At 31.7% G+C, this 71,515-nt stretch overlaps 9 protein-coding genes, 2 long non-coding RNA genes, 1 other non-coding gene and 2 pseudogenes across 14 annotated transcripts in view; 6 read left to right on the top strand and 8 right to left on the bottom strand.

The window, feature by feature from the left end:
• The first annotated feature begins 18 nt into the window (after positions 1 to 18).
• Positions 19 to 91, top strand: TRNAE-CUC. Its single transcript has one exon. It is a non-coding gene; the product is annotated as a tRNA-Glu (tRNA).
• Positions 92 to 639: 548 nt separating this feature from the next.
• Positions 640 to 1,663, bottom strand: LOC17877572. The gene is made up of 2 exons (XM_006285284.1): positions 1,158 to 1,663; positions 640 to 805 (listed from the first exon to the last, which is right to left on the bottom strand). Exons 1-2 carry the CDS (start codon positions 1,661 to 1,663, stop codon positions 640 to 642), a joined length of 672 nt encoding a protein of 223 aa, XP_006285346.1.
• A 2,322-nt stretch (positions 1,664 to 3,985) lies between these two features.
• Positions 3,986 to 6,887, bottom strand: LOC17877879 (histone-lysine N-methyltransferase family member SUVH9). 3 transcript variants are annotated; one of them, XM_023778961.1, is made up of 3 exons: positions 6,754 to 6,887; positions 4,585 to 6,679; positions 3,986 to 4,480 (listed from the first exon to the last, which is right to left on the bottom strand). In XM_023778961.1, the coding sequence occupies exon 2, from the start codon at positions 6,560 to 6,562 to the stop codon at positions 4,628 to 4,630; it is 1,935 nt and encodes a 644-aa protein (XP_023634729.1). In that variant the 5' UTR covers positions 6,563 to 6,679; positions 6,754 to 6,887; the 3' UTR covers positions 3,986 to 4,480; positions 4,585 to 4,627. The 3 variants fall into 3 exon arrangements, with proteins under 3 accessions (XP_023634729.1, XP_006283302.1, XP_023634728.1); XM_006283240.2 differs by having other exon boundaries at positions 3,986 to 4,273; XM_023778960.1 differs by having other exon boundaries at positions 3,986 to 6,679.
• A 1,192-nt stretch (positions 6,888 to 8,079) lies between these two features.
• LOC111829702 lies at positions 8,080 to 9,087 on the top strand. The gene is made up of 2 exons (XR_002833062.1): positions 8,080 to 8,246; positions 8,519 to 9,087. It is a non-coding gene; the product is annotated as an uncharacterized LOC111829702 (long non-coding RNA).
• A 175-nt stretch (positions 9,088 to 9,262) lies between these two features.
• On the bottom strand, positions 9,263 to 10,179 carry LOC111829703. The gene is made up of 2 exons (XR_002833063.1): positions 10,011 to 10,179; positions 9,263 to 9,529 (listed from the first exon to the last, which is right to left on the bottom strand). It is a non-coding gene; the product is annotated as an uncharacterized LOC111829703 (long non-coding RNA).
• Positions 10,180 to 16,991: 6,812 nt separating this feature from the next.
• LOC17879444 (transcription repressor MYB6) lies at positions 16,992 to 18,077 on the top strand. The gene is made up of 3 exons (XM_006285719.2): positions 16,992 to 17,142; positions 17,293 to 17,422; positions 17,534 to 18,077. The coding sequence occupies exons 1-3, from the start codon at positions 16,992 to 16,994 to the stop codon at positions 18,075 to 18,077; spliced, it is 825 nt and encodes a 274-aa protein (XP_006285781.2).
• A 1,389-nt stretch (positions 18,078 to 19,466) lies between these two features.
• On the bottom strand, positions 19,467 to 20,577 carry LOC17879298. The gene is made up of 3 exons (XM_023778487.1): positions 20,448 to 20,577; positions 20,241 to 20,347; positions 19,467 to 19,901 (listed from the first exon to the last, which is right to left on the bottom strand). Exons 1-3 carry the CDS (start codon positions 20,575 to 20,577, stop codon positions 19,467 to 19,469), a joined length of 672 nt encoding a protein of 223 aa, XP_023634255.1.
• A 2,622-nt stretch (positions 20,578 to 23,199) lies between these two features.
• LOC17879314 lies at positions 23,200 to 30,258 on the bottom strand (annotated as a pseudogene).
• An 804-nt stretch (positions 30,259 to 31,062) lies between these two features.
• LOC111829397 lies at positions 31,063 to 41,265 on the bottom strand (annotated as a pseudogene).
• Positions 33,121 to 35,108, bottom strand: LOC111829245 (putative myrosinase 6). The gene is given in 9 exon segments (XM_023777929.1): positions 33,121 to 33,263; positions 33,266 to 33,335; positions 33,337 to 33,384; positions 33,894 to 34,004; positions 34,088 to 34,331; positions 34,408 to 34,468; positions 34,471 to 34,512; positions 34,621 to 34,698; positions 34,778 to 35,108. Coding segments are annotated over 9 exon segments (1,128 nt in total).
• A 445-nt stretch (positions 41,266 to 41,710) lies between the features above and the next one.
• On the bottom strand, positions 41,711 to 45,174 carry LOC17877485 (myrosinase 4). Its single transcript, XM_023779215.1, has 12 exons — positions 44,989 to 45,174; positions 44,816 to 44,876; positions 44,603 to 44,661; positions 44,424 to 44,499; positions 44,268 to 44,345; positions 44,092 to 44,179; positions 43,757 to 44,000; positions 43,337 to 43,673; positions 43,154 to 43,185; positions 42,809 to 42,905; positions 42,600 to 42,702; positions 41,711 to 42,020 (listed from the first exon to the last, which is right to left on the bottom strand). The coding sequence occupies exons 1-12, from the start codon at positions 45,169 to 45,171 to the stop codon at positions 41,852 to 41,854; spliced, it is 1,527 nt and encodes a 508-aa protein (XP_023634983.1). The 5' UTR covers positions 45,172 to 45,174; the 3' UTR covers positions 41,711 to 41,851.
• A 15,746-nt stretch (positions 45,175 to 60,920) lies between these two features.
• LOC17879507 (ammonium transporter 1 member 1) lies at positions 60,921 to 62,725 on the top strand. Its single transcript, XM_006285021.2, has one exon. The coding sequence runs from the start codon at positions 61,042 to 61,044 to the stop codon at positions 62,557 to 62,559; it is 1,518 nt and encodes a 505-aa protein (XP_006285083.1). The 5' UTR covers positions 60,921 to 61,041; the 3' UTR covers positions 62,560 to 62,725.
• Positions 62,726 to 67,384: 4,659 nt separating this feature from the next.
• On the top strand, positions 67,385 to 67,799 carry LOC111829604 (small acidic protein 1). Its single transcript, XM_023779111.1, has one exon. The coding sequence runs from the start codon at positions 67,436 to 67,438 to the stop codon at positions 67,622 to 67,624; it is 189 nt and encodes a 62-aa protein (XP_023634879.1). The 5' UTR covers positions 67,385 to 67,435; the 3' UTR covers positions 67,625 to 67,799.
• A 1,823-nt stretch (positions 67,800 to 69,622) lies between these two features.
• Positions 69,623 to 71,515, top strand: part of LOC17878708 — a 2,074-nt gene continuing 181 nt past the window's right edge. Inside the window, exons 1-2 of the mRNA XM_006283853.2 lie at positions 69,623 to 70,452; positions 71,353 to 71,515. The exon at positions 71,353 to 71,515 is cut by the window's right edge and continues 181 nt beyond it. Coding sequence (XP_006283915.2) covers positions 69,730 to 70,452; positions 71,353 to 71,481 — 852 coding nt within the window. The 5' untranslated portion in view covers positions 69,623 to 69,729 and the 3' untranslated portion in view covers positions 71,482 to 71,515. The remainder of the gene's footprint in view (positions 70,453 to 71,352) is intronic.

Below are 71,515 nucleotides of genomic sequence, written 5' to 3'. Positions count from 1 at the left end.
AACGCTAATGTACAATAATCCGTTGTAGTCTAGCTGGTCAGGATACTCGGCTCTCACCCGAGAGACCCGGGTTCGAGTCCCGGCAACGGAGATTTTAATTTTCTTATAGTTTTTTATTTTGCTTTTTTCCTCTCTAAGTGAGGAACTGAATAGAGTTGTTTATACAAGCAACATCAATAAGATTCTTATTGTATTATCTTTGTATACATTACAGATCCTATAGTTCTTGGTACTAGATGAGAGTCATGAGACTAATCAAAAGCTTCCATAGCTCTTTACAACAATGATGAACATATTTTTCTCCTCTCATTTTGTTTTTTTTTCTTCTTTCAAATTTGAGGCATCTCTATAGATTCTCTTATACATTCTTTACTTCCCATTGATATCATCAGGCTGTCATGTGTTAGATATTTACAGCGTTTACCCACATTTTTCAAGGTGGGGAAAAAAGCACAAACATATAAAAGAACACTTCATTCATTGCTAGAATTGAGAGAGATGAGAGGAAAATAAAAACACTTAAAGAAACCATGAGTGCATGGGAGCTAGGTAACCTTTATTTTTGTCTTCTTACTTCTTCCTTTTGTTTGTTGTCACAGCTACTTGAAAGCAATAAAACTGACTATGTAATATAGATGATCATGCCAAGAGCCAGAAGTTCTTATGCGTCTTGGTGTTTAGAACATATCCTCCATTTTGACCTTTCTTTTGTACCCCAACACAAGTGCATTTACTGTTCTCGATTAAGTACTCCGCTGTGTCTACTCCTTTTGATCCTCTTAGTGACCCTCCTGGCCGCCTAGTTCTGTCCAAACCCGAACCACACCCTCATTGTTAAGATCTCATATCGAAAATGTAAAAGACACCACCACTAGTATATATACCGTATAACCTTTATAAATCAATACTCGACAAATTAATAACTCGATAAAAACCTATATATTTCTTCAATTCCAAATTTGTTTTTGATCGGGTCATTTTATATATCGATAAATCAATATAATCATTTCTTCCATTCCAAATTAATTTTCGGGTCATTTTATATATATTCTATAAAATTACTAACTCTATAAATTAATAAAATATCGTAAATTTGGGTTTAATGTATAACCAACACCCATTCATTAAAGGGATATATGGAGAGAGAGAAAACATACCCTAGAAGGGAAGATGAGATTGTCCTGCGTTGGCCTATGATGATAACATCAACACCAAGCTTGTCTCCATGAAGAAGTATACCTGTAGCTTTAATCCCATCTATACCTATACACTCGGTGTGTACACGTACCTTAGGCTGAGCAATTTCACATATCCGTTTCATCTGTTCAAGAAAGTTCCCATCTCCTTGACCAATCTCTGAGGCCAAAGCGCTTACAGCCGCGGCATTAGAGCCTGTCGCGGTACCTATAGATGCTGCGGGGGTGGAGGAGCCGCTGCTAGACGAAGAGATGGAACTTGGCAACCTAAGAAAACTTGAGAAAGCATTTTTCCAAGAACCACCACCAGTGCTTTCAACATGTACAAGGATAAGCTCGTCTTGTTCGAGCACGGCGTGTGAAAGAGCGTATTGAAGAGCAGCTGCTGATTCACGTGTTGGATCAGCGATCACCATGATCTTACGTGATTGTGGTGTTGAAGATGATCCTCTACGACCGTCTTCCATGCCCTTTACCTTAATCTTTGTTTCTTTTTCTTTTCTTTCTTCTTTCCTTTTGTTTATATGATCATTACCGTTCTTGATGTTTCTTGTGTTACTTTTGATCGGAGAAACTAGGGTATCATAAACTCAAGATTTGTTGTCACGGTTTGTGTTCATGTTTATCTCTAAAAGAACAAAAATTGGAAATATTAAAGCCACTTAACCGTTGTGTGTTCTACGTTTAGAGAAAAAAAGAGATAATTGTGGTGGTGGTGGTTAGTGTTGCTATTTTTGAGGAATACTTCACTTTTTGTTTTGGTTATTTTTAGGCGTTACCAAACTTCCGACACAACAGCAAAGAACCAATTCTTGCAATGTCTTTTTCGTTTTGTTTGTGTCTTTAATAAACTTTCTCATGTTTTCTTATAAATTTTGATAGTTTAAAAGAAGATGAAGAAACTATTATTTTGATTAAAAACAAAAAAAAGATACTGATATTGCTGAACCTTGAGTTTATGAATGCATCTTTTTTTTTAGTGAGCAAAGAAATACACATGAATGGTCCTGATACATGTTTACATGCATGAGAAAGCTTTATTATTTCGTTTTTATTCAATGTGGAAAAGATTATAAAAGTAGATGAAACTACCGAATGATAAGATGTACTTTATTCACTTTTGAGTTTGGTAAAACTTATATTCAAACTTTTCGAGTTGGTTTATCTCGAACTGAATTTCATTTGAAGATCAATATACCGATATGGATGGTGTATTTGATTTTAGATCCTTGAAAACTTTTGATATGACTTGGAAAATTTTCATGAACATTTATTTTGGACCGGTTCTTATTTTTAGCTCGTTTATAAATTAATACAATTCGGTGTGATTTAGTGATTGATTGAAATAAATAACTTTTGTTTCAGACAAGCTTATGAAATTAAAGATGGTGCTAGGTCGAAAACTATATGATTTGAAAAGCAAATCCTTTTATAGAGTGAATGAGAAGACATAATCTTCTATATTTCATACTCCCTTTGTTTCATTATAAGTGATGTTTAAGGTTTTGACACACTAAATAATAAAACATATAACTTATCCATTTTCCATAAAAACATTTTTAATTAATATGAATTCAACCAATAAGAAAATATGATGTAAAATATAATTGGTCAAAAAATATTAAATACATCAATTATACTGAAACAAAAAAAATTGGCTAAAACATCACTTATAATGAAACAGAGGGAATACATAATATACAATTTGAATTAATTTAGAATATTTTCTGTTCTTGAACGCAAATCTTATAATTCGCTTGATTTTTGTCTTTAAACGCATAAACTGACTCTGGTGTCGTGATAAATTAATGAGAGTTAGAACACACAAATATTTAGGAAGATTTTTATTATTAGCCTCATAATAATAGTAGTTAGGATTACCTTAGGTATATACTAAAAGGATATCCTAAAATAGATAAACTCAAATATCTAAGATATATTTTTATAATGACTACACAATATTTGATAATAATATTGTAAATCTTCTAGTTCATTAGAGAATCATATCTTCTTATTTCCATATATTCGTCTTGTCATATCGACCATTAATGTCGCTCGATCTTTATTCATAGCAAAAGCTTAATTACATTAAAAAAAAATATTATAAATATTTAAACTCTATGAAAAGATTAAGTGTTATAAATATATTAACTCTATAGAAAGTTTTAACAAACATATGCAATGTAAAGTTCAAAACGGGTTAAACTTCGTTATACTATTTTTCAATAACACAAGTGTCGAATCAAACTGATTTAATAATGGTTAATATTATGTAATTTTATTAATATTTAAACAAATTCCAACATTATACAAAAAATTGAATTTAAAATTAAAAAGAAAAAAAGTTTGCTACTTTGCTCCACAATATACCGCCAGAAAAACTCTAATTTGATTTAAAAAAAAAATATTGTAAATCTTTCAGATTCTTATAGAATCATATTTAATTTTTTCCATATTTTCAGCTTTTCATATCGACCATTAATCCACTCGATCTCCATTCTTCATCTCTCAATATTTATTAGTTTGGTTTATGATTGATCATTGATGGCTTGTCATATCAACCATTGATCTCGCTCTATCTCCATTGTCCATCTCTCAATATTTATTACTTTGGTTTGATTGATCATTGATGGTTCACTTGGTTCTGCAGCTGCATTAAGCCACTACTAATACATGACCACCACTAAATTTACTGGTAAGGTAAAGCAATCTAAGAATTAAACGGTACATGAATCCTTACAAGATCTTCTTCTTCTTATTTGGGAATTTGTTCAAGTTGCAACTTTGTGGAATCAAATTATATGTGATGGTTTCATTTAATAGTTAACTAATTTAGAGAGACAGAGATAGGTGGTTAACATTTTGTTAAGTAGGAGACAAACACAAGAACAAGCTAGTACAGACAAAAACAAACATCTTTTTGAGTTTTGTACACTATTACCCCCCAAAAACAAAACCTCAAGACTCCCAAATGTGCAAAGATACCACAAAAAGTCAAAATGGGAGGAGTGGGGACTCTTATAAACACTTTAGCTTCTGCACAATTCCTTTTCCTTCAACAATCTTCATGTCACCAACTAGCAAAAACCAAACAAATGATTCAATACCAGCCTGATCGCAATCCACAAGAAACCGATGTATATCTCGAGTTCAAATGAACATGATATGGCTAACAGCAAGAGCACATCAATGGCTTTCTCAATGCAGCAGACATTAGAATACACCAAGTTGCAGCATTTCTCTCACAATCCATACAATCTATACGACTATTGGAGAAAGCAAACCTATAGAAGACCCATTTGCAATGTTTCTTGCTGGTGCTTTTCTCAAAGTTTAACTAGAATGACACTAAAGGCTTATTTGGTAAGACTTATTAACTTAGTTTTACCTGGAAAAATATGGCTACGAACCACCATTTATATAGGAGATTTTCAATTACAAATGGCAAGCTTGGCAGTCCAATCATCAGCTACTCCATAATCAAGGCTAAGCTCAGTCATGGGAGGGATATTCTCTGCAGCGAAGAGCATGACTCTGGGGAACATCAGACTGTTGTGATCATGGAGTACTAACTGGACAATGACATTTGGATCAGTACTGTGGCTTATGTAACAAGCAACATTCCTCATCTTGGATACATCCATTGCGAAATCAACAGGAGGAATCTGAGGGTAAGAAGGTCGCTCGTAATCAGCAAGGACCTGAGACAAATCTCCCCAAGCTTCCCATCTTGCAGAGGAAAACCGAGCAGGATATACCATTGTATCACCGTTCATTGTCAGAATGTTGGCTTGTTCCCTAGTCAAAGCAACCCCAGCATATTCACAAATAAAAGCACCAGCATGTAATATATCCAAAGACCGAACTCCCCAACCTGTTTCTAGTGACCTAAACACTTCGAGCCTATTCTTCAAACCCTTTTGAGTCACACGGTTTCGACAAGTTGGAGGGCACTGACATGCTGGTCCACATTCATGTATCAATGGTTTCAATCTTATTAACTTCCCATGATAATCATAAGCAAACTCACCTGAATTCTTGGCTTCACAAAGGCAGCCACTGCCACAGCCTTGGATACAGTCACACCCACTTGCACTACTCCGTTGAATAAATAAGCCAGGGGGAAACGAAGCTTTAGCAAGGTACTCATAATACAAAGGTTCTTGATCATTGTCAATGTCGTTATACAAATAGACAGGAACATTCTCTTTCCTATTCGAGATATCGAAACTGATGTAACCTCTCGGCCTAACAGACAACGGGTTGGTTTTAAGAGTACTAGCAAGCTTCAATATCGAGCTACCCATCTCAGCCTGACCTTCAATCCTCTCCAGCCTAAATTTAAACACACCGAAACCAGACTTCCCAATATCGAACCAAGAATCAACAATCCTAAACAACCCATCATAAACATAAACTTTGCTAGAAACCGCGTTCTCATACTTCAACCCTCTAATCACCCTAACTTCAATCCCATAATACATACTCCGTTCCATCGCAAGATTCCCACCTTCCAACTTCTGATGTTCAGCTTGCCTTCCAAGCTTATCCTGTCCACCATGTCCTGTATACATAATCACATCTCCATGATCATCATCATCCTCATACCCACCAGAAACAATCACACTAGTAGCAATTGGCTCTCCATTAGAGCTAAGACTGCCTGTAAGATAATCAATCCCAGCTTGTGTCTGCCCATGTAAACCCATAACACACAACTCAAGCCTAAAGAAGAATATATCCCCAACTTGAACACCAGGAATCGAACCCACGATTCGTTTATCACGATTCAGCCACAAGAAACAATCTTTCATAATTGAAGCAGCTTTACTATCAGGTCTACCTTTTCTCCCACCAAGCCCTTGACGTTTAACTTCTTCCATCATCAAATAAATCCTAAGAGAATCATAAACCATCCTCGTCTGCCTCACTTGTTCACGAAACTGTCTCTCACCTTCAGGTCCAACATCAGTGATCCTCACAAGCTCAGACGAACGTTGCTGAGGCTTTGGCCTACGAGTAACAACAACCGACACCGGAACCGGCTCCGGCTCCGGCTCCGGATTCTCCTCAACCGGTACAATCGCGCCGGATAAAGAATCAAGAACCGTGACATCATCGTGACGTTTAAGCCGTTGAGCAAACGCAGACCTAAAAGTCTCGGCGACGTTGTTGTAATCAGAGAACAAGTTCGTGAGTTCGTTGAAATTGGAGACTGGTGACGAAATCTGGGCTTGTGGGTTTGAGTTTGGGAGCTTAAAGCTCAAGTCTTGGGTTGATTCAGTGATGGGTTCGAGCTTTGGGATCAGTGTAGGTGACGGATTCAAAGACGGATCAAGATGTGGAATGTGAGAAGACGAACCCATTTCTTCAAAAACGAGATTCGAAATGGGTTTAACGAGTTGTCAGCCACAATCGAAGATATGGGTTCAAGCTAAATCCATGGCGGAATCAAAGAAAGCTTTTTTACTCTCAAATGGTTCCTACAAAATTTAATGTTCTTAACATAAAGTATGAATATGATTAAACTCCAAAAGATGAATCAAAAATTTCGTACCTTTTTTTGTATTTGAAATGCAAAAATCGAAGATCTCTCTGTGGAGATGTGAAAAAAGAGCTTTCTTGATAATCGAGATTTTCTCTTTAAGCTATTCCGGCTTTGAATGATGGTGTGTTTGTTTGGTGCATTGAACCAAACCAAACATACCACAAGCATTTATCAATGATCCACCTGCACATATTTTTTAATATGTATTAAATAAATAACGCGTAATATTTTATATGAAATAATTGATGTTTCCAACTTTCTATAAAAAAAAATTCAAAAATTTTAGTTATGTTATCAACAATATTCTATTAATTTTATTTATCATTAGTTAAGTTGTGATTACAATAATATTATATACAATAAATAATGAGATATTCTCTTTTACGTCCATTTTTTGCTAGTATTATACTTTTGTTCTTTGTTTAGTAAAAGACTGAAATGTGTTTTGACGTTATTGCCCTCATATGAATGATCAAATGTTGAAATATATGTTATTTATTATTTTTTCTCTATCTTTTGGAACTTGTTTTCTCTTTCTATTTTCGAAAAAGAAAGATTTGGGTTCACCATCTCTAGCTTAATTCGTATGTTGGATCACAATCTTTGAGAAACGAAGGAGGAAGAAGACCATGGCAGGAGAAACCTTAGTGCTTGTTTGCTCGATCAATCGAGCCATGCTCTGGTGTGCCGTGACTACTGTGGTGATATCACAACTGCTCACGCTAAACCTTTCTTCACCACTCATTGAAAAATTATTTTTCTCTTTCGCTCTTGGATTTCTAAATGTGTGATTTAGTGGATTTCAGTTTATGTTCAAGAGATTTTGAGACATGGAAAAATAATTGCAAAAAGGAAGTGAAGAGAGGTGCCCGGCGGAGCTCACGACTTAACAAAAAGGAATCAGGTGTTGCAGAATGAAATTCAATCACTGAAACATGTGTATATGGTGTTTGACAGAGGACCATGATGAAAAGTGTGTGATTGTATAACTCATAAGTGGTTTAGCTTATGAAGTGATATGTTGAGTGAACATGTTGATGGTGTTGTTAGCATGTTAGTATATAACTTAGAGAGAGTTGCAGGATAGCACCGTTTTCTAAAATTGTGTGCAAAATAACACCCTTTCTGCTATGTACATCGTTTTTGTAGTATTTCAAGTTTTTTAATACCATTTTGCCCTTAACAAAATAGGGGAAACAAACTACTCTAGATAACAAGATAAAACAAGTTAAATTATATCTCAAATTCTCTTTTTCTCTCTCTCTCTAGTAAAATTAAAAATAATAATTTCTTCTTCTTCTTCCTACTCTCGACGGCAGTTATTTTTCTTCTCTGTGGGTGTTTATACTCACCATGAAATTGAGCCACTTTACTCATATTCATGTGAATTATCTTTGATACTTTCTTTTGTTAATAATTGTGAAATTATACTCATAATTTTTTTTTCTTTACAGTTTTAACAATTTTTAGGAAAGGAGATCTAGAAGCTCTTTTCATCTACGGTGAATAAATTCGTCTTTTTATGTATTATGCAAAACATTGAATCGATTAAGTGTTCCTTTGTTTGATATTTGTTTTTGTGTTCGTTAATTTTTTCGGGATTTCTCTGATGATATTCAGTTTTCATGTTTTTCATAGTTGTGTGTCGACCAAATCTTCTAAATCAAATAGTTGTGTATCTTAAATCCTGACTTATCATCTTAATCTCTTTTAAAAATTTGCTACTTTTTGGTCACTTAAATTATTCGCATCTTTCGTTTCTTGAGATTTTCAGTATCATTGTGTTCCAATGCGACTACCAAGTTTAGGAAAAATTTGTCCACAGAGATGAAGCCCATGAATCGTTGTCCACAAAATTAAAGTTCAATGGCAGAGTTTCGTTTCGGTGAATGGATACGATGTGGTGGATACGATACTGTGGATACGATGTGGTGGCTGCAATGTTGTCGTTGTGATGTGATTTGGTGGCAGCGGTTCGATGGTTAAGTCCATGAATCGTTGTCCACAAATTAAATTGAAGTTCAATGGCAGAGTTTCGTTTCGGTGAATGGATACGATGTGGTGGATGCGATGCAAATTATGGTTGCAATGTGATTTATTGGCAGCGTTTGATGGTTGCGATGTGGTGGATGCGACGCAAATTATGTGATAATTAATGATAAAGATCATGGATGTGCTTGAATGGCCAGCAGTTAGAAATGTTTGTGTCATAGTTTTTAATGTAAGGATTTCATGTGTTATGATTACCGTGAATGGTTAGTGTTTTTTCCTTTGAAAATATTTCTTCAAGAATCTATGGATATTGTATAGTGAATTTATGGTGAATTAAAAATTGTTCAAGTAGCTTGTCTTATAAGACATCCATAAAACACAATTTTGTTCACCTTCTCTCAGTGCTTATCACATTATGATCTAACCTATTTAACTTTAGTTTTTTTTTTTCTGAAATCAAACTTCTTCTACTGCTATCTGTTTCACATAGTCAACAACTTAACATGGTTGTATTACTAGTTAAATGTATATTTAATGTTGTCATTATAAGACATCCATAAAGCTAAAATCCACAAATTGTTGTCCACAAAGTTAATGTTTCATGATGATCATTCATACAAGGTTATCTAATGAACATAATAAAGGGATCACAACAAAGGAAAAGGATCAAAACCCAGAAATTAAAGAAATAAGTAGGAAAAAAATCCCTTGCCATGTGGTAATGTTTGTAGCAGGGTATCGTTTCCTTGGTGTAGTGAGACAAGTGATTAGATTCCCAAAGCTAGCCTAGCCTCTGATACACACATCATATTCAAGCAAACACCATATATCGTTAATGGTCTAAGACACAAAATTATGGAGAAAACCTCAAGAAAGAAATTAATGATATGCATATATATATATATAGCAAAATCAATCCACACAGATGAAGTCCATGATTTATATGTCCACAAACGCCGGTAAAGCATCAAAAGCGATCCACACAGATGTCGTACAATTCCAAACTTCAAACCAAAAAACAAAATCTTCTCAAACTAAAACTCCGCTAAAGCAAAAACAAAAGCCGACAAAGCATCAAAAATAGTGAATCTTTTTTAAAAAAATGTCAAGATCTAAGTATCCTTACCCAAAAATCAGGCGGAAACACATCCGATGCAAAGTTTTTTTTACAATAGAAAGATTAAATATCTTGAAAAAAACACCAGAAAACTAAACTAAGGCGAGTCAGAAAGAAGAAGAAGAAGAAGAGAAGTAGAGAAAGCTGAGTAACGTACCAGCGAAAACAATAATCGGGAGATTGTGAGGCATCTGGGTTTAATGATGATGAGTAGAAAGAAGAACGGCGGAACACGTAGATTGTGGAAGATGAACTAGAGATCGAGATATTTTTTTTCAATCTCTTTTTTTTTTTGGAACTGGTGGATGAGAACTTAGTTTATGTTATTTTATTTTATTAGCTTTAAAAGATATACAAAATGAAACGAGATTTTGTAGGTGAAACAATATTACAAAAAAAAGTTATTTAGTTAAGAGTTTACTTAGGGAGTGTTTTGTCTATTCACAGCCAAAAACGGTGTCATGGTCTCAAACAGTGTTAAAGTGAAATAACAAAGTTGAAAACGGTGTTACAGCGCTATTTTTTCAAATATTAATACGTTTTTTAATTTTAAATTTTAAAATTTAAAATTAAAATTTTATTTTTTAGTTAATTTATTTAATATTGGTGATTAAATATAAGGGTATTTTCGTCCATTTTAATATTAAAAGTATAGTTTTCAAATAACAATAATATATAGTGTAGTTGTCTAACTTTTTATACAATTTAGTACATTTTTATAAATGTCCCCGAAAAATATCATAGAATCATATCTTCGTATTTTCACATTTTAGCCTTCTTGACTAGAACGTGGATCTCCGGTTCTATCTCCCCATAGTTTCCGTATAAGAAATGTTACGCAACGCAAAGGAGATAAATAAGAACATGACGGGGATGTTTTTTATGTCTTTTTTTGCTGATTTCTCTATCGAAATTCTCCATAATAAGTGACCAATTGATATAACATAATAACATAATAAGTGACCAATTGATATTGAGTATTTGGCCCTAGACGTGTCACACGTAACGTGTGAGTAAGGTAAGGGACAAGGAGTAAAATACTAAGAGCATGAGAGGACTAGCGATATCCATATATTATCAAACAATAATGCATATACATAAAAAAATTTATGATAAAATGGTATATGTTGCTCAATCCATGAAAAAACATTTGTTTTCTCTTGGACAAATTAAGCCCAATTCTATTTTAAACTGCCTGGTATTATTAGAAAAGATCCAATTGGCATACATATTCCACTTCTAAATATATGAAATCAATTATTTAAAGTTATTATACACTAATTAGGGGTGCTAAAATGGACCAAATTAACGTGGCATCTCAATCCAAGAAAAACCATAAAATTTCATCGAGTTAATATTTTGGATTTTAATTTTTGACGTTATATTTTGGATTTTAATTTTTGACGTTGATAAGTTAAATGAGTTGGGTTGAAATTAGTTTGGTAGAAAATAGTTTATGAGTTTACAAAAGCTAAACTAGCACGAATTAATTGATTGAGAAAACCAAATCAACTCTTTATGCGTTTCGCCTCTACGATCTCCTCTACTATCTTTTCTTCTTAAATGGGAGTTTTCTTTTTGTTTTTTTTAGGCCCAAGTATTTTTAAAATGACAAAATTTGATATTAGGTTTCATATTTGGTGGTTTTAAGCCCATAATAATTTCAGTAAACCGAATTAAAATTGAGTAAACCAGAATAAATTTCATTAGTTCAGTTCATAATTAATTTCTCGGCTTATAATTGATCTGAATAACTTGAGTACCCATCGATCGGGTAAGGGGCAAATTTCAACCTGAACAATTTCAATTTGCACATGTGGCATATGACTCGGCAAAATTTGCATATATAACATCTGACTCATCGTGGTTGACCAACATAATCCCGGAAAATGTTGATTTTGGCATAAATTTAGTAGTTCATGTTGTTTATTCGAAAAAATGTTTAGTTAGGTTGAAATTCACACGATAGCAAAGTTAAAGTATAAATATACATTTATGAAATTGTCCATGTTGAAATTTGCCCTTTAGCCCCCATCGATCCAACTGAAATTTATTTTTGTTTAGTTCTAAAAGATATTTGGTAAACAATATTTAAAAAAAAAAAAACAGAATAACCCGACCAGTTCAACCCAAAAAAAAAACTGTATGCCCATGACTAAGTATCAGCATCTTATAAGACAATTAAAGAAAACTGTTTATGACTCCACCGTTTTCAATGGATTGTTTAGAAAGGTTTGAGAAACCTAATTTGGGGAAGGACTTGAGATCTAGGCTAAGGATAATGACTTACAAAACAAAAGTTAACGATCATTTTTATCAACATGCATCATAACGAATTTGAATCAATATGGTGTCGCATCGATAAATGATGTTTTAGAAAAAATTTAGGCGGTAAGCATGCAGACAATAACCATTGCCTAACATTTAAACTTTGATACAAGCTTAGAAAGATTGATAACCTTTTATATCTATAGTTACAAATTAGATAAATACATTGAAACAAGGTTTACATAATTTTGTCGAAGTGATCAGCATTTACGACCTAATCAATTATCTGAACATTGCCTATAACATGTTGCTTGTTTAGGATAAAGCGTATTGCTTCATATATATATGTTACAAGACAACCATTAAATTTGCTGATGGCACAACCACTTCTACTTGTGCTATTGTATAAGTCTATATCATCGTATTTGTCTTGTTTATTAACCAAGCTAAGAAAAAAAAAACTCTTTGTCACATCTTTGGTATAAATTTCCTTGTCACATAGCTTTTTATTGGTTTTGGTAAGACTCTGTACATAGTGTTTTGTGATATTCATCTAGGATTTTTTTTAATGTTCTACTCATCTAGTAGAATTAGTGAATTAGTTACTGACGACAAGAGATTATAAACTAAACTAAAAATTGTGCATCCGTGTGGGAAAATCATGACGAATCGACCCCAATGTCCATAAGTATTGACCAGCTAATCATACACATCCGTCCAAAAAGCTCTACAACTTTTTCTTGTTTAGTCAAAGTCCAAAAGGGTAGAGATGTGTTTGGTCACAAGTGCTCAACAGCCAGATTCGGTTTCGTATCATTAACTTTGATCAAAGATGACAAAAATAAACAATGATTTTGAGCATTTTCTTTACTCAATATTTTTAGTTTAAAAATCGCTGGTTCGAATAGAGTTTGGAATGCACCATATAATATGTTTTGGTATCGGACCTGAGGGATGTATGGATTTTGGCTGAGAACTCTGTGATTGTTGAGAAAAATATTCTTAGTTACATGTTTGGGTAAGATTGTATTTTTTTTTTAAATGTCGGGAACGAATTTATCATGACGTTTACGTGGACCCAAAGATTGTGATTTTTTGTGTTAGAGACATGAATCAAATCAACATTAACATAGGCCGGTGATGCAAAAGTCATGATTAGTCTAGTTTAGGAGTATAATGATTCTACTACACATTCATACTATATATTTTAATTCTAAATATTAACTTTAAACCTAATTTTCTTTAAGATTATTTTTAACAAGATTATGCTTATTCGATATTTTCTTAACCATTTTTTTTCGTGTGTCTAAAACAAAACTTAAAGAGGTATAAAAGTTCTTGAATACTCTATGAAAATAATTAATAATTAAAAAAACAAATGGAGTTCTTTTTATAATAATGATCATTAGGTAAAACTCTAAAAGGGTTTTGATGAGATCATTTCCAACAAAATTCATATGATTAAAGTAAATAACTTAATTTGAAAACCTAACGTTTCTAATGACACAAAAGATCATGCATCCTTCATTTCTCCATATACTTTCACTATGTGGTCCGACATTGCACACAACCTACTTGGATCGGGTATATCTTCGAACCAGAATTTCATTTTGCTCGCATCCTCAATTTATTTCCGACCGCTTTCACCATTTTGGTGTTTTCCTAAATTTTTAGATTAGAGAAATGTGATTAAACACGTGTTTTACTCGTTATGTTTGGGTTTAATCGGTTCTAATTATCTTTATGGTTTAATATTTTCAAAAAAACAAAACATAGCTAGTAATGTCCTTATAACTGACTGGTACATACATGACATAACACAAACACAGTCACATATAACTTATTCTTTTAAACGACGTTATCCATATCTATGATGGATTTACCAAAACTATTTTTTTATGACAATGGGTTTAACTTGACCAAGTTGCAATATTCTTACTGATAATCATTATCTTGATCAAGAGTTTTTTATAGAAGGAAAGAAGTAACAAATTAACTAATGTTATAAAATTACAATAATTATGTCTCTTTTTGAATTTGGCGTACATGCATATGTAAGTGATGAGAAAAGGTTCTGAAAACGAAATGTGTGGAACATATTCAACAATAGCTATCTAAGTTAGGTCTATATATATATATATATATTGTCTAATATAATATGTCTTCCACTTAGAAAAAACAATCTCTATGTAGGCCAAATGTGAATGTAAATGACTACATCTAAATTTTACTTTTGTTTGTATTGTTTAACATCCATGTAAGCCAAAACGCATACGTTCATTTCATTACATTTTTCGTTTTCGATATATAATCGATGTTAATTTCGTTGAGCAAAAACTATAAGCAGTTTTATAAAAGATAACAAGATCTTGTTTCTTCAGTTGTGTACGTATTATTAAGCCTCATATTGTCAACTTACAAGCTCATAGTTTGTCCAAATAACTTGTAACCACAAAAATGTACAATGATTACAAAATAATATTTTGAAATACCATTGTAATGCATTAAACTAATGTATAATTAAAAGGAATATATACTTCTCAGTTGTTATAGCAACGTTTATGGAGATTGGGTTAACCGTTTCGTTGCGGTTTGGTTAGCCGTTTCGTTGCGGTTCAGTTAACCGTTTCGTTGCGGTTCGGGTTTGTTATTACCAAATACCAATCATAGTCATTACAATATGTATATAATTAAGATGATTAGCTGTCCAAATTCCAAGCTTTGATACCATGTTGTCATAAAAGTTTCTTGTCTCTATTAGGTTATTTAACTAAATCTTGTTGCTAAACAGAGAAATTAGCCAATGTAGTCAAATTTCAACCTACAAGAAAAGGCTATGGATATGTTCTAGCCAACCACACGTATGGTTAAATTATGCAAAACATCTTAATCTTTTAGCTAGTGGGTAACAAACACGCTTATTAGCTAATCAATAAAATAATGGAGATTGCCAAGAGTAAAGAAGTGGATAAAAGTGAAAAAATTTATATTGCTTTGGACCGGGCATGAAAGTAACACTTCAGCTCTATGGATCCTCGGGTCAAACTTTTGCAGTTCAAGATGTTCTGGTTTAGCACTACAAATAAAATAAGAGAGCATCACTAATTATGCTTAATCTTACCTAATCACTACCATTTTTATTCATTTGTTTTACTTTCAAAGCTTGTATGCAAGATATACATTATATATAATTTACAACATAATAAGAATCAAGCAAATAGGATAAAATTGGGATAAGATCGAAAAATCGAATATGTAGAACTTTTAGAACTCTCTATTAGGAATAATAATATCTCACATTATAAGTTGACTAAGATCTTCAGAGGTATATATAAGATATGAGTCTTCTCATTTATTGCCAATTGGTTTTAAGTTGGAAATCCACAATCTAATACGGTATCAGAGCCCAGTCCACACATACTCAATCCAATCCACAATCGGGTTAGCCGAATAGTTAGTCCACCGATTCATGCCCAAACATACCGAGATTTATGGCGGAAAGAGCCATCATCTTGAAGGAATATATTAGAGATATCAATATCTCATATTGAAAATTGAGTAAAATTTTATATAGTATATATAAAATATGAGCTTCTCAACTCATTGTCAATTGGTTTTAAGTGAAAGTCCACGATATTATACTTTCCACCCATGTTAATTATGTTTTATTTCTCATGATATTCTTATCATCAAATACACGTAACTCCAAATTTTATATGTTTTCGTGAAAAGTGAAAGACATATCTCAAATCTTCATTGAGTTGTAACAAAGTTTATGACATCATCAACCTTTTGGTAACAATATATTTAAGAAACTAAGTTCTTAGAATAAACCTACTTAGCCTTTCCTATACTCACCTAGTTAGTGATAATTTTACTGCAAATATCTACTGGCAATTACCTTAATATAAGCCACCTGTCTTGTGATGACGTTAAAAGGACTTAAAATAATTACTTAACTTATTGCCACAAGTCCTTACGTGTAATCCAATGAACAACATAAACATAAAAAAAGACTTCAGTGTGAGATCGCATGTATAAGTTTCCTTAACACTTGGACATATATGAGTGGTGTAGTTATGTGTTACTCCACTACCATCCATTGTTGTTAGTTTTAAACCATTATAATTAAGGGAGCATGTATATGAATAATTCAATATAGGCCTCTATAGACACATAGATAGTGTACGTGTCATATAATTAAAGTTCTAACTTTATGAGAATCTCACTTTTTTTTTGCATAAAAAGAGTATTGGATTTGATGCTTTAGAAATTGTTGCCCAATGCCTTAACATTTTCATTCCTTAACCTCTATAATACCCTTTTTAGAAACCAATGAGACCTTTTTCAATTTAAATTGTTTTTCATAAGACACGACACAAGTGTTGTCTTTTTCTAAAATTGTGGCAGCAAATTTTATCTAATTATTTGTTATAAATTCTACAGAATAATCAATAGTAAATAATTAAATAGACATAACTTACAATTTATATAGGCTTTTACCCTTTTGTTTTGGATTATGAGGTTTCTTATCTTGTGATCTCTTTTACCCACATATACATAGATTGTATGCTCTTCAATATTTGATACGATATGCTAAAAAGACATTAACATATTGTTTAAATAAAAAATAATTTCATTTTCTTTTGATCTTCTCATTACCATTTTCTCTTAACATAAAAGAAAACAACAAAATATAGTGATGGAGAGAAGTGGTGGACCCAAAAAGCTTTAGTCAGTGCATATATAAGAACATAAGACATCAAAGCAGAACAGCACAGAGCTTCCATATCAAGACAAAGCTAACAGATTGGTAGATCTAATAGAGAAAAACTATATAATTTTCCTCAAAATCAGAAGAAGAAGAAGAATGAGTTGGTGGGGAGTGAAGGGAGGTGGATGGGGAATGGTAGAAGAAGTTTGGAGAAAAGGTCCATGGACCGCTGAAGAAGATCGTCTCTTGATCGAATACGTTCGCGTTCACGGTGAAGGTCGTTGGAACTCTGTTGCTAGACTCGCAGGTACCACCACTTTTCTTTAGTGTTTGCATGTTTTAGTATATGGTCTTCCCTAATTATATCACAATATTCAATATTTTTAAACAAATGTTTTTGATAATTTTTAAGACATTGATTGATTGATTCATTCATTTATAATGTTTTGATCATTAGGATTGAAGAGGAATGGCAAAAGCTGCAGACTAAGGTGGGTGAATTACCTTAGACCAGACCTCAAGAGAGGTCAGATCACTCCTCACGAAGAAAGTATAATAATTGAGCTACACGCTAAGTGGGGAAATAGGTAAAAATTACCTCAAAACCAAAAAAAAACCAAAGTCATCAGTTTTGTTTTTTTCTTTTTTACGTTTTGTCTATGCATGGCTTTTGTCTTAATTATTAGGGTTTTGTCTAGGTGGTCAACAATTGCACGTAGTTTACCAGGAAGAACAGACAACGAGATCAAGAACTATTGGAGAACCCATTTCAAGAAAAAGGCAAAGCCAACCACTAACAATGTGGAGAAGACAAAGAGTCGTCTCCTAAAAAGGGAACAATTCAAGCAACAGAGAGAATTAGAGATGCAACAAGAACAACAGTTGTTTCAGTTCGACCAACTCGATATGAAAAAGATCATCTCTTTACTCGAAGACAACAATAGCACTAGCAGCAGCGATTGCGGCAGCAATGGCAATGTGTTCTATGCTCCTCATCAAGTAACACATTCATCAAAACCCTTTGGCTATAACCCTAATTTGTTAGAGGAGCAGTTACAAGGGAGGCTTGCTCCGGTAAACATACTTGACGCTAATACTACGAATGAAGATAATGCGATATGGGACGGGTTATGGAACATGGACATTGTCGATGGACATGGTGGGATGAGTGTTGTAGCTGCTACTTCTGCTTGTGGCCCAAGGAAGCCATATTTCCATAACTTGGTGATTCCATTTTGTTAATTATGTCGACCTTTGGAGTCTTTTTAAGATTTTGGTATGCCTATTAGTATGTTGTCATGACGTGTGTGTGTGTGATGTAAAAAGACTACTTTATGTTAATGATTTTCGTAAGAAAACCAAACGTTAGTGAATGAGCCAAAACTATGATTAGTGGTCCTCAAGGTTTAAGGTTGACAATCCAAAACTATTTTCGGGTTTTGAACTTTTAGATTATTATCCCAATCTTGTAGCACGGAGAGGTAGAAGTATCCCGGATTTAGCCAAGCCCGGCTCATTGAAATATTTGGCCCTGTACTAATATATATTTTTAACCTTATGATGAGGATTAATATTTTAGAAGGCCCTAAAATAATTTTAAAAATCACTAAATTGTGAAGATATTTTTGTAAAATATTTTTTTGCTCCTCTACAATTTCTCATCTTGAACATGCTAAGAACATTCAGTAAGTACAAAGGGATATGCTACCAGCCCCACCCCACTTGAGTTTCGATAGAAAAGATTTGGGGAAAAAATAAGCGCATGATCGGTCTTAGAGCATGTACGACAGTGATTTTATGAGTGTTTTAACAATAGATCTTAATATATAATAATTAAGTTTATTAAAATATTTGTTCTAAAAATTTAGACTTGTATCTAAATTTAAGATATACATTTAGGAGGGTTTAAATTCACTTTTGTATAAAACATCATAATTAATTGTTTTAGACATTTTTAATGCGTACCACCATTAAACATGCTCCCTCTTAAAGTTAAAAAAAAATAAACAAGAGCAAGATGGGAAAAAATAAGTTACATCTCATGTGATAAAAATCTGTTAAAACTGGTGATCATGTCTAATACCAAAATCCTGGTCATAAAATTTTATTCATAACTTTAATTAGTTAATTTTCTTATCAAGACTTTAATTTGAGTCAATATTCAACATACAAAAAATAAATGATTTTTTTCCTTTTAAAAATTTCTATTTTGATTTTTCAATATTTGGAAATCAATATATAATTTTCTTTTCATTTAATATAAATAAAAATCTCACTATCTATTTCCCCCCCCCCCCCCTTCATGAAGTATGTTTTATATATTTTTGGTCAATATTGTATGCTATTGTTATTTATATCTAAAACCTTGAAAGAATTTTTTTTGTTTCCTTTTAACTTTACAAGGACTTGGGTTAAGCTAATTAATCAGATATGTCAAATAAAAAGAAGCCACAAAATTTTATGATATCAGAAAACATATTTATTTCAAAGTTATCCAAAACAAGAAACCAAATGAAGCATAACGAAAAAAAAACATTGAAATCTGTGGTCTGATAAACAAAAAACCAAGAAGACAAAACATAATATCTTTGAGTCACAACTTCCTGCTTTTGTCTCTATCATTTCCTGTTGCTACTCTTCCATCATTTCAACCTCTTCCTCAGCCACCGCATCACCACCACTGCTTTCACCATCTCCCCCACCACTGCTTTCACTGTCTCCCCCACCACTGCTTTCACTGCCTCCCCAAATGCTGCTTTCATCGCCAATAGCATTTCCTCCGGTGATGCCATGATACTCATACATCATTTCCTGTAAGCGACGTTCGCTTTCAACAATTAGGGCTAAGTGTTCTTCTAGCTGACGTTGTCTTCTCGCCTCCAAGGACAGGTCATTCCTCCTTGTGTTGTCATTGTCACGGATTTGGTTCAGAGCATATGAAGAGTGCGTAGGGTTCAGAGCATATGGAAGGTGTATAGGACTCACAGTATTGTCAAAGAGTCCCTCGATATAACCTTCAGCAGAAGACAACACATTGTCGATCCACATCATCGTTGGTTCATCAACCTAATATAACAAATCAATATTTCATTAAATGATATCAATTTCCAAACCTAATATCATATTGGCAATTTAATGTGAAGATATATAATACTTCATCCGTTTTAGAATAAGAAATCATTAAATTTTTGCTTATTTTAAAATAAAAACATCATTTGATACCTATATAAACACGATTCAACCAATGAAAAAATAATCTGTAGAATATAAAAGTTTTAAACCAATAAAAATGAATTAATTTTGAATAGATTTGTGAAAAAATCATCTAATTTTTTTCAAAAAGGCTAAAATATCGTCTATTAAAAAACGAAAAAGTATATATATATATATAGATAGATCTATTACCGTATCGGGTTCAGTAGGTTTTGCAAACAACCAGTCACCTTTTTCAGTTTGTCTGCATAGCGGACATTCCATTCTATTCTTTGCGTTAAACGCCGAACCAACGCAGTCTATAAAGGGAATCATGTAAAGAAATGTTTTGATAGATCAATGTCACAAAAACAAAAATTAATATTAATGAAATGTTACCTAAGTGAAAACAATGGGTACATCGAAGTGTAACGAGACTTCGTTCATTATTATTGTCAGCAATTGGTACCCGACAAACTGCACAAATCTCACCAACGTCAACTGGTTCAATGACTGGTTTGGTTTCCTTAGCATTACTTTCTGAACTCATAGTTATTGTCTAATCTTAATCTAATCTCACAATTTGTGAAGAGAACAGAGAGGAAGAGTCTTTTTTATATATACTTGTTGAAGCAAATATATTCAACCACCTCTAGATTCTTCTTCTCATAGTCTAAGTTATGTCTTAAATGTTTAATCTTCTTTGGTAAGATAATTAAGAATTCTGCTTTGACTGTCCTTTAAACTTCACAATCTTATTATGTTCTTTCCAATAATTTTTAGTCTCTACATAGACTACCAAAATAATATGACATTTATATGTATTTGGTATTATATTAGTTTCCAATCTTAAATACCTAACAAGTATAACAGACATTTCAAACATTGCGCGCCAATTAGATGTATCTAACAACTATTGACAGTTAGTTGTTTTTAACTTATGTGTAAGAAAGTATCAATAAGTTGCTTTTTCGCGTCAATAACAGTTATTGAACCATTTTTAAAAATAAAAATCTAACTTATATGGAAAATCAGTTTATAACGAATAACTAACAAATAAAACGTGTTACAAGTACAACAGACATTTCAAATATTACGCGCCAATTATATGTATTTAACTACTATTGACTGTTAATTGCTTTAACTAATATCAATAAATTTTTATTTCATACCAATTATATCTTACGGTTATTGCACTAATTTTAAAAAATGAATATCTAACATATATGGAAAACATCGATAAATAACAGATATTTAAAATTGTTTGCGCCAATTATGTGTAACAAATTTTGTAAACCAACTATGTTTTAAAGTAATTAAAATGTTATATATAACCAATATTTTACAGAAAAAAAAATATTTATTATTTTATATATGGACGGCGTATATGTGGACTTGGATGAGTTAACATTCTATCATTCCACGGTATGGTTGGCTGAACAATGGCCCTTCCTTGGAGACGTGACTCCACATGACTCAACTTTCTTTATTTTTCTGCCGCATGGACATTCCATCTTCTTCTTTGAATTGAAATGACCAATACAATCTGTAGAGAGAAACATGTTAAGAAACAAATTGATAGGTATCACAACATAAGAAAACGCAAAACAATTACAAGATGATTTATAATTTCAAAAGTTCATAACAAAAATACAAATAACTTTCACAAGCTAAGAATCTCATACTAATTTGCTAAATAATCTCATATATTGGACAACTTTGGTCGGCATAATATATAGATTCGAGTAAATGGATGCAGCAAACAAAACGTGAAACTAAGAATCTGTAAACAATAATTCTATGAATAATACATTCATAACTAAATGCTACAAAAAAAGAAATTAATATAAGACTTGTGAAACAGATTTCAAAAATCTAGTATTTCATAAACTAAATTTAATTCTTTTTTACCCAAGTGAAAGATGTGGGTACATCGAAATTTAACAAACTGACACCAACATCAATTGGTTCAACAACTGGTTTGGTCCTTAACATAACTCGCTAAACTCATAGCAATTGTCTAATCTTATGTAGACAATAACCTAATCCCATAGTAATATGTGGAGAGAAGAGAGATAAAGAGACTAATTTATATAGATGGGCAAATACTTTTTAACAACCCTTAAATTTTTCTGTACATATATAGTCTAAGGATGTTGTATTCAAAGTGGAATTTTAAGAAAATTGTGTAGAATTTATAAACCGTATGTTATTCAAACAAGTATTTTAAAAAGTCTCATGAAATCTAGTGTTATTAGTGTTATCGAACATTTCAAAATCCACCTTAAAATCCATTGTTATTAAAAACAATATGTGGATTTGATTTTCAATGATTTTAAAGAATTTGGTTTGATAAACTAGTTTATAATGCTATGAGCGAGCCTATTAGTATTTTGTGATGAAGTGTGTTTGTGTGTATGATATAAAAAGACTACTTTAATTTCATGATTTTCGTAAAAACCAAACCTCAATGAATGAGCAGGGAACTACATTACTCATTTCATCGAAATGAGCAGGGAACCTTGGGATAATGTAGACAAGCTCTGTTTTAGCTGTTACATATCTTCGATTTAAAGACCATGCCAATATGCCATTGTAGCAATCCCCGATGTAGTCAATCCCGGCTAACTTAATATTTTGCCCAATACTAAAACCGTGGTCGTAAAGTTGGACTCATAACTTTTGATTAGCTAATTTTTTTATTAGGATTTTAGTTTGAGTCAATATTCAATATACAAAAAATAAATTATTTTGTTCCTTTTAAAGGTTATTTCTATATACTTGAGTCAATATATATATATATATATATATATATTTATATTTACCATATGTTTGATATATATGGTCTTTGTTGCTAGGTTAAGTGATTTGAAAATTTTGAAGTATGTTTATATATATATTTTTTTTGTCAAAGTTTTATTGTTATTTACATCTAAAACCTTAGAAGAATATATTTATCCTTTAACTTTGTAAGTTGGGTGAAACTCAAATAATATAGATGTCAAATAAAACGATATTCAATGCCAAGTTATCTAAAACAAGAAACCAAATGAAGCAAAAACAAAGAAACACTGAAATTTTTAGTTTGATAAACAAAAAGAGACATGAAAAAAAAAACTATAAGCAAAACAATTGAAACAAAAAGCAAAGTCTAAATTATCATTTCCCTTTGCTACTCTTCCATCATTTCTACCTCTTCCTCAGCCATTGCACCACCACTGCTGCTGTCGCCGTCTCCCCCACCGCTGCTTTCACCGTCAATACCAATTCCTCCGGTAATGCATTGGTACTCATACATCATTCTTTGTAAGCGATGTTGGCTATCAACAATAAGGGGTATGTGTTCATCTACCTGATGTTCCAACCAAACCTCCAAGGAAAGGCCAATCCTCCATATCCCATACCTCATGATACCAATGTCACGGATTTGGTCCAGAGCATATGGAGGCTGCATAGGGTTCACATCATATGGAGAGGGCACATGGTTCGGATCATATGGAGAGGGCACATGGTTCGGTTCATATGGAGAATGCAAAGAATTAAAAGACTTGGCAAAGAGTCTTTCGACATAATCTTCAACAGAAGACAACATCTCGTCGATCCACATCATGGTTGGCTCAACCTAATGTAACAAATTAATATGATAAGTACTCATTAAATAATATCAAATTCGAAACCTAATATCATAATAATAGATATTTTAATGTATCAAGGTTTAGATCTATTACCATGGCCGGTAACGATCTCATATGATCAGCTCCTTCACCCAAAATATCAAAATCGGTATCCGGAGTCGGAGATGAAGGCTCAGCAAAATTTGGAAGCAACCAGTTACCTCTCTCGGTTTGCCTACAACAAGGACACTCCATTTTTTCTTTGAATTGAAAAAGACCCAATGCAATCTGTAGAGGGAAAGATGTAAAGATAAATTGATGTCACAACATAAGAAAAAACAAAATTAGACCGTTAAAGAAAACGTTGCACTAGTTGTACAAAAGTATTTTTTTCGAATAAATTTTACATTTTATTCAAAAAAAAAAAGAAAAACCAAAATTATTAGAGGAAAATTATAATTTTAAAAGTATATAATATAAAAATAGTTAACTTTCACAGCCAACAATCTAATACTAGCTCATATATAATTGACACTTTTGGTCTACATAAATCTATAGATTTGAGTTAATGGATGTATCAAACAAAACGTGAATCTAAGAAGATCTGTAAACAATAATATTCTATCAAGAATACATTCACAACTAATTGCACACACACAAAAAAATAATACAAGACTTGTGAAACATATATTAAGAATCTGGTATTTCATAAACTAAAATTATTTTATTTTTTTACCTAAATGAAAGACATGGTTACAACGAAGATTAACGACTGTGCGTTGATCATCATTGTCAGCAATTGACTCCTGACAAATTACGCAAACACCAACATCAACTGGTTCAACGACTTGTTTGGTAATTTCCTTTACACTACTCTCTGAACTCATAGCTATAATATAATCTTATATAAACAATAACAAAATCTCACAATATCTGATGAGAACATTGAGGAAGAGTCTAATTTATATAGATGGGCAGATACATGTTGAAGAAAATACTTTTTTAACCACATCTAGATTCTTCTCATAGTCTAAGTTATGTCTTAAATGTTTTTTTTCTTCTTTGGTAAGATAGTTAAGAATCCTGCTTTGACTATCCTATAAACTTACAATCTTCTTATGTTCTTTCCAATATTTTAAAGTCCTTACATTAGACTACCTAAATAATATGACATCTTATATGTATTTTGTATTAAATTAGTCTCCAATCTTAAACAATTTTCCAATATGTTACAAGTATAACAGACATTTCAAATATTACATGCCAATTATATGTATCTAACGATTATTAATCGTTAATTTTTTAACTAATATTTAAAAAGTATCAATAAGTTGTTATTTCGCTTCAATTATAATTAACGGCTATTGCACCAATTTTTAAATGAATAACTAACTTATATGGAAATATAAAGAATATTGAAAAGAGTTTACGCCAATATTTAAAATTGTTCATGCCAATTATATTTAACGACTTTTGTAAGCTACTACATCTTAAAGTAATTAAAATGTTATATCTAACAAACATTATACAGAAAAATATATTTATTATATTGTATAATAATTAAAAGGAAAATAGAAAAAAATCTGGGAAATATATTTTGCTACAATATTTTTGTAAAGATAAATTATATATGTAGAATCTAGGCCAACGTTGATTAGTGTCCTCATGTTTTTAAAATAGTGTATTGGGGTTAGAGCTTGATTGGTTCTACCACTCTAAATCTCTCAAATTGGTTAACTTGGAAAAGCTTTATTCAAGCGTTTGCTCTCTCTATATACTATATTTTTATTTATTACTATATAGTAGAGCTTAATACTAAAATTTTATTTATTATCCATGCGTTTTTCATTCTTTTCCGGTGCCACCCGCTACCTTATGCAACATCAAACGCTTGAATAAAGCTTTTTAAGTTTTCTTTTTTATTCACTAAATTACAGCTTAACAAATCCATATTTACGAGTGGTTAAACAAATATGATATGTAATAAATGAATTTATTTGATTGAATATTAATTTTAATGATGTTTCATATTGAGTTTCGGATGTTCAATCATTCAAAATACTGATTTACTAGTGATTAATTATTGTGTTACATCTGATTGTATATTATTTTTAGTGATGTGTCATAGTGAATACCCACTAGTCAACCATTCATAAAAGTTTTTGGGTTTTAGTTATATTCATTAAATTAAAGCTTGACTAATACTAAATATTAATTGTTAATCACATCTAATGTGTATTAAATGAAATTTTTGATTGCATATTAATTTTAATGATGTATCATCCTGATGTTCAATTATTCAAAAATATTTTGAGTGTAATGTTTTTATTCATTAAATTACAGCTTGAAAATATGGATTTATTAGTGAATAATCAAATGTTATGTAAATTAAACAATTTTTTTTAGTGGAAATTAATTTTAATGATGTTTCATGCCGAGTACCTGTTGGTCAATCATTCTTAAATATTTTTGATTTTTCTTTTTTATCCAGTAAATTACAGCTTGAAAAATACTGTTTTATTAGTGGTTAATCAAATCTAAGAAAATACTGTTGTATTAATCAAAATGTTTGATTGGATATTAATTTAAATGATGTGTCATTGTGTGTACTCACTTGTCAATCATTCTTAAATATTTTTATTTTATTTTTTATTCATTAAATTAGAGCTTAATAAATACTGATTTATTAGTAGTTAATCAAATCTGAAGTGTAATAAGTTTATTGTATTGATTATTTGGATCAAATTAAAAATCAGATTCAAACTAAACCCCAAAATTGGTCAAAATTAATGATCCAGACCAAAACCAAACCCCTCTTATTATTAGGACTTCAATTTAGGTCAATATTCAATTCTAAGAAAAACAATTTCTTTCTTAAAGGCATTTCTAGTTTCGTTTGTCAATTTTAAGAAATCCATATATATAAGAAAATAAGTCTTAATATCTAATATGTTTTTTCCCCCTTCATGATAACTATTTTTCTATCAACGTATTTTAAAACATCCGATGATAATTTCTTCACGTTGTGTATAAAGGAAACACAATTTAATAAAATTTCCGTTCACTTAATTTTTTTGTTTTTGAATGATGTTAGATATGGTCTTTGTTAATGCTAGGTAAAGTGAATAAGTGGTACTAATAAACAAAAAATTTATAAAACCATAAAACTTTATTATAGCCCACAAAAGAACTTGACTGCCAAATTATCAAAACAAAAGAAAAATGTAGCAAACACAAATACAAAAAAAAAGAACAATAAAATTTGATAGTTTGATCACCATCATTTTCAATTGCTACTATGCCCCTCCTCAGCCACCGCATCACTACTGCTGCTTTCACCACCTCCGACAACGCTACTATCACCGGTTGCTCCAATGCTGCCTTGAGACTCACACATCATTGCATTAAAGCTTTGTTCTTCTACCTGAGGCTGCATCCACGTCAAGGGAATGTGATTCCTGAATCTCCCATACCAAGTGTTGCCATTGTTATGAATTTGGTTTGGACCATATGAAGGATGCCTCGGGTTCAGAGCATTTGGAGTGTTCATTGGGTTCCAAGCATATGGAGTGTGCATAGGGCTCAGATCAGGATATTCAAAGCTTATAGGTGATGGATAGGTAAAGAGTAAATTGAGATGAGTTTTAATTAGAGACAACTCACTGTCACTCCACTCCATCGTTGGCTGAACCAACAAATGAATATGTTAGTACTCATTCAAATACTATACAAATACATTTAAAAAAATCAAAGTATAGATCTATTACCATGGCTGGCTGAACATGTTTAGCAATACAGTCTGAAGAGGGAAAGATGTCAAGAAAGAAAATGATAGATCAGTGTCACAACATATCTTATATAAAAACCCAAGAATATTAGCGGATCTATGATTTATAATTTTAGATAATAATAATTATTATTATTATTATGATAATAATTATAAATTTCTCATGCAATCATCTCCTCCTAATTTGTTTAAATAATCACATATATGTTGGGCATCTTTGGCCGGCATAAATATAATAGACAACCAAAGATGTCTTAGAGAGTGTTGTATAGTCTGAAAACCCAATAAGACAGAAAACTAATTCCATCACTAATATATACGGAGAAAGAAAAAAAAACAAGAAAAGACAAAATATTACGAGTCTACAACAAATAGAAAAGGGATGCACGTGATATGTAACTAAAATCAACATAAACATATCAAGCAAAAATTGATTTATTCTTTTGATGCTCATTCATAAAAAAAAATTAAGTAAATATTACCTAAATGATACATATGGTTACATGGAAGCTTAACAACATCACCATTGTTAGCTAATGGCTCACGACAAATGGTACAGTTGTCAGCATCAACGGGTTTGGTTTCCTTCAGACCATTCTCTAAACTCATAGCTATTGTCTAATCTTATGTAAAAGTAAAACCAATCTCAAAATATATGAAGGGAATTGAAAAGAAAAGTCTAATTTATATAGATGGACAAGCACTGGTTGATGCAGATACTTTTTGGCCACCTGTTAATTTTCTTCTCATAGTCCAAGATATCAATTAAATACTAATTAATTTTTTTTAGTAAGATAGTTAAGACTTCTGCTTTGACCTTCAAAATTCTCAATATTATTATGTTCTTATTAATATGTTTAATTTTTTACAAAGACTACCAAAACAAGATGACATTTAAAAATATATCTTTTGTACTAAAGTAGATTCTAATCTTAAATACCAAGCAAGTATAACAGATATTTCAAATATTTCGCGCCAATTATTTGTATCTAACTAGTATCTATTAAATATTTAAATAGGTATGTCAAACATATCGATAAATAAAAAATTATTTAAGGTATTTTATGCTAACTATACCTAACGAGTACTGTACCAATAATTGAAAATGAATATCTAACATATATAGAAAACAATAATGAATTTTTAAAATAGTTTGAGCCAATATTTAATCTTGTTCGCGCCAACTATATCTAACGACTTTTGTAAGCTCAATATCTTAAAGTAAATTAAAATAAAATACCTAACTAATAATTTACTGAAAAAAGTATTTCTTATATTATCTAATATTTTTCTTGTAGGTATGTTTAAGTTACATAGAAACAAGATAATCACATTTAAAAAAAATACATTTTATACTAAACTAGTTTTGAATCTTAAATACCAAGCAAATATAACAAATATTTGAATTATTGTTTATCTAACGACTATAATCCGTTAATGTATCCAAATCAAAAGAAGAAAAAAAAATCCTAGAAAGAGAAAGCCAATATTCTAACTTGTATAATTGGCTGATACATGCAAAAAATATTTTAAAGTTTTCGTAAAATTTAGATTAAATTAAAGATCAAATTTAAGTTAAACCCTAATATTGGTTAAAATTGGTCAAAACTTGTGATTCAGTCCAACACTAAAGCCCCATTTATAAATTTTAAGTCATAAGTTTTGACTAGATTTTTTTTCTAACTAGGAGTGTAATTGAGTCAATATTCAACTGTTGCATATATGTTTTGCCTTTTTATAGGTATTTCTATTTTGATTTATGATCAATTTAGGGTTATCCATATTACCTCATTTTCTTTCTATTTAATATAAATTAAAGTCAATCTAACATTTTCTTCATGATAACTATTTTTGTTATCAACGTATTTTAAAACATTGGATGATAATTCTTGTAAAAGGAGCACAATTTTAGTTTTTTACCATTCATTTTTTGTCAATTTGAGTTATGTTAGATATTGCCTATTGACTATTGTCTTTGTTGCTAGGTAAACAAATATGTATAATGGAAAACAAAAATTTTGTTAGCCATAAACAATTATAACAGCACCAAAGAAATATAATGCCAAGTTATCTAAAAAACAAAACTCAATAAATAAGAGAGTTTGATAAACAAGAAGCGATAAAACGAAATAAAGCAAATCTAAATGATCGATCACATAAACCAGCTACTCTCCCCTGATTTCTTCCCCTCCTGCTGCTTCCCCTGCCGCAACGTCCATAGCACTGTTCTCACCACCAACACCTGTTCCTCTAGTGATGCCATGATACTCATATCTCATTTCTTGTAAGCGACATTGTGTTCCGAGGGCCATGTGTTCTTTTACATTATTCAATTCACATATCATTGAAACGGATTAGATTCGGAGCATATGGACGGCGGATAGGTTAATATGGAAGGGTTAAGATTCTATCATTCCGAGGCATGGTTGGCTGAACCATGGCCCTTTCTTGGATTCGTGGCTCCACAGATTTTTCAAAAAACTATTCACCTTTCTCTATTTGTCTACAAATTAGACATTCCATCATCTTATTTCAATTTATTGTAATGTGAACCATTACAATCTGTAGAGGGAAACATGTCAAGAAAGAAATTGATAGATGTCCCAAGATAATGAATCTAATTTTCATTTGGGGTTCTATCACCAAAAAAAAATAAAAAATAATAATAAGAATAATAGTAACCCAGATGAAACTGGTGGCGACATCGTAGCTTAACAAGAGTTCGCTCATCTTCATTGTTCACCAGAGGCTCCAAACAAACCACACAGTTGTCAACATCAACTGGTCCAACGACTGGTTTAATTTCTTTAATATCACTCTCTAAACTCATAGCTCAAAAACCTAATCTCAAGATATCTGAAGAGAACGGAGAAGAAGAGTTTATATAGATGGGCAAATATTGGTTGATGCACTCCCCATATTAATTAAATTGTCTCTTAATTATTAATTTTTGACTTTTAGTAAGATAGTTAGGACTTCTGCTTTGACGGCTGTCATATTAACTTCACAATCTCCTTAATTATGCTCTTTCCTATTTTCTTTACAGCTTTTACATAAAGAAGCAAAACAATATAATATTTTTATAAATATTTGACTAATTAGTTTCTAATCTTAAATACCTAACACATATAACTGATGTTTAAAAATTACGCACCAAGTATTTGTATGTAATGACTAGTGCCAATTAATGATTTGTAGTTTTGAAATTTTTTTACCTAAACTAACAAAATATTTTTGATATTTTTTTATATAAATGTTTGACTAATTAGTTTCCAATCTTAAATACCTAACACATATAACAGACATTTAAAAACTTACGCGCCAATTATTTGTATGTAACACATATAACATATATTTAAAAACTTACGCGCCAATTATTTGTATGTAACGACTAGTGCCATAAAAAATTATGTCAAGGCCGAAGTCATCATTTGATAGACATAATAGGGTTTTCATCAAACTTATTTAAAAACCATATATTATAAAGGTTCGTACCAAAAAAGAAAGAAAAAAATACATATTACATATTACATATTATTTTTCTACAGGAGACATGAGAGTCCGTTTAGTTTTTTTTTTGTTACAGCCGTAGCTTTTTTAGCCAATCACATTGTTTTTCATATATGCACTATCTTCAGTTCGTGTTGAACTTAGAATACCATTTAGCTGAATCTTTCTCTTTTCTGTCAGATGGGTTAGTGAACTTCACCCAATTCATACCAAAACGGATTGTGTAACCTTGACCAAACTCATAATTATCCATCGAAGACCATGGAAAATATCCTGCTACGTTGCATACATCCCTATGTATAAGATTTATATTAGTGATTTCTTTCTTTCTTATTTTGTTCAGCTTGTAAATATCATTAGAAAATTTAGGGTAAAAAAACAACATTTCAATACTTATAAAAAAAATGGCATGGAACCCAAGTGACAATATATAATAGATATGTTTAAACATGCCAAAGATGAATCTAGCTAGTAATTTTTATTAAAAAAAACTAGCTAGTAATGTCAAAATTCATAGACCATAACTCATTCGATTGCACATTCGAGACAAGACAAATGACTACAGTGGCTTTCAATTTGTCCTTGGTCTGCTAGTGCTTCAGCAAGTTTGAGATTCCCAAAAGTTGAAAATTCCTACAAAGTTCATATCATCCATAGCTTATTGTAAACTAAACTTGTTTCAATATATATCTACAAGAAAACATCTATTTAGCGACTGCATGTTGCGACTGAAGGTGTAGTCGCTAAATATTGCGACTGAATGGCCACTGTCTTGTCACTTAATAGCAACGAAAACGATTTTGGCTGCACTCGAGAATGATGAGACTTCTGACGGTACTTCACGTAGATCAGAGCTATCTCAAGAGGAGGATGACGAGATCTTTCTTCAGGTAATGTACTGATTTTTCTGAGATTGTATGTTTACTTTTTCATGAAAAATGTTAAAGAATAGATTTATGATATTGTTTGTTGCAGTAGCTTTCTGAGTTTTGAATTTTTTTTATGCAGTCAACTTTCACTAATGATAGAGGAGCATATTTTGGAGTTGGAAGCCTAGGGGATTACATCAATGGGAAGCGAAAGTACCCGGGAAGCACTTTTTCTTTCACAACAAGCCTGCACCAACAGCTTGAGGAAGCTACTCGGAAGATGGAGGAACAAGCAGCTATTCAAACAGAGCGTGAAGCAGAGGCTTCACGGGTTTTAGCTGAGCAACAAGCTGAGATCAAGCACTTGAAGCTGGTGAAATAGTACTTGAGCAAAACTGACCCCAAATTTCCTTGCTTTCATCAACTCTGAGTCCTCTGCAGATGAATAGGTTCCCTTGCTTTCCCTCCTACTAGAACTTGAAAGAACTTTAAAACATGTGGTTGTTGTATTGTGTTTAAACTTGGTTGTATGTGTTTGAACGTGGTTGTTATTTTGTTGAATATGAAAACATGTTTTGTGTTTGTGTTGAATGAAAATGTTTTAAATACACATTTTTTTTTGTTTTAAAAACAATTTGTAATTTCAAAATCAAATTTAAAAGCATCCTATATCGAGATTCCAAATCAATTCTGTCTCAAAACAATAAAAATTCACAGTAGCAAAACAGTCGCAGAGCAGTCAAAATGAAGTCGCATAATAGGCGCAAATCAGTCGCGCAAATAGCGACTGCTTTGCAACGTCATAGTGACCAATAAAATATGTTGCAACACAGTAGCTATTTAGCGACTGACGTACGACCAAATAATTTAGCGACGCATGGTTTAGCGACTATGTCATTACGTCGCTAAACAGTCGTTCTAAGGTACTTAGCGACGGAATTGTGACTGTTTTTGCAGTCGTTAATCATATGTTTTCTTGTAGTGATATATACATATAAATTATATATTCGTATACCTATATTTACATACCATTCTCAGTGATATAAGTAAGTGGGTTTGCGTAATTATCTTTGATATAGTTCAGAATTTGACGAAATCCAGGAGGATAATACACAAAATTAGCACCCTGTAAAAAAAAAAAGTTTGCAATAGTGATACAATTTTTGTATTATTATAAAGTCTTTTTAAAAATTTTAAAATAAAAACTATTGATACTCACTTGTACACCAATTAGAATTCCACCACGAGAAGCTGCTTATAAACAAAGAAAACAAAATTTAGTTTACGTAGGCATTGCATGTATGCAGATATTACTAATTAATATGAAATAGAAAATCATGGAGAATACAGTAAGACATACTGCTAAAATTGGCTCTTGCATCAGTTTGGATGGTTGGTGGTGTCGAAATGGGTTGCAATGAATCTGTTGCATATTGTGTGAAGTAATAATTTAACAGAGAAAATCTATGGATCCTTTCACTAACTGAGACTCCAAAAGTGTAAATCTTGGCAATCTTGCACCCAAAGTATCTTTCATGATCTTTGGATAATCTCCACACACAAGAGGATCCAAGAACCTGTAACAACCCGTCTTGTGGGATTCCACCACATGGCATCCTTACAGCGCTGCAGCGCATCGACCCTAACCTCTCTCCTGTGGGCCCAAACTGCGCAGCGCACTTGCAGTTCAATTGGTGACAACTTCCACGGTAGGAAGATTGTTAAAGGGTGAGGACCTGGGTTCGAGGAACGCCAGGCGCACCAATAACCTACATGGTGGGCCAGGAGGCTGCGAGCAAGTGGGTTGCACAGTTTGGGCCCACAGGAGAGAGGTTAGGGTCGATGCGCTGCAGCGCTGTAAGGATGCCATGTGGCGGGTGTGCCATGTGGCGGAATCCCACAGGACGAGTTGTTACATAAAAGTCGACTTTTATGTAACACCTTGCCCCGTGGGAACACTCTGCCATGTGGCACACCCCGCCACATGGCATCCTTACAGCGTTGCAGCGCTTGTAGCTGCCATATGGCGGGGTGTGCCATGTGGTAGGAGTTCCCACCGGGATGGGTTGTTACAGAACCATCCAACAATAAAATCAAACGCGTGCCGCGCAGCCATCTGATCTGAAACACTTGCATCATTTAAAGGAAAAAACCATCTTCCTATTAAGGTTATTCCAATATTTTCACCTTGTAACCTCTGCACATAGTTAAAGCATATAAAGGATGACATATATACTAATTTCTCATAGATAAATTAGGTAATATTTTGTATTATAATACCTTGTACTTTTGTCGATATGTTAATACAGTTGTAGCATGAGCAAGAAGCTGGTGATAGCCAACAATATAAGGTTCTGTACCTGAGTTTCCTCCGAATTCGCAACCTGCGCATCGCCCCAGCGGAAATGATCCATCTCCATAACCTCTATTTGCGAACGTGTAAGGTTGATTAAATGTGATCCAATACTTCACTCTATCCCCAAATCTTTAAAAGAGAAGAGCAGCATAATCCTTGAAATCACCCCTAGTATATATAACCATACAATACATATAATTAAAAATATATATTCATGAGCTAACAAGAGATTTTTGGTTAAAACATGTATCGTCGGCTTACACTATACGTCGGCTTAAAAAACCGTCATACTCGTCTTCTAAAGTTTGAGGGACATCCCAGTGGAATATTGTCACGAATGGTTCTATACCTTCATGTATAAAAAGATTAAAAAAAAAAAGAAAAAAAATTATAACGTGAACATGTGTTAGTGTATGACATAATGAAATAAATTTTCGTAATTATTTCAAATAATTACCATTTAATTTCAGTTCGTTGATGAGATTGTCGTAATATTTTATTCCATTCTCATCCACTCCTCCACTAAGCTTTCCCTCTAAATATATACATAATAGAGATTTCGTTAAAATGAAAAATCCTAATTAGAAGATTGAAGAAAGAAGGAGAGTATGTACTTGGCAAGACCCTTGACCATGCTATTGAGAATCTGTAAGCTTGATCCAAGTGGACCCAAAAAGGCTGAACCAAACCCAACCATCCCAACGAGTTCACGACGAGAGCAAGCGGGCATCCGTCTACCAAGGAGTAACTCTCCCACACGGCTGGCTGAAGACAAGGAGCGGAGGCCGAAACAGAGAGTTGGACTGAGATGTTGTTGTGGATAAGAGAGGCGTTCGAGAGAACCTTGGTGAGGGGTTGGGAGAAGCAGACCGGATTGATGAGTGTTGGAAATGGTGACTGAGGCAGCAGAAGATCAGGACAAGTAGCTCTGTACGATACTGTCATGCCAATGGTTTGACCGAGGAAAGCTTCATAATTTACAACCCAAATTACAAAAGGAGAATTACCGGGAAACAAATGTCTGACTGGAATGTATAGCCGTGCAAAGGGGAGAGGAAGGCTCACCCGTACCAAGAGGGTAGATCCGTTAGAGTAGAGCACGATAAGAGCTAACGAGAATAGCGGAGAGACGCATAAGCGAAGATGATCTGGTGGCTCTGGTTCGTCCGGAGGTATGAGTTAAATTCTGGTCAATATTCAATCCTAGCACACAAAAGAAATTGAATGCCAACTTATCGAAAAAGAAAACATAATGTAGCTAAAACAAGTACAAAAAACAATAAAATTTGATAGTTTGATCACTATCATTTTCAATCGCTACTCTACCCCTCATTTATGCCCCTCCTCAGCCACTGATGCTTTCATCATCTCTCCCACCAATACCAGTTGCTCCAGTGCTGCCTTGAGACACACACATCATTACATTCAAGCGACGTTCTTCTATCTGAGGCTGCATCCACGTCAAGGGAATGTGATTCCTGAATCTCTCATATCAAGCGTTCCCATTGTTACGAATTTGGTTTGGACCATATGAAGGGTGCCTAGGGTTTAGAGGATTTGGAGTGTCCGTTGGGTTCCAAGCATATGGAGTGTGCATAGGGCTCAGATCAGGATATGCAAAGCTTATAGGTAAAGGATGGCAAAAGAGTAAATTGAGATGAGTTTTAATTAGAGACAACTCGTCGTCACTCCACGCCTTGGTTGGCTGAACCAACAAATGAATATGTTAGTACTCATTCAAATAATATACTATACAATACATTTCAAAATATCAAAGTATAGATCTATTACCATGTTTGGCTGAACATGTTTAGCAATACACTCTGCAGAGGGAACATGTCAAGAAAGAAAATGATAGATCAATGTCACAACATAAGAAAAACCAAAAATATTAGCGGATTTATGATTTATAATTTTAAAATTTAATAATAATAATAATAATAATAATAAATAAATAAAAATCTTCCTAATTCGTTTAAATAAACACATATATGTTGGATAACTTTGGTCGACAAAAATATAATAGACAACCAAAGATGTCTTAGAGAGTGCTCTATAGTCTGAAAACCCAATATTGTAATGCAGATTTGAATAAGAAAACCCAATAAGACAGAAAACTAGCGAATTCCATTAATAATACATTCGCAAAATATATATATATATATATATATATATATATATATATATATATATATACAAGACAAAATATTACAAATCTACAACAAATAGAAAAGGGATGCATGTAATATGTAACTAAAATCAACAGAAATAAATCAAATAAAAGTTGATTTATTCTTTTGATGCTTTTTCATAAATAAAATAATTAAGAACATATTACCCAAATGATACATGTGGTTACATGGAAGCTTAACAACATCACCATTGTTAGCTAATGGCTCACGACAAATTTTACAATTTTCAACATCAAATGGTTTGGTTTCCTTTGGACCACTCTCTAAACTCATAGCTATTGTTTAATCTTATGTAAAAGTAAAACTAAATCACAAAATATATGAAGAGAATTGAGAAGAAAAGTCTAATTTATATAGATGGACAAGTACTGGTTGATGCAAATATTTTTTAGCCACCTGTTAATTTTCTTCTCATAGTCCAAGATATAGATTAAATACTAATTAATTGTTTCTAGTAAGATAGTTAAGACTTCTGCTTTGACCTTGAAAATTCACAATATTCTTATGTTCTTTTTAATATGATTAAGTTTTTACAAAGACTACCAAAACAAGATGACATTTAAAATATATCTTTTTTACTAAATTAGTTTATAATCTTAAATACCAAGCAAGTATAACAGATATTTTAAATATTTCGCGCCAATTATTTGTATCTAACGACTACTCTGTTAAATATCTAAATAGGTATGTCAACTATATCGATAAATACAAATTATTTAAGGTATCTTACGCTAACTATATCTAACGAGTATTATACCAATAATTTAAAATGAATATCAAACATCTATAGAAAAAACAAATAATGATTTTTTAAATAGTTCGCGCCAATACTTAAACTTGTTCATACCAATTATATCTAACGACTTTTGTAAACTCAATATTTAAAGTATAATAATATACCTAACAAATAATTTACTAAAAGATATATTTTTTATATTATCTAGTATTGTTCTTTTCAATATGATTATTACATTGACTACCAAGATAAGATGATAAGATTTTAAAAATATATATTTTATACTAAACTAGTTTCCAATCTTAAATACCAAGCAGGTATAACAGATTTTTGAAATATTTCACGCCAATTATATGTATCTAACAACTATAGTTTGTTTATATATAAGTGTATCCAAGTTAAAACAAATCCTACAAAGAGATAGCCAATCTGCTAACTTGTACTACAATTGGCTGATACATGTTCAAGATCATATTTTAGTTAAACCCTAATATTGGTCAAAACCCGTGATTTGGTCCAATACTAAACCCCATTTATAAAGTTGAAGTCATAAGTTTTGATTAGATTTTTTTTTCTAACTAGGATTCTAATTGAGTCAATATTCAACAGTTGCATATTTTATTTTTATTTTCCTTTTTAAAGGTATTTCTATTTTGATTTATGATCAATTTATGGTTATCCATATTACTTCATTTTATTTCTATTTAATATAAATTAAAGTGAATCTAACATTTTTTCATGATAACTAATTTTGTTACCAATGTATTTTAAAACATTGGATGATAATTCTTTTTTAAAAAATCCGGTAACACTTTTAGTTTTTTACGATTCATTTTTTGTCAATTTGAGTTATGTTAGATATTGTATTTTTTTCAAGGTTAACACATATGATTCTTGTAAACTAAACTTGTTTCAATACATATTAATTAGAGAAATGATTTTATACCTATATTTACATACCATTTTCAGTGATGTAAGTATGTAAGTGGGTTTGCGTAATTATCTTTGATATAGTTTAGAATTTGACGAAATCCAGGAGGATAATACACAAAGTAAGCACCCTGTAAAAAAAAAAACCGTTTGAATTAGTGATAAAATTTTTGTATTATTATGAACTCTTTTTTTTTTACATTTAAAATAAAAACTATTGATACTCACTTGAACACCAATTAGAATCCCACCTCGAGAAGCTGCTTATAAACAAAGAAAACAAAATTTAGTTTACATAGACAATGCATGCATGCAGATATTACTAATTAATATGAAATAGTAAGTGATGGAGAAGAGTATGACATACTGCTAAAATTGGATCTTGCATCAGTTTGGATGGTTGGTGGTGTCGAAATAGGTTGCAATGAATCAGTTGCATATTATGTGTAGGAATAATTTAAACCTAGAAAATCCATTGATCCTTTAACCAATTGAGATTCTAAAGGTGTAGATCTTGGCAATCTTGCTCCCAAAGTATCTTTCATGATATTTGGATAATCTCCATACACAAGGGGATCCAAGAACCATCCAACAATGAAATCAAATGCTCGTCGTGCAGCCATCTGATCTGAAACGCTTGATTCATTTAAAGGAACAAACCATCTTCCAATTAAGGCTATTCCAATATTTCCACCTTGTAACATCTGCATATTGTTACAAAAGTGAGAATATGGTTAGGTTGATTAAGGTATGGTTAAGACATTTTAATTTATAGTTTTTGGGGTTTCTATGCTTTTGAATTTGGTTATATTTCCTTTTTATTTTAAAGTGATTTATTTTATGCATTAGGGTTCATGATTAAGTTGGATTGTGGCCTATATAAGGATCTATTATAATCAATAAGAAAACAAACCCCAAAAATTAACCTTAATCTCTAAGAGAGACTAGGGTTAAGAGAGAGATAAGCTTTTTGTGATATATCTGATTGGCTAATCTGGTCAGCTATAGAGGAAACGTGCCAAAATGCTACCATGTAGACTTGTTCCCAACATCTAGATGCATGTTGAACTACCATATAGACTATTCCCAAGTTTGGAATGCTTTCTTACTAATACCAGAAGTAGTCAGGCGTATGCATTTCTGACTACAATGTAAAAATTGAGCCAAGGTCCAGTTGATAACATAAAGAGAGGAGAATTTAATTTGGGATGTGGGAGTTTCACCCTTTCACCTATCCTGGTTCTACAACTCCCCCACCACCTTCTAGGCCGAGCTAAGCTTTTAAATCTCCCTCTTTCTTATGTTTAAGAATGGTTCATAACAAAATGTGAAGATATATGTTTTTTCGCATGCACATAACTCATGCAGTTTCTTTTTCTATTCCTTTATATATTAGTCTTTAGGTAAATTAGAAACAAATGAAGACATAATGTGAAATTATGACATAACTAAATACCTTGTATGTGTGCCGATATGTAAATACAGTTGTAGCATGAACAAGAAGTTGGTGATAGCCAACAATATAAGGCTCTGTACCAGAATCTCCACCAAAATCACAACCTGTGCATCTCCCCGGTGGAGATGTTCCAACTCCGTAACCTCTATTTGCAAACGTGTAAGGTTGATTAAATGTGATCTAATACTTCACTCTATCCCCGAATCTTTGAAAGAGAAGCTCAGAATAATCCGTGTAATCACCCCTAGTATATATGACCATACATAAAGATATATTCATAAGCTATAAAACATGTATTAGATATTGAAATGCTTACACTATACGTCGGCTTAAAAAACCTCCATACTCGTCTTCTAAAGCTTGGGGAACATCCCAATGGAATATTGTCACGAATGGTTCTATGCCTAGGTGTACGTGTAATATGATCAAATGATACAACAGTATAACGAAAATATTAAAAGATTCACATGCATGTATTGGTGTATAAATATATAAAACTTATAGTTACCATTGGCTTTCAGTTCGTTGATGAGATTGTCATAATATTTTATTCCATTCTCATCCACTCCTCCACACAGCTTTCCCTCTGAGAGAGCCTTATATAAATAGAGATATTTTTTTAAAATGAAATAAAAGAAGATTGAAGAAAAAATGTACTCGGCAGGACCCTTGACCATGCTATTGAGAATCTGTAAGCTTGAACATTCAAGTGTTTCAGTAATTGGACATCCTCCTATATATAGAGCAATGAACTTTTTCGATTAAACTTTCATTTCAAGTGACTATATTATTAGGAATGTGCCCTAACTCATCCCAAAAATTAGTTTAGTGGAGAAAAATTGCTACATTCTATATATACGACCCAAGAATCTATATTCCAAAGCTAAAGATGTCACTCGAAATAAAATTGAAAACCTTATAAAAATCATAGGAGTTGCATGCTAGATCTCCCATAGTGCGGTCTGGAACCCTTTCTGTTAGATGAGACGTCTAAATTGTGAGAAAATATTTTACAAACTAGCTAGGACAAAAACCTGGATATCTATGAGTATAGTAGTCCCATCCATTAACCGCTCTACCCGCAGCACCTTTAATCTAGTACAAGCAAATCAATTCCAAGAAATATGAAGAAAAAAACATACATATAGAACATAATTAGAGAGTTGTATATAAGGGTCAGACATACTTGATATGCTGAAGTTGCTGCACCAAAAGTGAAGTTTCTTGGAAAGTTAGTTCGGTTGAAAGTTCTCACATCATTGCAGTTGAATGGTTCTTTTGCTTGGCACACTGGATCACAAACTCTTTGACTCGTTGCACTTAAAGCTGAAAAGAGAAGCACAAAGATGCAAGTTACACGAATCTGTCATGGCTCGAGAGACAATTACTTTCGCTTATTATAAATTTTTGGCGATGGAGAAAACTTGGAGTTGGATCCTTTGATTGAACCTACACAAACAAAAGAGAAAGATCAATGAGAAAAAGAAGGAGAACCATTAAGAAGAAGACAATGACAATGAAGAGAATTAGTGAAACAAGGAGTGACTTGTTAAGAAAAGTAAGAAGAGAGCAAACCTGAGTGAATCTATAGTTCAACTTAGCAGTATATTTTGTTTATATAGTGAAACATATTTTAACTATTAGGCATATATAGTTTTTGAGATTAATAGATATATAGTTTTTGTAGTTTATTTGTCAAACTATAGACATTGACGCATTAGTTGAAAAAAATAACACGACACCAAAAATTCAACTCCTCACTGTTAGCCCAATACTCCTCTGGTCCATCTCCAGCTCGCTAAGTTCGTTTTGTTGTCCCTAGTGATATAACGTATAAGGTATATCAACAACATATCGTTACAAGCTGACAAAATGACAAGGAAATTAAAATTATTTCATTCAAGTTGTAGTCGAGAAATGTGTTTTAAAGTTGTCACTCATGATAAGAAAATGAAGGGAATCGTTCCATATTAAAAACTTCAAAGCATCATATAACATTATTAATGAGAGAGTCTAATAATATAATTCGTTATGTTCATTAGTTACGTTCATCTATTTATTAATTATAACAATGAAACATTTTTGGATATCCGTTCGGTTTTGTCTCGGTATGATGATTTGGTTTCATTCGACATCAATTTTGGTTCGGTTTCGGTTCCTCTTGATTTGGTTCGATATCGCTATTTTTTTTGCCGAGGCCACTTTCAGTGAAGGTTTTACAAATGATTCAGCATTATAGAGAACATCATATATATATTTCGAATTTATTTTTCTATTTAGGGGACATGAAAGTCCGTTTAGTTGTTGTTACAACGTAACACATATATAGTAGCTTTTTTAGGCGATCACTTCATGCATGTTTCATATATTATCTTCAGTTCGTATTGAACATGGAATACCATTTAGCTGAATCTTTCTCTCTTCTATCCGCTGGATTAGTGAAGTTCACCCAATTCATACCAAAACGGATTGTGTAACCTTGACTGAACTCATAATTATCCATCGAAGACCATGGAAAATACCCAGCTACGTTGCATCCATCCCTATATACAAGAGCACCTTTATCAATAGAGTTCTTAAGAAAGTTTCCACAATAATATAAAATTAATAATAATCATAAAATATTGAATGGGTATCTTGAATAGTTAAGGAAAAATCAAAAACCCACCTCAAAGTCTCTCAAATGAGATAGGTTTCTCAATTGTCTAAGATACACATTCCATATTTAACTTTTTTTTTTTACTTTTTACTATTATAGATATTTAAAAAAGTTGATGGAGATACTCTTACAGTTTATATAAGTGAATTTATTTTGGTTAGACGGAGAGCTTAAAATACATAAAAAGAAAGACTAAAATATACTAGTAAAAAAAATCTCTATCGCCTTTTGCATTTTCGTGGCTAAACCTTAATATTCGTGGCTATATGGATTTATTTTATTATAGCCACGAAATTCAAGTGGCTATAAGAAATTTTTTTACTACATGCACCACAAAAATTCAAGTGGCTATTACTAGTAATTACTTTTAAGAACTATTGGCAAAATATAAGTGATATATGATTTTTTCCATATAAATATACCAAAGATCAAATGAACTTGCAATATAATTAAGATAACTCACTCGATTGCGCACTTGAGGCAAGCCAAATGACTACAATGGCTTTCAATTCGTCCTTGGTCTGCTAGTGCTTCAGCAAGTGTGAGATTCCCGAAAGTAGAAAATCCTACAAAGTTCAAAAGTAGAATATTGTTAAGCATATAACTTGTTTAAATACATAGTATATACATTGGTGCTAACAAAAATATGTATATACGTTCATAGAAATTTACCATTCTCCGTGATGTAGGTAAGTGGGTTTGCGTAATTATCTTTGATATAGTTCAGAATTTGTCGAAATCCAGGAGGATAATACACAAAATTAGCACTCTGTAAAAAACCGCCAAAATTAGTAATAATATTTCGGTTTATATTAAAAATCGTTTTATTAGAAGAAAAAAAAGAATATAAAGAATTAAAAATATTTATATACAAATTAAGAAACTAATCAATTTTTCTTTAAAAAAATTTAAACTTTAAACGACAACTAAACTGAAACGAAAAGAATATAAAGTTTGTATTTTATGAGATCTTTTCATATTATAAACATTTTAGTAACGAAATAATTTGATACTCACTTGAACACCAATTATAATTCCACCACGAGAAGCTGCTTATAAACATAGAAAACAAAAATTAGTTTACGTAGACAATGCATGCATGCAGTTACTACAAAATTCCCAATTTGAGATACAAAAGTACTGCTAATTAATATGAAATAGAAAGTGATGTAGAAAGTGATGGAGAAGAGTAAGACATACTACTAAAATTGGCTCTTATATCAGTTTGGATGTTGGGTGGTGTCGAAATGGGTCGTAATGAATCAGTTGCATATTGTGTGAAGTAATAATTTAAACCAAGAAAATCTATGGATCCTTTCACTAATTGAGACTCCAAAAGTGTGAATCTAGGCAATCTTGTACCCAAAGTATCTTTCATGATCTTTGGATAATCTCCATACACAAGAGGATCCAAGAACCATCCAACAATGAAATCAAATGCGCGCCGCGCAGCCATCTGATCTGAAACGCTTGCATCATTTAAAGGAACAAACCATCTTCCAATTAAGGTTATTCCAATATTTCCACCTTGTAACCTCTGCACATAGTTAATGCATATAAAGGATGACATATATACTAATTTCTCATAGATAAATTATGTATTATTTTATATTATAATACCTTGTACTTTTGTCGATATGTTAATACAGTTGTAGCATGAGCAAGAAGCTGGTGATAGCCAACAATATAAGGTTCTGTACCAGAGTTTCCTCCGAATTCACAACCTGTGCATCGCCCCGGTGGAAATGATCCATCTCCATAACCTCTATTTGCGAACGTGTAAGGTTGATTAAATGTGATCCAATACTTCACTCTATCCCCAAATCTTTGAAAGAGAAGCTCAGCGTAATCCTTGAAATCACCCCTAGTATATATAACCATACAATACATATAAATAAAGATATGTATTCATGAGCTAACATGAGAGTTTTGGTTTTTATGTATCGTCGGCTTACACTATACGTCGGCTTAAAAAACCGTCATACTCGTCTTCTAAAGTTTGAGGGACATCCCAATGGAATATTGTCACGAATGGTTCTATACCTTCATGTATAAAAAGATAAAGAAAAGAAAAAATGTATAACGTGAACATGTGTTAGTGTATGACAATATTATATAATGAAATAATTACCATTTGATTTGAGTTCGTTGATGAGATTGTCGTAATATTTTATTCCATTCTCATCCACTCCTCCACTAAGCTTTCCCTCTATATATGCATAAGAGAGATTTCGTAAAAATGTAAAAATTCAAATTAGAAGATTAAAGAAAGAAGGAGAGTATGTACTTGGCAAGACCCTTGACCATGCTATTGAGAATCTGTAAGCTTGAACATTCAAGCGTTTCAGTAATTGAACATCCTCCTATATATGAAGCAAAGAACTTTCTCGATTAAAATTTATTCCTAGTGACTATATAATAAAGTATGTCATATACATATATATATAGACTATTTGTAAAAAAAACCTTATAAAGCTCATAGGAGTTGCATGCTAGATCTCCCGTAGTGCGGTCTGGAACCCTTTCTGTTAGATGAGAAGTCTAAATTGTAAGCAAATATATTTGTCAAATTGTATATATACAAATCTATAAAACATATAACTATACCAAAAAAAAATGTATAATACATACAGTTGATAATATATAATTATTACATATTTTTAAAACTAGGAAAAAAACCTGGATATCTATGAGTATAGTAGTCCCATCCATTTACCGCTCTACGCGCAGCACCTTCAATCTAGTACAAAGCAAATCAATTTTATAGAAATAAACTTGTAGGTTTTTAAAGATTAGGTATAAATGTATAATTATAGAGTTGTATAAAACATGTTATAAGGTTCAAAACATACTTGATATGCTGAAGTTGCTGCACCAAAAGTGAAGTTTCTAGGAAAATTGGTTCGACTGAAAGTTCTCGCATCATTGCAGTTGAAGGGTTCTTTAGCTTGGCACACTGGATCACAAACTCGTTGACTCGTTGCACTTAAAGCTACAAAGAGAATCACAAAGATGCAAGTTTCACGAAATGTCATGGCTTGTTAGATCACTTTTGCTGTTTGTATTTTTGGATGATGAAGAGATCGTTTATATAGGAAGGATTCAAAAGCATGGGAGCTGCATGGAGATATCTTATTAAATTCGTTACGTGTGATAATTCACTTACTCTTCATATTTCCCAAGTCAATGCTCCGATGCCTTTCTAACAATTTCAGTTGACGCAATACGCAACTCATTTCGAGGCCACTCAACGTTCTAACAGTTGACCCAAGAGCCAAATGGTTTTTTCTTGATTAAATGGTGTTTTTTTCTTGACATTTTATCAGTATGTTTATATAAGGGGAAAAGATCTATTTCAAACTAATATTTTTCTATCGTGTTTTTATCTTACACGAACAAAGTTACAATGCTTATTTCAACTCGAACAACTAAAAATTTCAAATAATTTGCATCAAATTTATTAAAGTGTAAAAATCAAAAATGACTTTGATATAAGTTAGGTAACCGTCAAATAGCGAAACCCGAATGGATATCCAAAATATTAATTATTTTAGATTTGTCATAACCTATATTTTTAAAAATTATAAGTATAAATCTGAAAATATCGATCAGTTATTTTAAGATCAAAATAACTAAAATACCGAACCAAAATTCTAAAATATTGGAATGTATACTAGAATTTTACTGAAAATACTTGAATTTGAAATACCCGATTGAATAAGAACTTTACCTGCGGGCAAAAGTCACTATAGACCAAATTATATTTCTACCATTATGTCATATAGAAAAAATAGGCTTGTAAGGAACAGTTTGGCAGATTAGAGAAAAAGAACATCAGTATTAACTTAGAGACTGTACTACAGTAGCTTCGCTCGCAGGTAACGTTGTGTTTAATCCAAATGTACTTACCAACGCCTTCATTTGAAATCTATAATCATCTCATAGAACGAGTGGTTTCCTAATATAATTAAACGTAACCAAATATTAAACTAAAAACTTAGTTTTAGTCTTTCAAAAATACCACAAAACTAAAACTAAATTTTGAAACGAAGTGCTTTTCCTCGGGTCGATGGCACGTATTCCCAAACAAAAAATGAATTGAAGAAGTATGGAGAGAAAGAGAAGGATCATCCTCTATGAGAAATAGCAGAAACCAAGTCTTTTCCCCAGTCACATAATTGTAGGTCAGTCCACACGTTTCCCTCACTCTCTTTTAAACTTTAATGGTTTGAAAAATTAAAGTCTTAGACTCTGGCTAAGTTCATTATTCCCCATAATCATCGTTAGGACCTAGCTAGCTATATAGCCACGATCATATAACTATACATTGACATTTTCATATATATATATATAGCCTAACTTGATTCACCAATGAGTGTAAGATCTTTATTTCTCCTAAGTTGAATATTAATTCAATGTGCTTTTCGAGTGCCAACTTAGCACTCCAACATAATGGATCTATCTTACCTAGTCGACATGAAAGATTGATTTTCAAATTGGAAGAATAATTTTCATATTTGATCGGACATAATGGATGATCTCTCTACATCGTCATGAAAACTAAACCATCTCAAAGATATATGTCTCTTCTAAAGAATCATCTAAGAAGGATAATATATCCTACAAAGACAAAACAAAATATATAAGGGGTGATGATGGTCATGCGAGAGTCAAATTCATGTTCTTCAATTTTACTTGTGCATTCCTATCAACATTGGGTGTTATTGGTTTATTGATTCGTAAATCCACATAGAATTTGTGAATCCTTATTATTTATGAAATCGAAATACATGGATTTTGAAATAACATGTTTTATCCTTGGATTTGAATCCTTCTATTTTTCACTATCAAATCCTTTCAAAAACATACTGCGGATTTTAAAATCCAAAACCAAATCACTAAACGAATAACATAGGATTTTAACTAGTATTTATAAATCATATAACCAATAACACATGATTTTGATAGTTATTTTAAAATCAATGATTGAATAACATATGATTTTTGTTTGGATTTCCAAATCCATCAAAATCAATGATCCAATAACCCCTAATTTAATTTAATTTTTTTATTTTTTCCAAATTTATCAAAGTAACCACCGGAAACTAGTATCTTAATAAATAATGTAGTATATATCCTCCAAACAAAAGGTAATCTAAATTTGTATGAACATTTGATAGGTCCCAATCAATAGCTTATAAGAACAATAGACTTTAAACATTTTTTCCATATATTTCATCATAAGATGTTATGAGTATTTATACATGTTAAGGGCAATCCTAGAATATAGGAGATAGACATGAATCGAAGATTTAACATAATCTACCTAAAACCACTAACAACAATAAGATCACAAATGATATTCTCATTGTTTCATCCTTATCTTAATTGATACCGGTTTACTTCGGTTATGTTCTCATCAACATTACAAATTTGTAATGTTATGGAGAAATTTGAAAAGAGCATGGTCAATCATCTCGTCATCCATTCAACACAGTGCACAATAATAAGTGTTGTCTCAGATCATGAAATGGTGTACCATCGAAGAATCGATCTTTTTGAACCTGAAGATGGTTGAGTACTTGGCCGTACACTGGAGGATTCAACTTCATGAACGCCTAAGAACTTTACATTTGCTATTAGTCTATCACCCTATGCTCAACGCTTAAGAACTTTACATTTGCTTAATTGCTTATAAGCTGCACAATAAAAATTAGATCAAACCCAAACCATAGATGAAAGATCAAAGGAATAAAGCTACAAGTCATGCAAGAAAAAACAAAAATAACTTAGTATTTTTAACACACGTGTGGGTCGACCTTTCGATCAGGTCGGTTGGGTCGTTTTACCCCGTTCATCGGCCCTTGCCATCATAAATCTCCCTGCCACATGATCATAACATTTTCACAAGTTAATTGTTTTAAGAGCCTAGCTATTCTCTCATATATATGTGAAATGAAATCATTAAACGAATAACACATTTTTTTCTCTAACAATAACTTAAACTGGCAGACAATTCTCCTTACCAAACCGCGGGAAACTCCTTGAATCTAGGAGGTTTTGGTGCGGTATAACAAGCCAGTGTGGCTCTCCAAATGGCTGCCTCTGTACTATGCAAATCAAAATTGATGTAGTAAACCACATATTTACTATGATCCCTAAAGTAGAAGGGTTTCTTGCCCTCAGAGCAACATTATCCATGGGCTCTTAACCAACTCTTAGCCTAAGATTTGCAAATAAGAGGCCATTTTTAGCAAATTTTAGGCTAAGAGTTGGTTAAGAGCCCACCAATAATGGTGGCCTCAGGTTCTTGTTCGTGAAAGCTGCGAATCCCCTCGACCATCCTGTCCAGAACCTCCACGGGGATGCCGTGATAAACAACCTAAAACAATCCTTATTTTTCAGCAGCTTCTCCAATCTTCTCCACCACGTTTCCTCCCTTCAGATCGATGGTGAGATGCTTGGGAGGTGGTTGCGATTTCAGGCTAGCATTGCTCGAAACATCGCTGTGATTCCTGAATCCGCAAGGCCTTTCACGCACATTTTCATATTGTCGAAAGCTTTTGCGTCACTTGAACGATCTGCTGGCTCCATTGCTTCTTGGCTTGTGTTTTTTTCCTTCTTTTCTTTCCTCTTTTGGCTTTTCAACGTCTCCTTAGTAATATAAATCTTTCATTCCTTACTAAAACTGTACTATTCAAATTCCAGTTTACAAAAATAAAAGAAAGTTCACTACCGGACAGCTAATACCAAATAAAGATGATATTACACAACCCACATCACATAGCACAGGATGGTAAGACCACCTACTGGAGTTGCTTTGACCATTGCTTAAAAGTTGTTTATAATTAATAAAGTGATTAGTTATAATCAAAAGCATAAGAAAATGGTAAAGATCGATGCTTATTTAGTGGTTTTAAGCATCATCTAAGCATCGTGATATGGTGTTGTCTTCAGCTTCGACGACGGTAGCGGTGGCGGTTGATAAAGCTACCATCGATCTTTTGATAGTAACTTTGAAAATCTGTGATTCCGTCAATTCTCCTCACTAGTATAATTTTGTTTTTTTGTTCAACTTTGGTTTTAGATTGTTGTTTCATCTGCCTGATTTTGTTTGGAATTTTTGATTTATAGTTGATTGTTGTTGTGATTAGATTATGTTCTTATAAAAAGGCTACGATTACATGAAAATTTGGGATTTGGTGTTGTTTAGTTCTTGATTTTGGAGTAGGAATCTCTTATTACATGTTTTTACAGGCTACAACATAACAGCCCAAGAGTTTAACTACTTGACGGTACGGTATGATGTTTGTAGTCAATTTTGGGACCTTGTTACTTATGCTTTTTCGATTCTGCTTAACTCTATAACTGGAGAGTCGTTTTGTGGCTAAAGCCCAAGAAGCAAATGCTTTAGGCAGCAAATGAGTATAACTAGTTTTAAGGCTATCAAATGTTGTTGTAGTGTAGTGGTTAGTCCCTTAATGTTCTCAGTTTTATGTGACTATTACGTTTGATTCTTGTAATGAGCTATTTATTGTGATTTTTTTAATATTTTTATTTTGCTTATACAGCAAATAAGTTTGCTAATTTTACTAATAGTTTATTATAAAAGAACAGATGTCACATACATATACATATATATGATTATTATATATTGAGAAAATATAAACATTTCAAAACGATTAAAAAAAAAGTTGTTGTTGTTTGTAAACTTGGATTCTTGTAATTTTGTAAACAAATTTATGCACAATAATTATATATAGTTTTGTAAACATTTATATATAGTTTTGTGAAAATATAAACATTTCAAAACGATTAAAAAAAAAATCTGTAGTTGTTTGTAAACTTTCGACTGTTGTAATTTTATAAACAAATTTATACACTATAATTATATATATATTTTTTGAAACTTGACAATATTACTTCATTTTAATGATCTAATTGTTATAAAGTTTTGTATGTATATCACCCATTTGAAGCAAGTGTAGAGATTTAGTAATTAAATGCCATATTATTGTTTATGTGTATATATAATTATGTAAAATATGGTAATTGATGAGTCTAATCTAATTAGTTTTAGATGACAAATTTTCTTAGACTATATATTTTTTTCTTTATGCATAAATAATATTAACCTACACATTCGTTGTTCTCAACATCCTTCTCTTTTTTTTCTTTTCATTCTTATGCTAAACTATAACAAATTTTTGATTCTTTTTTAGTTAGATGAAAAGAAATGAAGGAGTTGTTTTGTTTTGAAATTAAGATTACAGTCAAGGGGTTCGATGAAATTTATCTTACATATAGTAATGAACATAATTATTATTGGTAAAAGAAATACTTCCAAAACACTTAGATTCCAACTTTGACAAATTTATTATCTTTCTATCTTTACAAAGAAAATATGCATGACTTTTTCTTATAACAAATGTATTAGGGGTGTGCAATTCATTGCATGTTGTAGTACAATTCTTGTGTCAACTATAAGAAAAAGTTAGATATGTTATATTTTGGTGATTTGATTTCACTTTGGTATGTGTCATAAGTTGTAAGTGGCTTTGAAGGACATAAACTTACAAATGTAGTATGTTTATGTTCTTTGAAAATCCATTATAAAATGATTTTTGAACATCCATCTCAATTCTCAAAGACTTATTAACTTGAGAATATGTGGCAGTAATCCTAATAAAACTTCTTAAAGTTTCTTCATTATCATTGATAAGTTAACTAATGATAATGATGTAATATAAGAAAAGAAGAAAATTTGGAATTTTTTTGGTGAGAAAGCAATATTCCAATGAGTCTAGTGTACAAATCTTGACATGCCTCTAAAGAATTTTGAATATCTATAAGTTTTTCGCTCCATGTCAAACATTTTAAAGATAAAGTACCATTTTTATCGACAATCATTGTATACGCCATGCAGCGATGGTCATTGATACACAAATCGACAAAAAAAAAAAAAAAAAAAAATTGTGTGAGGAATACTCTTTGTCATCCATTGTATGATTGTATCTAGTAACTTCATTTTTGTAAATAGAGAAAACCGATTGTTACAACTTACAACATCTTAGCAATGTTTCTCTAAATAATCTTGTAACCTTTCTTAACCTCTTCGGCTGAAAGCCGCTAGTACACTTACATTTGTTTCCATCGCAATAATTGTTGGCGTCGCAGCAGTTATAATGATCGCAATCACTATTTGGTACAGCCCATCGCAAGATCCATTTATGTGATGTCTAATTTCATGTTTTTCATCACAACAAAATCTTCATAAGGGTATATATTTACATTCAAATATCATTACAAATATATATTTAAAAACTAAATTAAGAATAGTTGGTAAAAATGTCAATTACTAATTTATGCAATTTAATTAAATTATTAAAAAATACATTATTAATTTTTAAAACAAATGAATAACCAATTGCAATAAATCTATAAAAACTTGATACCTAACTTGCCATATTAATTTGTTGTTAACCATTATACATAATCTCTCATCTTTATATGATTGATTATATTTTGTGAAACAATAAATCATCATATAATTTATAAAAAAATATAGATTTTTTCTCCCATATGCCATGAGTTGATTGATAAATTTATTCTATAAAGAAAAATAAAAAATTCAAACTTGAGTGATAAATTTATTTTAAACAAAAATATATTCAACAAAAGTTTTGACTAGTAACGGGTTGAAATCTGTATATTTATATTCAATTCCTTACATTCTTTTGTTTAAATATATATATATATATATATATATATATATATACTAAACTTTACTTTTTAAATATTTTAGTTTGGAACATTTAAAAATAGTTCAACTTGATATTTTTTATGGGAATATCATAAATTTTAATAGATTAGAAAGTTGAAAATTACAAATATTCTAATTTGGTATTTTAAACAATATATTTAAAATATTTATCATATGTGACATGCTAACTTTAATGCATTATATGATGGAATAAAATAGGGGGATTTGCACAACTAACCTTTTTATGATATCTTTTTCTACAAGTACCCTTTCTAGGTCTTCATTTTCAAAAATACCCTATTCAATGTACAAAATGATTAAATTACCCTCCTTTATTATAACCCATGATGAAGAAAGGAATATCATTTCTAACAAAAAGAATATTCCTTTCCGAAAAATTTCCCGCCAAAAAGTTCCGACCAAAATTTTCCCGCCAAAACTTTTTCTGCCAAAAACAATTCCCGCCAAAAACTTTTCCGCAATTCCTTAAAAAAACCTTGTAAATATTTTTAAATCCCTTAAAAACCCTTGTAAATCTTTTAAAAGTCATCTAAAACATTTCAAAACTTGAGTAAACCTTTTAAAACCATTGTAAATTATTTTATAACATTTTATAAACACTTGTAAATCCCTTTAAAAACCGTTTTTACCGTGATAAATCATTTAATATAAAAGTTTGTAAACTTTTAAAACCGTTTAAAAACCCTTTTAAATCCTTAAAACCATTTTAAAGAACTTGTAATACCTTTAACAACTTTTGTAAACCCTTCAAAAACCTTTCTAAACTTCTAAAACCCTTTAAACTTCTTGTAAATCCTTTAGAACTATTTTTAAATCTTTGTATGCCTTTAAATACACTTTAAAATCCTTTTAAAAACACTTGTAAATCCTTTTAAAAAACCTTTAAAAATCCTTGTACATTTTTCAAATCCTTTAAAAATCCTTGTAAATCCTTTTAAAACTGTTATAAACTTATAAAAGCTTTTAAAAACCATTGTAAATCATTTAAAAACCATTTAAAAACCTTTGTAAGCTTCTAAAACCCTTTAAAAACCATTACAAATCTTTTAAAAATCATTTAAAAACTCTTGTAAATCCCTTTAAAAACCCTTGTAAACCCTTTAAAAGACCCTTTAAAAAATTTTGGCGCGAAAATTTTGAAAAAAAAAAAGATTTTTTGCGAAAAAAATTTTGTGGAAATTTTTTTGGCGGGAAAATTTTTCTCGGAAATTTTTTTGGCGGGAAATTTTTGGGGAGAAAATTTTTGGAAGGAATATTCCTGGGAAAGAATATTCTTTCAAATAGGGGTAAAATGACCATTAAAATTTAACAGAGGGCAAAAATGAAAATGGTAAAAACAAGTGCATTTTTAAAAGAGTGTATCATAAAAAGGTTATTGGTATCAATTTCTCAATAAAATATGATACAGAAAATAAATATAACTATAACTAAAAATAACAGTTTGACACATAAACTAATACAACATATCAAAAAACTGTTTTAAAATATAAATAGAAAAAAAATTGAATAAATTAAAATTTAATATGTGTTGTAGCCCAGGTCTACATCTAGTTAATTTTTTAATTTATTAATGTAATAAACATTTGCAATATTAGTTTATTTAGTTTTTGTTTTTTGGTGAGAGGTAAGAGACATATATTAATTTATTTAGTTTACATATGTATTTGGGATTCAAAATTTAATGATACAATAGATAAATATAAAGTGTGTAGATGCTTTGCAAAATTAATAAATATCATAGTTTCTTAGTGTTATAAACATGGTTTGCATTTATTTTTAAAGAATATTTGGGATTCGAAAGATCATAATAATGATGCAAAGGAAAAGTATAAAGCGTCATAGGTGCTTTATGAAGCTTTTTAGCTAAAGGCTCATCACACAATTGATAATAAGTTTTTTTATATAACCAATGTATGTGTTACTTTGTAAGATAAGTAGGGGTGTGCATTTCATTTCATGTTATAGTTCAATTTTTGTCTCAACTATAAGAAAAGGTTATATATGTTATATATTGGTGATTCAATTTCACTTTGGTATGTGTCATAAGTTGTAAATGGCTTTGAAGGACTTAAACTTACAAATGTAGTATGTTTATGTTCTTTGAAAATCCATTATAAAATGATTCTTGAATATCCATCTCAATTCTCAAAGACTTATTAATCTGAGAATGTGTGGTAGTAATCCTAATAAAACTTCTTAAAGTTTCTTCATTATCATTGATAAGTTAACTAATGATAATGATGTAATATATATAAGAAAAGAAGGAAATTTAGAATTTTTTGTGGTGAGAAAGCAATATATATATTCCAATGAGTCAAATGTACAAATCTTGACATGCCTCTGAAGAATTTTGAATAGCTATAAGTTTTTTCCTCCATGTCAAGCATTTTAATGATAAAGTACCGTTCTTATTGACAATCATTGTATACGCCATGCACTGATGGTCATTGATACACAAATCCCAAAAAAAAAAAATGTGTGAGGAATACTCTTTGGCATCCATTGTATGATTGTATCTAGTAACATCATTTTTATGAATAGAGAAAACTGATTGTTACAACTTACAACACCTTAGCAATGTTTCTCTAAATTATATTGTAACCTTTCTTATTGTTTTCGGCTCAAAGTCATTGATGCACTTACATGTGTTTCAATAATTGTTGGTGTCGCAGCAGCTATAATTATATATCTACACTCAAACATCATTACAAATATATATTTAAAAACTAAATTAGGAATAGTTGATAAAAATGTCAAATCCTAATTTATGCAATTTAAAAGCAGAAAATACATTATTAATTTTCAAAACAAATGAATAACCAATTAAAATAAACATATCAAAATTTGATATATAACTTACCGTATTAATTTTTTTTAATCATTATACATGAAATCTCACCTTTATATGATTATATTTTTGTGAAACAAATAAATCATCATATAATTTATATTAAAAATGTAGATTTTTTCTCGCATATGCTATGATTTGAATTTTTTAAAAATATATAAATTCTTTATTCTATAAAGAGAAATAAAAAATCAAACTTGAGTGATAATTTTTTGTAAAGCAAAAAATATATTCAACAAAATTTTTGACTAGTAACCGGTTGAAATCTGTATATTTACATTCAATTTCATACATTATTTTGTTAAAATGTATAATTTTATATACTAGACTTTAATTTTAAAATATTTTAGTTTGGAAAATTTAAATAAAGTTCAACTTGATATTTTTATAGAAATATCATAAATTTTAATAGATCAAAAAGTTGAAAACTACAAATCCTCTAATATCGTATGTGACATCTTAACTGTAATGGATTATATGATCGAATGAAACATGATTCTTATAACAGACATTGAAAAGAACTAGAACTACAAATAACATTTTGATGCATAAACTAATACAACATATCAAAAATTGTTTTGAAACTATAAATATATAAAATTTTGTATAAAATAAAATTTAATATGTGTTGTTGTAACGCCCGTGTCTGGAAATCCGGGTGGTGTCGATCGACATCGTGGTCGGGTGTCGATCGACACTAGTAATTTTGGGTTTGACGGTTTAAGTTTTAAATCGCGGTTCAATTGAGGCTTGGTTTGGGTTGGTTAACCCTAGGTCGTGTTTAAAAGAGGGAAGGTCGTGTGTTGTCTCTTCCCAGCCGCTTTTTAACACTTCCAGAGATAAAAAAAAAAGGTTCTAGAGCTTCTGAAGGTTTTTGTGAGTCTTTGGTTGTGCTTGGTGGTGTTCTTGGTGGTTTAAGGCTAGTAGAGGCTAGATCCGTGTTGTGTGGTGTTAGAGGAGGCAGATCCTTCCTTGTTCTTCTTTGTTTTCGTTGCTGTTCTTCTTGTTTAAAGAGGTGAGTGCGTGACTATGGCTTATCTAAGCGTTAAGATTACATGATTTGTGTTTATGTGACTTGTGAATTGAATCCTTTGTGTTTGTGATGTTTTCTGGTGTTTGTGCGGCCTTATGTGATTGTTATTGGGTTGTGTCGTCGTGGGAGGTGATGTGTGGGTGCTATAGGGATTCTTTGGTGGCTAAGATCGTCGTTGGATGCGTTTCAGGGGGTGGGTGTCGACCGACACCAGGAGGGTGTCGATCGTCACCATTCGATTGATCGAAGTGCAGTTTGGTGGTGTCGATCGACACCAGCTTTTGGTGTCGACCGACACCTGTTTTTGGTAGTGTCGACCGACACCAGTGTGGTGGTGTCGACCGGCACCAGTGTGGTGGTGTCGACCGACACCAGTTTTCTGTGAGCGATAGTTGTGCTTTTGATTGCCTGTTTTGGCTGTTTGTGACATTGTTGTTGTATGGATGTGATCTTAAGTGCTTGTGTGTATAGCCCAGTGGATGGGAGGATCGCTTCACTGAGTATTTGTGATAATACTCACGCATCTCATTGTGTTTGTGGTGCAGGTAAAGTGTGATCTGTGGAATCATGGCGAGGAGAGGAGGATGATCTAGGGTCTCGGTTGTTATGTTTATGAATATGTTAATTGTTGTTGGAACCTGGTTTAGAGGCATGATAGGTTGCTGGTGTAAATTGTGGTTATTGAATGATTGATTAATTAATATTATGATTAATTAATGTTGGTTTAATATGTTTCCGCTGTGCATGATGATTTATTGTTGGGTTAATTCGGTTAGGTTAATTAGTAGGTATGGGACTATTAATTAACGAATTAAAAAAAAAAACGGGTCGGGTCTTTTCAATTGGTCAATTGGTGACAACTTCCACGGTGGTAAGGTTGTTAAAGGGTGAGGACCTGGGTTCGAGGAACGCCAGACGCACCAATAACCTACCTGGTGGGTCAGGGGGCTGCGAGCAAGTGGGCTGCGCAGTTTGGTGACCCACAGGAGAGAGGTTAGGGTCGATGCGTTGCAGCGCTTGTACCTGTCATATGGCGGGGTGTGCCATGTGGTAGGGGTTCCCACCGGGATGGGTTGTTACAGTTGTAGCACGGGTCTACCGTCTACATCTAGTTAATTTGTTAATTTAATATGTGTTGTAGCACGGTCTACCGTCTACATTATCTACATCTAGACAATGTAGTAAACATTGTCTTCCTTTTCTTCGCAATATTAGTTTATTTAGTTTACATATGTATTTGAGATTCAAAATATAATGATACAATTGATACATGAATATAAAGTGTGTAGATGCTTTGCAAAATTAATAAATTAATTTATTATTCTTATAAACATGGTTTACATCTATTTTTAAAACATATTTAGGATTCGAAAGATCATAATACTGATGCAAAGAAAAAAAAATATAAAGTTTCGTAGATGCTTTTTCAAGCTTTTTAGCTAAAGGCTCATCACACAATTGATAATAAGTTTTCGTGTGAACTTATAAAACTCAAAAGTAATATTAAAGAGACTATACGAGTGGATCTCATAATGCACGATTAGTTATATACTCTTTTCACAAGTAGGAAAAGTCCAAACCTGAAGATGCAGATTCCTTGGTCCATATTTGCTTACTAACTCTAGACAATGTTAGAATCTAACTTTAGTTCACTACTATATAATACAGTCTATACTTAACAATGTTGCATATGTTTTATAATCAGGTTTAAAGCTACTTTCTAATAGTATATATACAGTAAAACCTCTATAAATTAATAATCTTTATAAATTAATAAATTTTCCGCTCCCAACTTGGGACCAGTGTAATTTTAGATACATTTCGATAAAATAATAAAATAATAATTTTTTTGAAAATCTTTTGTAAATATATGGTCTCATCAATATTATAAATTAATAATTATGTAAAATTTTCAAAATATATGTATATATAGACATATTATTTTTTGTTAGAGTTTATTTCTAATATTTTACTATATAAAAAATTGTTAGAATTCTTTTCAAGACATAATAATAATTATTTTCTTTGTTAATCATTATATAAAATACTAATCATCATGATTAAATCTTATTTTAAATCTTTTTCTGAAAAAACTTTCCAAAATTAGGAAAATCTCTCTATAGATAAATTAAAACCTCTATAAATTAATAGATTTTCATGGTCCCAACATTATTAATTTATAGAGGTTTTACTATATATATGAAACAGCAAAATAACGTGTATAAATGAGATTCTTCTAAATTTTAGAATAATCAAATCTGAAATTATTAAACAAAAAAAATTCAAATCTACTCCAGTTGAATTCATGAATTTGTAATATTATTTCTGCAATATCATCAGGTAGAATTAACTATAGTAAAAACATGTGAACTGAATTGTAAAATGATTTATAGTTTTTATGGTTTTTTTCACCACAAATCGACTACAAAATATTAAATTTTCAAATTAAGAGGGGTGTATTCAAAATGAGATTTTAAGAGATTTGATTTTTTTTTTTAAGTTTTTAAATGATTTCGATGATTTTAAAGAAATTAATATGACTTTTGTAAATTCGTTTAATCTCATCTAAAACAATGGGATTTGGATTTCTGTATTTCTAACTAAGAAAATCCTCTCAAATTCTTTCAAATCCTTCAAAATCACTAAATCCACAAATTGTTTTCAATAACATTTGATTTTAAGATGGATTTTGAAATCATTATTTCAATAACAATATGAGACTTTTTAAAATTCATATTTGAAAATAACACTTGATTTGTAACTTGATTTGTAAGTTCTACACAAATCTCTTAAAATTCTACTTTCAATACACCCCCTTAAGAGTTGTTTTTTTTTTTTTTTTCTTCATAATAGAGTAACTTCACTTTGAAATAAAAAATTTAGAACTCTAAATTTTAGTGTAAAATAGAAATAAAAATCTCAAAATATAGAGAAAAAAGGGAAATACCATTCTGTACACTCAAATAAATAAAAATAAGTATTTGACTTCAGTATTTTTAAAATTAATTCTCTCTCATAGTTATTTTAGTTGTACGAAAATACCCCTATATATGGTAACAGATAGCTTAATGAGATAACCTACTAAATATCAATAAATTATAGACTTTTTTTTATCCAACATTTATAAGTCAATATGATACAATGATTCAACACGATAATAAATGATATATCAGAATAATTTCAAACTTACCATATAACTTATAATATTATCACGATACAATATCATTTATACTGTTAATAAATTGTTTAGCATATTAAGTTGATAAATTACCGTGATAACATATTATTAACATGTTTAAAAACAAGTTATCGAATGCTATTAAACACTGATAAACAGTGTTATTATTAATTTAATACATATTTACGTATGAATATGTAAATTATTGCGATAACATATTATTTAACATGTTTAAAAATAAGTTATCGAATGCTATGAACAGTGTTATGTATCCTACTCTTTTTTGTTTGTTTTGGCTAAATCAAGTGAATGACAGAAATGTCATTTTAGGTGGCTGGAGGTGAGAGAACAAATTTTTGGATTATTACATCCTTACTTTTTGATTTCAGTTTATTTATGTACCAATTTTTATCTCACCCAAAAAAAATTATTTTGTTGACAAAAATGAAAATGGGTTAGAGTAAATTTGACTTCAAACTCTATTTTGGAGATAGATATGGAGATGAGTTAGAGCTTGTCTTATTGGTCCAAATAATTTTTTTTTAAAAATTATAGTATATATAAACTTACTTATTTTAAAGAGAACATAAATATGAGTTTTCTTCTTGAAATTATTGATTGCTTAAAGTAGAATACTTTTAATTTTTCTTTGTTTGCTTTTGTTTTCTTCAAATATGAACATATGCTAAATATGATTTTTTACAGGTTCCTACCACAATTTATAAATTCCCGACCTCTAAATCCAAATATACGTTGATCAACTAAATTAATTGTATAAAAATACAAATTAAAGATTACATACATATTTTAGGATAAATACCGTTATGAAAATTTAATATTATTGAATAATAGAAAATACAGTATATTTTATACGTAAAAACAAATTTCTCAACGGATTGGTGTATTCACCACCAACAACCTGATTCGTATATCACATAAATATCAATTAACATCATATTAATGAATTCGAAAATATTTAAAATGCCCAAAAAAAAAAGTAACTGATAACATAAATACCAATTTTGACGACGACATATAATTACTACTTCAGAGACTTTTAAAAACAAATAAATATCTAGTCAAATTGATTTTTTGTAAGAGAATATGCACTAGATAGCTAAATTCTGGATATAAATTAAAAAAATAGCAATGGTTACTGTAGCCCAAATTTTTCTTTCCTTCTTTTTTTTCATTTTTGTGTTTTTAATAGTTTCATACATGTAAATTTCTTTTAAACATGCTACTGCACTTAATTACACTTGATAACATGAAATATATTTCTTTACCACCTTATTTTATAATATTTCATGTTATGATAAAGATTTCATGTGATTTGTTCGAAAAATACATGTTATTCAGTTTTTTTTATAACAAACATGTATTTTTTTGTAATAGACATTATATTTTGATAAATACCATGTTATTCAGTTCAATATAACATGTGAATCTTATATGTTACAAGCTATTTTTCAAAATCTCACAAAAACTGTTTCATTTGTGTTTTCATCGCCAAGTTTTTTTTTTCTTTCTATCATATTCCAAAACACAGAAAAGATAAATTTGTCATTTCGCTCCTTCTAAAACGGAAATCTATGGCTGTTTATTTAATTTTGTCTAAATTTTAGCTATTCTCTAATATTATCCAATTTTGTATGTTTATTAGAGTCAGTAAGAAATTACCATCACAAAATATAATAAAATCATAGTACGAATAACACCTAATATTGTACTCTATGTAATTTCTTGTTATTTATTTATTTGGATGTGATAGAATATTTTTTTCCGAACACACAGATCTTATCTTCACCGATATATTAGATGATACTACATTTTACACTTTTTTTATTTTCTATTTTTTCATTTCTTGTTCACATGTACTACCAAACAAAACTTAAAGACTTTTGGCAATTTGCGTTACACAAAATAAAATTTTCGTCAGGCTATGAATTAGAAAAGTCAACCCTAGGCCCTCTTTAGCTTCCTCCATTTATATAAACAGAGTATTAACACACTTCTTTCCACAGCCTCTCTGTTCCAATCTTCTCTCTAATCTCTCACAACCATGTCGGGATCTATAACTTGTTCGGCGACCGATCTTGCCGTCCTGTTAGGTCCTAATGCCACGGCGGCGGCCACTTACATCTGCGGCCAACTAGGCGATGTCAACAACAAATTCATCGACACTGCTTTCGCTATAGACAACACATACCTTCTCTTCTCAGCTTACCTTGTCTTCTCTATGCAGCTTGGTTTCGCTATGCTTTGTGCTGGTTCCGTGAGAGCCAAGAATACTATGAACATCATGCTTACCAATGTTCTTGATGCTGCAGCCGGTGGTCTCTTTTATTATCTCTTTGGTTATGCTTTTGCCTTTGGATCTCCTTCAAATGGATTCATTGGTAAACACTTCTTTGGTCTTAAAGATATCCCCACGCCCACGGCTGATTACTCGAATTTTCTCTACCAATGGGCTTTTGCTATAGCCGCTGCTGGAATCACTAGTGGCTCCATCGCTGAACGGACTCAGTTCGTGGCTTATTTGATCTACTCATCTTTCTTAACCGGGTTTGTTTACCCGGTCGTGTCTCACTGGTTCTGGTCAGTTGATGGGTGGGCTAGTCCGTTCCGTACCGATGGAGATTTGCTTTTTGGTACCGGAGCTATCGATTTCGCTGGCTCTGGTGTTGTTCATATGGTCGGAGGTATCGCTGGACTTTGGGGTGCTTTAATAGAAGGTCCAAGACTTGGTCGGTTTGATAACGGTGGTCGTGCCATAGCTCTACGTGGTCACTCAGCGTCACTTGTTGTCCTTGGAACGTTCCTCCTTTGGTTCGGATGGTACGGATTCAACCCTGGTTCCTTTAACAAGATCCTCGTCCCATATGAGACAGGGACATATAACGGCCAGTGGAGCGCGGTCGGAAGAACAGCCGTCACGACAACCTTAGCCGGCTGCACCGCGGCTCTTACAACCTTATTCGGGAAACGTCTACTCTCAGGACATTGGAACGTTACCGACGTATGCAACGGTCTCCTTGGAGGGTTTGCAGCAATAACTGGAGGCTGCTCTGTGGTAGAGCCATGGGCCGCAATCATCTGCGGGTTTGTAGCGGCTCTTGTCCTCTTAGGATGTAACAAATTAGCGGAGAAGCTAAGATACGACGACCCGCTTGAGGCAGCGCAGCTACATGGTGGTTGTGGCGCGTGGGGGCTAATATTCACAGCTCTTTTCGCTCAAGAAAAGTACTTAAACCAGATTTACGGTAACAAACCCGGACGGCCACACGGTTTGTTTATGGGCGGTGGAGGAAAGCTACTCGGAGCTCAGCTGATTCAAATACTTGTGATTACTGGTTGGGTTAGTGCGACCATGGGAACACTCTTCTTTATACTCAAGAAAATGAAACTGCTGAGGATATCGTCGGAAGATGAGATGGCTGGTATGGATATGACCAGGCATGGTGGTTTTGCTTATATGTACTTTGATGATGATGAGTCTCACAAAGCTATTCAACTTAGGAGAGTTGAGCCAAGATCTCCTTCTCCTAATGGTGCTAATAGTACTCCTACTCCGGTTTGATTTGGACTTTTTACTATTATTTTTATTTTGAAAACTTTGGATATTTTATTTTTTGCATTGCAGTAATGTTTTTAGATGTACAGTTTGGTTGGTTGTGACAATTTAATATCTCTATGTAATGTGGTCATTTGTGTTCTCTTTCAAGTAATAACGCTTTTCTCCAAAACCCATGAAATAAAGTATAGAAAAGTAGGAAATTTGAAGCATAGACTAAGTTAAAAAAAAAGCTTGACCATTTTGGAAGTTTGGACTTTTTGATCATATAAGTTCATTGGCTTTGAATAGGTAAAAGTCTAAAAACCAACCTTAACATTGACGCAATATGTATCATTTTCTAGAAACATTAGCAATTTGATAATTGAACAAATTGTTTTATTGGCTGAGATAAGTGATATAACACTTTGATAGCCTCAACTAATCTCTTACATCACTTATTTGCAAGTTGCAGCCGAAGTAGTTGTTTTAGTTTTACAAACTTTTGAACCACTGGTTCACGAATCTCTAATATCATTTGTCCACCTAATGCTTTTTAGAGGTTCGTACGTACGTCTTGTTGCCGCAACTTAAGATTCGGAGTATCGAATTATTATATTAACAAACATGTTTTGCACTTATTACTCGGAACTCGTGATTAAACTGATTATGTTGTCGATAACATTAAAGTGGTAAACTAAGGACATAAGTGGAACATGTTACTTTAGCATGAGATGAGGTTTAGGATCTCTCCTACAAGTTGGAAAGAAGATATTTTGTCGTCTTTTGCTATCATCAAATGGAAAATTATGAAAAAGGTGAAGCCACTCAAATTATATTTTGTTATTTTGTGTATATTTTTCTTAGATTATAAAACCCTTTTTACAAGTTTTGAGGAACTAAAATGTAATATGGCCCAGCACTTTGATGGACACACACACTAAATGGAAAAAAAGTTTGACCAGATGACAAATTGCATGGCAAGTTCACATTGTTAGGTGCTTACATTTCAACATTTTGAAGAATAAATATCTTTGACTGTGTTGAAATTGGGAAAATTTTCAGTGGACTTTTATTTGTGATTTCAGTGGTTAATTGTTTTCTAAATTTTGATTCTCTAATTTTTTGTATATAGAATTTAATGTATTAATAGTTGGTTTTGATTCACTACAAGAAACAGTCTAAAATCTTATGATCTTTTTCTATACAAAATTTGGTAGAACATTATTATCATAAACATAAATTATAAAAAAATCATCTTAAATTTCTTATTGGTTAGAGCATTTTCGCTCGAGTAAGGTTAAGTTATATGGTGCAATTGCTAGAATTTGTGGAAACAAACATTGCATATGGGACAGTTATAAAAATATACAGCAATTTAAATTAAAATACCATTTATCAGAAAGGTTACAATTAACTAAATTAACACTAACGTGTTAAAAATATTAAACACAAATATTCTTGATCGATAATTATATTCATTAATGAGAAGGACAAGTGAACTAGTGGTTCTCACCTCTATTGCCTTCTCACTAGATCCGGGTCGAGTCCGGTCCCTCTCAATGAAAAACATATAATTTATAACGATGTCAAAAAAAAAAAATTATTCATTAATTTTAGGGGAAATTTTAAAAATACCCATTTTCCAATACTATTTTTAAAAATACCCTTTTTCTAATTTTATCAAAAAGTCACAATAAAATTTGAAATTTATGAAAAAAATATGTATAAACTTATATTTATAGACACAAGTTATCTTTACATGTCTGTAAATTTATATATATTTCATAAGTACCGTATAAATACCTTTTAAAAATCATATAAAAAGCTTATAAAAACTGTGTAAACATTTTAAAAACTTTATAAAAATCATATAAATGCCGTTTCTCCCAGTAGTAATGATGATCTTGATGTACCTTATCAACCATATAAAAGTTTATAATTTTTCATATTTGAAAAGGGGTATTTTTGAAAATGAATAGAAAATGTGGTATTTTTAAAAAGAGGTACACCAAAAGAGGTATTTCTCAAAAATTCTCTTAATTTTAACAAACAAATATTCTAATAATTATTGATAAACTTTGACTAAGAACTTAAAATATAGTATAACAGATTATTTAACTCTTATAATATATATTTATAAATAGTCTAGATTTAGTTATTTGTTTTTGTTAGATTTACATAGTTTAGATAAACTATTACATAATTATTAGTCAAGCAAATCACTTAATAGTTTGAATATATTTTTAAAGTGAAATAGGTTAAAGAATCTTTACAATAAATATATTATATAGATAGAAAAAGATAATAAACTACATCTAACCAACTGTCAATTTGTGATAGGATCATTTTTTACTTTCAGAATCGTAATCATACTCGAAGAACAATCAGAAATGACAACGGATGATTCATGTCATCATGTGTGAGTCTCAACGACCATTACATGTTATAGTGCAAAAATAATCAATCATTTCAAGAAATAATACACACTGTCTTACATCACATATCATATCATTGTGACTTAGTCCTGGAAACTTGCAAATAGCTACCAGAACTTGTCAACTTGGTGTTTTTATATATTAACATTTGAACAAACTGATCAAGAATCTTATTGTCACTACTCATGCAATGTTTTTTTTTAAATATATATTTCAACAAACAAACAACTTTGGAGATACGTAACATGTTGCTACACCACATGATTCCAACTATTACAATACTAATAAAGAAGATTCGTACAAAGAGAGATCAGTAGATCACAGTTTACTTGGAGCCCGTGATGTTCTTGTCTGTATCATAAATGGCAACTCCGTACATATACGATACAGTTAGGGTTTATTTAGGTATTTGCCCCCACGAGTTTGAAATTACCAAGAGATTGAGACCTTTGATTTTCTCAAGTTTTTGACGTCTGTAAAGTGCGATTTGGACCTTTTGTTTACTTATCATCGAAAACTTAAGCATCTAGATGCACAAATGTACCTCGTGTTCAAATTCTCTTAGTGGCATGAGCAAAAAAATTGATCCAAATATACCGAACCTTAATAACTTAGGATCCGAATGGTTACAATAGTTATAATGGACTAATCTATCACCGGATTAAACCGCTTTAATCGCTGCTACCATTTAAACTTTTAAACCGAATCAAAATTGATGTATTAACAAGATGTATACTAAATTTAAAAACCAAATCATAACAAACCGAAAAATGAATAAATATCTAAAATATTTCAAAATACTTGAATACCCACACGAAAAAATATCAAAATATCTAAAATAATACTTGAAATAATTGAAAACCCAAAAGTATCTAAAAATACCTGAAATATCCTAAAATATATATAATTTTTGGTTAGAAACAAAACCAGAAAATACTAAAATTCAGATCGGTTTCAATTTTAAAATCGAAAACCGAAAGAAACCAATCAAGATCTCAAAAATCTGTAATACTGAATTGATATGGAACCATAGCCGATAGACTCACTGCATAATTCTTTTGTTAGTTGTTGCTTCAGATTTGGAGCTGAAAATAAGAAATTGAATTATAATAAAATAAAATAAAATAAAATAAAAAGGAACACATATAGTCAATATAAGTGGCTAATAATAAATAATAGCTATGCGTTACCGTACAACTAAAAACCATAAGACTTTTACGAATACGATTTTTCTTTGTTGATTTGACTTTTTCTTTTTTCGCAATCAATAAATTCAATTCAATGTATCTTGCTTATGAAAAGCTTGCAAATATTCCAATGATTATTAATGTGAAAACAATTCTATATACTGTCAGCTTTCAATCTGAAAAAAAGTCGTACCTATAGATTCCAAATAATTTTTTTTCACAATCCGAATTCCTCTAGAAATTTGTAACTATTTTTAACTGAAGAAAAATAATTTTAATTTCTTTTTGATTAGGTTTTTCAATCTTTATATACTTCAAGAACAAAGCAAAAGTATCATTATTGTTTCATGAAAAAATTTGGAGTATTTATTTATTTAAATCTTCTTCGGTGAATCATAAATGTCCTCATATGATACTAATGGTACAACAAGATGAACCCACATAGTAATTATCTCCAAAAAAAAAAACAAAAAAAACCCAACAAACATCATTTACTTTTGAAGCAACCTTACCTACCCATGAACTTGATAATTTATAAAAATCAATTACAAGAAGACTACATATTTGGAGAGACATTATTGTGGAAACATTTTTTCTTATCTTATTTGATCAAAAATACATTGTTATGCCAAACTTTTTGAGATGCATACAAGTGTGAAACTAATGTAAAACTAGCTCATTAACAATAAAAAAGAGTAAAACTAGCACATATTAAATATGACTACAATCTGTAAATTAACTCATTCCCATGTTTGTAATCTCAAACACATAGATTAATCTAGTGATTAACGAGAAAGAGAGAGAGATAATCACATTCATCAATTAGTATTTTTGGTTTAATTTATTCCAATTTGTGAAGAAAAATTTCGGATACCGAATAAGAGATATGATTTAGCCGTTTATACGGAAAAAATGCATTCAAAATCCTAATTTTAACTTTAACAGTTTGACTTAACTTAGTGAGAGTTTAGTTAGTAAAATTTATTATCTTGATAGTAAGTTTTGGAAAAAAAAAACACACACACACACACAAATTCAACTATTTTAACTCAACAAGTCAGCTACTAAATAAAAATTACTATCTTCAATTAGTGTCATAAAAAAAACAAAGCAACAAAATCTCTAGGAAACAACTAAACGGGCCTTTAAGTAAATGGGCCAAATAAATTGGGCCTAAATAATAAAACCTTCACAATTAATATCTTCAACAGTCACACTGTAAAGCTTTTAGATCTTTCCCGAAGAAGAAGACGAAGAAGACGAAGAAGAAGAAGAGAAATGAGGCCGATGCAGATGGATATGTTGGCGGAGATGGATGATGCAGGCTCCTCGATGGCCATGGACGTTGATGACCTCGAAGCTATGGAGATTCTCAACGAAGGAGGACTTATCTCAGAGAACAAGCTCGTCGACGCCGATTTCTTCAACAAATTCGAGGATGATTTCGATGACACTGATATCAATTGAATCTGGTTTAATCTCTTCTCTAAGATTTCAGTTCTTTATCCCTAATCTTGAATCTGTGGAGGAATCGATGTAGTAAGGTGTGATAATGTAACAGTTTCGTTTCGATTTCATTTGGATACTTAAGCTCATGATTTTAGTATGATTTGGGTTTTATTGTGATTTCTCTGATTGTTAATTCTTCTGCACAATTTAGAATCTTTTTGTTTTGGGTTTGCTTTATTCTTGATTTGAAGATTGGTGTTTTTAGTAACCGTGTTTAGAGTCGTTTTGGTGATTTTTTTCAGTGTGTATGTGAGATGTGAATGTTGTTGGTATTGGCTTAAGATAGGAAATTAGGAACTACTTCGATTCAATATGGTGATTGATTGTATTTTTCACCATCTTCAGTTTCTGAAACATGTGTTGATGTTTTGGTTTGGCTTGTTCTTGAGTTGAAGAGTGAAATCTAAGTTTCTTATTGATATTTTGGTGTTTTAGTAACTGTGTTTAGAGTGGTTTTGGTGAATTTTTCATTGTGTATGTGAGATGTGAATGTTGTTGATATTGGTTTAAGATAGAAACTAGTTTGATTCAACATGGTGATGGATTGTAATTTTACCATCTTCAGTTTCTGAAACATGTGTTGAGGTATTGGTTTGGCTTGTTCTTGAGTTGAAGACTGAAACCTAAGATTCTTGTAATTTGTTGGTGTTTTAGTAACTGTGTTTAGAGTCGTTTTGGTGAATTTTTCATTGTGTATGTGAGATGTGAATGTTGTTGGTATTGGCTTAGGATAGAAACCAGTTTGATTCAACATGGTGATGGATTGTAATTTTTACCATCTTCAGTTTCTGAAACATGTGCTGAGGTCTTGGTTTGGCTCGTTCTTGAGTTGAAGATTGGAATCTAAATTTCATACTTTTTTGGTGTTTAACTAACTGTGTTCAGAGTCGTTTTGGTGAATTTTTCATTGTGTATGTGAGAGGTGAATGTTGTTGATATTGGTTTAAGATAGAGACTAGGTGATTCAACATGGTGATGTATTGTAATTTTCACCATTTTCAGTTTCTGAAACATGTGTGGCCCTGTGTTTGATCATGTGGCTATTACTAATTAGCCTGGTCTAGAGAACCTTCTTAGTCGAGAACCCATTAAGCTAGGACTCGTCCTGAGTAACTCCTAGATGATTCATAGATGAAATCCCCCCAAGTAAGCTGTAACGACAACACAACCCGTTGCAACTAGGTGAACTAGATGATCTGATACTGAAACATATATTCGTATCGAATCCAAGTATTCCTATTCCATCTTGATTTTTGTAATTCTACCATCCTGCTGTCACTGAATCATGCATATCATTCCTCTGGCCAAGTGGGATTATTGTCTTTAGCTCTGTCGGGGAATCGTATTGTTATTATATAGTGTGATTGATACTGAGTTTTGGTGGCTAGTCATAAAGATGTAAGTGGCAAATATGAAGTCTCTGTTAATAACTTTAATCACCATTATATCTTGAGGCAAAAGCCTCGAACTGCCAGTGACTCGACACATGTTTAACAGTTTAAGAGAAGAGAATTCTCCTTAAATTAACAAGTTAACATCTTTAATTCAATATATAGTTTACTTATAACTATCTAAAAATTATTTAATAATTCATCAACTAGTTTAGAAGAGAAAAAGAAAAAAAGTGAAATGGTAAAAGTAAAAAGTAAAAACAGATTAACCACTTGGATTCAGTTTGATATGGAGAAATCAAATGATGTATCTTCACAATATGCATAAGCATAAAGTTTGACGTGTATGCTTCCTCTCCCTCCATTTTCAAGTTGAGCATATCTCATAAGCAAAATAAAGCGGTTAGAGATCCACTACATCGCACTCCACCGTACCAACAAATACTCTCAATCCAAATAGTTATCATAAACCCACACGTCAACGAAACCACTCTTTTGACTTCATCCTCTATCCAATTAAACCACGCCACGTCATCACCACGACCGAAATGTTTCTGTAAGCGATCATACAGAGAAGAGAAGCGTATCGGTTCTGTTTTGATTGCTCCCATCCAAAGCTTTCTCCTTTTTGGGGTTCCTCAATTGGATTTGGAAAAAAACCCTAACTTTGACATGGAAGAAGAGATTCAAGACTGGGAGGTACTGCAGAGTTTGAGATCTACCACGGAGGATGATAATTCGAAGAGCTTGGAGGACATTGAAGTTGCCACTCAAGGTATGATTAGGTTTGATTACTTCTCTCTTGAGAACAAGAGTGTTGTGTCTCGTGTGGAAGGGGAAGAAGATGAAGAAGGGTCTGTTCAATCGGGTAGTCCTGGTTGGATCGAACCATCCTCTGATGCTCCGTATGGTCCGAAGCATTTTAGTGAGTTATGGTCTGATTCGAGTAGTGATCGGCTTGAGGATCAAAGGTCAGTTGATGATGAGAGAAGCGAAGTGGGTATTGTTGAATATGTAAAAGGAAGGTTTGATACAGAGGAGTATAGTGAAAGTATAGCTCAGGACATGGATTTGATGAGCTCTGGTGAGGTAAAGGATGAAACTTTACTTTCAGGTGAAATAGTTAGTGGGAATGATCTGGTGGAAGGAGAAGGGAACTCTGTTTCTGTTGATCCATCTGTTAAATCTGGTGGTGGTGGTGGGGGAGAGGAGAAGGGTTTTGTGTGGTGGAAGATTCCAATAGAAGTGTTGAAGTATTGTGTTTTTAAAGTTAATCCTATTTGGTCTTTCTCCATGGCCGCAGCATTTGTGGGTTTTGTTATGTTAGGGCGTAGATTGTACAATATGAAGAAGAAGAGTCGTACTCTGCAGCTTAAGGTTCTATTGGATGATAAGGTAACTAGTTCAGTCTATTTGATTGTTCTGTGTTCTTTTACTTGATCCCTGTGGTCATCGTTAACTCTTTTGGAGTGAGATGAGATTGTGCATAGTTCAACTTTTACTGTTTAGTTAGATGATTTATTAGTGTCATTGTTGGTTTGATGGAGAAAATTAGGAGATCGGAATCTCCTCTATTGTGTGTTTGTTGGTTGAGTTAAACTATTTGTCCTGGGACTATTTTTTTGTTGTTGTTGGTTTTTGCTAGTTTTCTCTTTGCTAAGTTGTTTAGATGCAGCTAGCGACCCGTGGTCATAGTAGTCACTAATAGTCACGCTCCATTTACTCAATCTTGATGCAGAAAGTGTTTTATTGTAAGCTGTTCATTAATATAAGTTCTTTGATATAGTACCGGTTGAGATCTTCATGTATGTTTTTGGTATGGAGAAGCAAAACTGCAGTTAGTGAGACATAGGCGTTAGAAATCCACCTGAATGATCTATCTCTTTGTGCTTCTTCTCTGTGGTTTTATCTGCTTTAGTGATTGAACATCATATTCATTTTACATTTTAGTTTTGTGTTTTCTTTTGTTATGGGCAAATGATAGTTGAAAGGTCTTTAGACTGGTTCTGACTCTGCCTTTCATCGGTTATCTGCTTTATGATTCATCTTTGTTACATTTTCTTGTTTGCTTCTCTGATAAGGATAAAGTAGTGGTGAAACCTGAAATTGTAGTTTAACTGGTCTGAGTCCTGCTTGTCGGTTCATATATGTCATTTGCTACTGAAATTCATGTTCTTGCTTGACTTTTACTCATCTTTCAAAAGTTTGTGAGTATTTCAGAACACCAATTCGGAAAGACATTTACACCATCTGATTCTTGTTTTGTCTGTCTTTTGAATGATATTACTTCTTCAGAAGGTGGCGAATCATGCTGCTCGGTGGAACGAAGCAATCTCAGTAGCGAAACGTGTGCCCATAATCCGGCCAGCACTCCCATCTTCAGTGGGTATGATGAACCAGTGGTCCATGATGAGTTTAAGGTGAAAGATAAGTGAAATTGAGGGCATAATAATGAATA

Source organism: Capsella rubella, unplaced genomic scaffold, assembly GCF_000375325.1.
Source record: "Capsella rubella cultivar Monte Gargano unplaced genomic scaffold, Caprub1_0 scaffold_7, whole genome shotgun sequence".
NCBI lineage: Eukaryota > Viridiplantae > Streptophyta > Magnoliopsida > Brassicales > Brassicaceae > Capsella > Capsella rubella.
The sequence above is the reverse complement of the archived record's forward strand: the minus strand, read 5'-3'. Positions and strand labels throughout refer to the sequence as shown.

Excerpts from the sequence above, each read along its gene's own strand:
- LOC17879507 (XM_006285021.2), top strand. The coding sequence starts at position 61,042 with ATGTCGGGATCTATAACTTGTTCGGCGACCGATCTTGCCGTCCTGTTA.
- LOC17877485 (XM_023779215.1), bottom strand. The coding sequence starts at position 45,171 with ATGACATTTCGTGAAACTTGCATCTTTGTGATTCTCTTTGTAGCTTTA. Across the intron at positions 44,180-44,267 it reads CAACGAACTCAAATCAAATG|GTATAGAACCATTCGTGACA; the intron begins GTAATTATTTCA and ends TTATACATGAAG. Across the intron at positions 42,703-42,808 it reads TACCTACATCACGGAGAATG|GATTTTCTACTTTCGGGAAT; the intron begins GTAAATTTCTAT and ends TGAACTTTGTAG.
- LOC17879444 (XM_006285719.2), top strand. The coding sequence starts at position 16,992 with ATGAGTTGGTGGGGAGTGAAGGGAGGTGGATGGGGAATGGTAGAAGAA. Across the intron at positions 17,143-17,292 it reads CTCTGTTGCTAGACTCGCAG|GATTGAAGAGGAATGGCAAA; the intron begins GTACCACCACTT and ends TTTGATCATTAG. Across the intron at positions 17,423-17,533 it reads CACGCTAAGTGGGGAAATAG|GTGGTCAACAATTGCACGTA; the intron begins GTAAAAATTACC and ends GGTTTTGTCTAG.
- LOC17877879 (XM_023778960.1), bottom strand. The coding sequence starts at position 6,562 with ATGGGTTCGTCTTCTCACATTCCACATCTTGATCCGTCTTTGAATCCG.
- LOC111829604 (XM_023779111.1), top strand. The coding sequence starts at position 67,436 with ATGAGGCCGATGCAGATGGATATGTTGGCGGAGATGGATGATGCAGGC.
- LOC17879298 (XM_023778487.1), bottom strand. The coding sequence starts at position 20,577 with ATGAGTTCAGAAAGTAATGCTAAGGAAACCAAACCAGTCATTGAACCA. Across the intron at positions 20,348-20,447 it reads AAGTCTCGTTACACTTCGAT|ACTGCGTTGGTTCGGCGTTT; the intron begins GTACCCATTGTT and ends TTCCCTTTATAG. Across the intron at positions 19,902-20,240 it reads AACCTACTGAACCCGATACG|GTTGATGAACCAACGATGAT; the intron begins GTAATAGATCTA and ends TTGTTATATTAG.
- LOC17877572 (XM_006285284.1), bottom strand. The coding sequence starts at position 1,663 with ATGGAAGACGGTCGTAGAGGATCATCTTCAACACCACAATCACGTAAG. Across the intron at positions 806-1,157 it reads ATCTCATCTTCCCTTCTAGG|AACTAGGCGGCCAGGAGGGT; the intron begins GTATGTTTTCTC and ends GGGTTTGGACAG.